This window comes from Dreissena polymorpha, chromosome 5 (assembly GCF_020536995.1).
Source record: "Dreissena polymorpha isolate Duluth1 chromosome 5, UMN_Dpol_1.0, whole genome shotgun sequence".
Classification (NCBI taxonomy): Eukaryota; Metazoa; Mollusca; class Bivalvia; order Myida; family Dreissenidae; genus Dreissena; species Dreissena polymorpha.
Genome location: NC_068359.1, coordinates 71,436,073 through 71,508,161, shown reverse-complemented (window position 1 = coordinate 71,508,161; position 72,089 = coordinate 71,436,073). Strand labels below are relative to the sequence as shown.

At 34.2% G+C, this 72,089-nt stretch overlaps 1 long non-coding RNA gene across 2 annotated transcripts; it reads left to right on the top strand.

Moving 5' to 3' along the window:
* Positions 1–17,108: 17,108 nt before the first annotated feature.
* Positions 17,109–20,503, top strand: LOC127880568 (uncharacterized). 2 transcript variants are annotated; one of them, XR_008049586.1, is made up of 3 exons: positions 17,109–17,134; positions 17,424–17,510; positions 20,318–20,503. It is a non-coding gene; the product is annotated as an uncharacterized LOC127880568 (long non-coding RNA). The 2 variants fall into 2 exon arrangements; XR_008049585.1 differs by having other exon boundaries at positions 17,124–17,192.
* The last annotated feature ends 51,586 nt before the right edge of the window (positions 20,504–72,089 follow it).

The following is a 72,089-nucleotide window of genomic DNA, read 5'->3' as shown; positions in this document are numbered from 1 at the left end:
ATTATTATTATTATTATTATTATTATTATTATTATTATTATTATTATTATTATTATGATTATTATTATTATTATTATTATTATTATTATTATTATTATTATTTATAGTTTTATTATTGATATTATAATTATTATTATTATTATTATCATTATAATTATTATTATTATTGTTATTATTATTAATACTACTACTACTACTATTATCAGTGGAAGTTGTAGTAGAAGTAGTAGTAGTTATAGAAGTATAACTAGTGTTAACTAGAATCAACAGAAACATACGGATATTTAATTCTTAGGTATGTAACGCGCATGGTGTTAAAAGCGTGCAACTTTTATATTGAGTTATATCAAAAAGTTAAGGAACCTAATAATTATTACAATCATAATATAGCGCACATTAAAATTATGTTAATGTTGCATAGATGTTGACCTGTAAATGTGACTAAAATGAGGAAAGAACCTTGATCAAGATGTCATAATGAAAATAAATGACAAGTTTTTAGTGAGAACAAACACGATCGCGCACATTCTTATGGTACCTTTCTGTGTAACTGGGCCAAGTGAATGCCACCACAATGGCATATGGTCCAGGATAATAAAACGGCGTAACAAGTTGGAGGACAGCAAATCCCGTTACTTGACACCGTAAAACTTTTAATCGGCTTCTACCCGAATGGATTTCGCGGTCGTAACGGTTTAAATAGTTAACCTAACCATGTTGTTTGGTTAAACCGGCTCATAAAGAGCAATATCGATCAATTGTTCCAAATTATGATTTATCAACGTCAACTATTCTCCAATAAAGCATTCGAACATCCGGCGACAAAGAATTTACTTGTTTCCGAAATCAATCTACAAATTAATTTTTTAACATCCACACAAATAAGAGTATGTTTATTATTATTTGACACTTTGAATGATTATGTATACATTGCTAAGTAAGAATGCGTGATTGCCATTGCCAATTACGGTCCATATACTCAATATTATTCGACGGTAAAGCCCGTATTAATTTTCCGTCACTGATAAACTGTCCCATTTAGATGTCAATCTTGGAAGACCGTACGTTCACTTTAGAAGCTTCAGCAATCGTGTTTGCCGTACTTGGAAAGTCTAAGCTCTGATCGATTAATTATTATCTTTCTCAACATGAAACCTTTAATTGGCCGTTTGAAAACTGAGTTATTCATAGCACTCGCGATATGTGTCTCGAGTTGGGTGGTGGCAAGTGATCTTAATGAAATATATTTCCTCTTTCGCGAAAAGGAAAAGCTAACAACGCAATGCCCAATATCCCATAGAAACACAAGTTAACATAACTCTGGACACCACGATCTCAAAACTAAAATAATTTTGGCTCCATAAAGATAACATGCTTTTGAGATGATCAAATTGTGATCTAAAGTCCGTTTAACTTCAGTTAAATAGCCGATATTTAATATTATTAATTTATGAACAATGTATATTTCAAAATAACCTTTTATGAAATATGATTTCACTTAAATATATTCTTAAAGGTGATGTGTGAACTGGTTAGCAAAAAAAACAGGATTATGATGCCTAATTTAAAATATTTATAACGCCTGGTCCTTGAATAAAATGTGCATCAACACGACATATTGGTATTGGGACATGGTTTTACAAACACTTTATTATCAGCACAAAGCATTGCGGTATCTTAGTTTATGACGTGTTCATATTGCAGTCAGGAGGTTGCCGGTCTCGATCCACGTTTCAAGACACATCGGTGTGGTGGATATGATGATATGATGTGATATAAGTCTTCCCAACGGCTGGATGGTTATGTTTCCAATGTCTACAGTGGAAGCGTTCTTCAGATCTCCGATAAATTCATCATGTACTGAATCTACGCACAGGAAACAAGCTCGATAGCGTCCCATTGTGCATTCATCTTTCGATGCAATCCAGCTAAAATAATAGGTTCGACTTGACAAAGCTGTTTAAATCATGTTCAGTAATTTGTTTTAAGTAAAATGATACAAGAAAATCTGCAAATTGTTGTTGATTAATTTCTGGATTAAGAATGGAAACATTGTTGATATTGTGACGTCGTCAGCGAAAATCAGTATTGTGTACGCTGACGTTAATGTCGGGAAATAGCGCGATTAAAATCTGGTACGAACATGCGCTGGATATTTCGTCTTTTTTATACAAATTCTCGGCTCATATTTTATGTCATGTTTTGAAAATATCAACAAAAAAGCATGGATATGTCCTTTAAGCACTGGTACAACTAGTGGTTTGTAATCCATTTTTGATTCAAATTTTCCCCTTGAATGACACAGTTTCGTTTGAGCAGTTCACAGGTAGCGCCACCTGTCTCGTAGTGTAGATTGTTAATGGCTATTTAACACTGTAAATCAAAGTGACATCGTGTACTGATGGATGTTTTCGATCGAAGAAGTTTCGGAAATGATATTGTCACAAGAATAAAAAAGGTAAGTGAAAGATATATGTCTATTATGGCTTTGTAATTAATTTTCGCGACTCGCAAGTTTGACCCGGAAGTAACTTGTACGATAGCAACTGAATTGTTTACATGAAATGGTGGCAGATTCTCAATTTAGTAACACCAGCACTATTTCATATGAAATTTCACAAGACCAGGACATTTCGTTTTTAAATGATTTATCTAATGTAAATGAACTTTATTTTGAAACCTCTCACCCCGCTACTCAAGATATGTTTGATGTGTTAGAAGATGATGAAAATGTAATCAACTACTCATTATTTACTTGTTATTGTTGTCTGTGTGCGTGCGTGTCTGTGTTCGCGTGTGGAGGATATCATTCTCGTCTAATATCAATCTTTTATCATAAGACAGTAACCATGCATTAACTAAATGTTTCAAACCACCTATTAATTTATTGAAAAAAATGAACCATTTGGGTATCTCTACAGTCGATCGGGTAGTTCCGGAATCTGGATCTCGGGTAATTCCGGATCAACTCTATGATTTAATTAAAATATTAGTCTAAAAGATATTGTAATATCAATATAACTGTGATTTTTGGAAAATGTGATCAATTTCAAACAATAACACAGTTTTGCTTCTTATTTCAATGGTGTTTTTATTGAAAATCACACTTTGGTAACTATCACAGTCGTGTCATTTTACCGTCGCACCGTCTATCTATAACACGCGTCAACAATTAAAAGACGATTTAGAAGCACATTTCCTTGGTAAATGCTTGTAAATTTGGTATGAATTTGTTTATTTATTATTATTTTTAAATTCCTGTGAGTAATTTTAGTATATATTTATGATTTATGGAAATAAAAGCATGGAAATTGCACCTCGTGTACATGTCAGTTGCGGATCAGCTGATTGGGGAAAATCTCAAAACAGTTTATTATTGTTTAAATTCTGTGTTAGTAATATTTTAAAGCTCTAGCTACCACAAAAGGTATATATATATATATATATATATATATATATATATATATATATATATATATATATATATATATATATATATATATATATATATGAAAGGAAAAGTGCGTAGTTTCTCATAATTTTGATATACTGTTTTATTGGAATTATTTAATTATGATACTATTTTGTGACTTCAATGTCGAGAAATACAGAGAATAAGATTGAATTTGTTTATTCTGTCTGTCTTTTTGCCCTTAAACTTTAACCTTGCTCATAAAATGAAACTTTATGGACCTCGTTCTCCAAACTTTAAATGTTCTTGCATCTGATTGAGATCTATTATGCAAACCAGTTATGAGGCATTAGGTCTAAGTCACAAGGTCAAGGCTAACACATACAGTAAGCATTGGTTGAATGCATCTTGGTTTGTTTGTATGTTTATGTGTTTAGTAATAAGTTATAACATTTAAAGGTATAATAGCGGAGTAATAAAAAACCAACGGAGTGCTAAAAACTGTACTTTAGAAAAATATATGGATTAATACATAATGGTAAGATGTTACTAGTGCTGGAAGGAGATTGGTAATATTTTAAATATTTATCCTATTTTTAATGTTTATTTATGCTGTGATTTTGCATTTCAGATAATTGCCAAGTTGGACTGATGGGTCCTAAAAAGCACGGGTGCTCTGCACAGTCATTGGCAAAGAGGCTGAAGCGGATACTTTTATATATTTTTACATTATTGTGATCCTATTATTGTTAAATGTTGCCATAATACCGTATGTTATTTTCCAAAAATGTTACTTGATATCTAGTATTGTCTTCCATTTCTTTACCATTTTTATCCCAAAGGTACTGGTTTATGTTGTGGTTTTTTGGATACTTTTTTAACATTATGTTTACATTATTGTGATTCTATTATTGTTACATGTTATCATACTATGTATTTTACCAAAAAAGTAACTTGATATCTAGTTTTGTTTTCCATTTCTTTAGCAAATTTATTCCAGAGGCACTGGTTTATGTTAAACTTTTTATGGATGCTTTTATATATTTTTACATTATTGTGATCCTATTATTAGCAAATGCATTCCAGAGGTACGTGTTTATGTTCAGTTGTCATTTTTATGCCCCCGGATCGAATGATCGGGGCATATTGTTTTTGGCCTGTCTGTAATTCTGTCCCAAACCTTTAACCTTAGTTAAAGTTTTTTGATAACTTTTGCAATATTTAAGATAGAAACTTGATATCTGGCATGCATGTGTAACTCATGGAGCTGCACATTTTGAGTGGTGAAATGTCAAGGTCATCGTTCAAGGTCAAAGGTCAAAAAAGCTAATCCAAGTAAGTAATAAGATTTGAAGGGAGACAATTATCTGTACCTGCCAAATGATAAAAAAATAAAAGCGGCGAAATAGGGGGCATTGTGTTCCTGACAAACACATCTCTTGTTATAAATATATTCATATAAAGTTCTGTATTATTTAAGACCTTAGTTATAAAAATATTTTCTAGTCATACATAAAATGTTCTAGTCATAAGCATATTTCATATTTTCATACAGTTTGTACATAATTGTGATTCTATTGTTGTTAAATGTTATCATATTATGTTATTTCCCAAGAATGTATCTTGAGTTTATCAATAAATTGCTTGTATTGAGTATGTGTGTTTGTTTTATATAACCAATAATGCAGAGGAATCCATTTCAAATCAAAACATAAATACTTTCCAACAGATTTATTCGTCTTGTGTACAGACACACACCCTATTCACGATTTCGACATTGTTAAATCACGCGTAACGTGACTGCCGAGATAACGCGAGATTAAGGGTTCGGGGGTGGTGGGGGGGGGGGGGGGTTCTGCCAGTATTCGCTCTACAGTAATGCACACCTTACCTATCCGCTATATTGACTTTATAAATAAAATAAAAGCGATAAATTGCCGATTTGTAACAAATAAAAGCCATCTTTATTTTTATTATATCGTTTAACGACCATCTGCTCGATAATAGTTCAGTACCATTGTAATTAACGGCGCCGTAATTAACTACTGACAAAAATAACATGATCATACCTTACTGTACGGTGTGCAGAAACCTGTCAGAATTTAAAACAACCCCAGACTAGTATAATGTTTTAGTGCAAGTTAATTTAAACACACCCACTTATTAAAATTAAACCTTTTTTTATATTAGCTCATTTTTCTAAATTTTCAGAAATAAAAACCAATTGGTATTTGCACATTTCAGTAAACCTAAGACTACTTTATTGTTAAATATGTTTGATTTGTAAATAGTATAATAAATTAATAATCTATATATTTTTATTAGTTCTGTTGCAAGACTAAGTAACTTAAGTTAAATATGTTTGATTTGTAAATTTTATAATGATCTATATATTTTTATTAGTTCTGTTGCAAGCCTAACTTGTTGTGTTTTAAAAAAACATAAAAATCATATTGTTTAATATTATTTTAGATCATTATTTAGCAAAAGTAAGTCCCCCAATTCCAAGCTTACCCCGGCCAGCTAAACCGGTAGAGTGCTGATCTCTAACTCACTCATGGGTTGGTAAGTTTAAGTCTCAACTCGGGTTCATCTCTTAGAAATATTTACACCTTAGGCTACCCTGTTTGTAACCCAAATTGCAGTCGAGGGTCACCGACATACATGTATCAAATACAATGTATGTGCTTATGTTAACATTTCCTGAACATTCAACCACTGAGCAGGATAACTAAGTCAACCCCATATTATTAATGAAAAAAATTAAATATACTATTAGATGTATCAAACAGACAAACCAACTAGTACCTACTCGTACTTTCATTAGGAACATCATCTATTAACCGTCTATACTTCCAGGTCATTTGGCTCTGCTACATCAGAAGGAATTAGCATAGAGTTCATGTTTTCTGATTTAATCATAGGGATTACAATTTATAATATTTCATCCCAACAACAAAATCTTTACAATGATAGTATTCATTTTACAGTCAGGTTTTATTTCTATTTGGTTAAAAACTAAATAGTGAATCAGTTTTTGAGATGAGCTTGTACCTAACACACACTTAAGCTCCTGTAAGTTTTATACACACTTTAATGAGCAAGTATTTGGACTGTCACAGGTATTGCTTGTTGGAATGTCTCAGACTAACCAGCATATACAAGCAGTCTTCACTTTAGCATTTTTGAACAACTAGCCCGAATCTTTATGCATTAATAGAACAGATTAAAATACTAGCCCGACTATATGAATCAGGAAATTTTAATAGCCCAAATTTAATACATTTCACTAGCCCCGGGCTGTTGGGCTAGGGGTTAGCGTCAAAACTGTAAAAGCAATAACAATTCTTCAAACATTGATACTTGTCTTGTTTTGAACAAATCTGCCATGACGGGTAGTTAATGGGGATAGCCTTACACACAACCAGTTAAGGGTACAGTGATACAGCTGAAAGTTTCACCCATATGGATATTTAGCCAATGGACATTTGACCAGGGACACTTTATTTAAAGGGGCCTTTTCACAGATTTTGGCATTTTTTTAACTTATTCATTAAATGCTTTATATTGATAAATGTAAACATTGGATCGTAAAAGCTCCAGTAAAAAATCAAGAAAAAAATTAAAAAAAGGAAAAGAACATTGCCCGGAGCAGGTTTCGAACCAGTGACCCCTGGAGTCCTGCCAGAGTCCTGAAGTAAAAACGCTTAAGCCTACTATGCTATTCCGCCTAGTACACATTCTTGACGTATTTTATACCTTATATAAGCAATCTTCGTAGTTTCACAAAATTTAACGACAAAAACAGAACTCTCCAAATTATTCAATCGTTTCGCGTTGCAACGCTTTATAATTTTTAGGTTTTAAAATCGTCAAAAGATGCATATAATGGCTATATTAGAGCATGGTTAATGTTCAGTATTACTGTTTCCTCACAAATATCATAACTAAAACGAAAACTTACGAATCTGAAACAACTTTTTTCAATTTTGTCAATTTACCAAAGCGTGAAAAGATCCCTTTAATACGAAGTAAATGTTTTCTTAGCAGTGTTAATAGTCACGTCAACACATCACATGTTATGTTAAATGACTACATGACAAGATTGGATGTGTAGCATTTTTAACCACCACCCATTTTATTATATTGCTGAATGTGTAGGATATTTTTTAATGTAAGGGTATGAAGTAGACACATATCTGAAGTATCTTTATTTTATTTTTTTCAAAGAAGATAGTTATGTAACTGTGGTGATGTATAATATTTATTGCAAGAGTTAATAACATTCCAGGTGTAGAAGTCTTGAGCTTCATGCAGAATGAGATACAGTATTCCAGATTCTGTTGACACTGTGATGTTCCTGAAAAAAAAGGTTTCTATAAGTTATAACAATAAACCATTCAATAACATTTAAAGACAGCATAGTTATCTGTTTTAAAATAAGTGTTCTTTTCAAAGAAAAGTATTTTACCAAATGTAATCAAACCTCTGATTTGCCCAAACTTAACAAATAATATTTTTTCCATACCCCACCCGCTTTTGGCATGTTTCGTTTTTAACTACTTTAAACACAATAAAATCGAAATTAAGCATTAACATGAACTACAATTAAATCAAAGATACTAAGCAAATAACAAATTACAAAAAAATCATACCATATAAGTTATATCTGCAAATTATTGGGATATTATAATTGCATCAACACAGAACTCTATGCAGACGCACTGCATTAGATGATCGAGTACCCCCCATACCTCACTAAATCCACTCAGAGTTGTCTCCCTTAAAATAATGTCGAAAAGGTCAATGATGTTTTTAAATTGTCAGACAGTTATTAAACTGAAACAAACGAACCTATCTGATGTTTTATTTAATACATGCATCATTTGTTTTGACAGTCAAAATAATTGTTGACAGTCAAAATAAGTTTTGAGATGATCCCTGACGTACATCTTCCCAATAGTCTGAGTGATCCGAAATTACCGCAATCGATTAAGAACTAGCCGACTTTATGCAAGTGAATACGTTCGAATTGGCATCAGAAATGTATTGGTAAGTATTAATAAATTAATATGGCCTGAAAGATGAAATATTTTACCTCAACAATCAAAGTATTTTGAAAGCAATTGCTTTCTTTTAAAAATATTAACATCATTATTTACGCTAGTGATCCGGAACAACCCGACCGACTGTAGTAAGTTATTACGGTTTATTTATTAGTCTTCTGTTTCACAGCAAAGCAGGTGTTTTACCTCGCAGACGAAGGCCAGTCACATGGTAAAGGTGCAAATGCTGTGGTCAGCCAGGTTCACGACTACCTAAAAACATACGGTCTTGGCGAACAGCATGCTCACTTTCAGTATGACAACTGTTGTGGCCAAAATAAAAACAACAAAGTCATCTGGTACCTTCTGTGGAGAGTTCCTGTAGGTAATAACACGCCCTTAGTTATTGTGTTTCTGATAGCTTTTTTCAGTGTTCAGAAATTAATTTAGCTATAAACACGTTGTTAAAAATATTTGTTTGCAGTAATAAAATTACTGCAGAAATGCAATTACAAAATTGTGAAGCGTGTTGATACGTAGTGAAAATGTTAAAATTTACTTTTTTACTCTGATATCAATCCCAAAAGAAAAAATCTCTTAAATTAGAAATGGGTCAAAACATTTTTAAAGTCAGTCAATTACTACAAACATACATATTCTAAATTGTAGCGTGACCTTTTTTAAAACTGATTTTCTTACATTTCAGGTTTGCACCGAAACATCACACTAAGCTTTATGTCGGTAGGACATACGTTGTTTACACCAGATTGGCACTTTGGCATCTGGAAGTCTAAGTGGAGGTAAATTACTTATCACAGTATGGTGCATGTAACCTGCATGATCCTTCTTGATAAACCTTGTTTGCATGTCCATAGGTCTACTCAGTTGTATAGTTCTGCCATGTAAAAAATATAATGAAAATAATAAAAGATACATCAATTAAAAATAGTGTGTAGGTACTTTATGTCTTGTAACAGGAAAATAAATATTTATTTTAGTATTTTCAGCTGTTTTATTGGTATGAAATTCGTTATAGGGCAAACAGAATCCCATGCAAAATTATCCTTCAAACTTTGTAGTTTTCTATTACAACAACAACAACAAAATAATAATTAGATTATAGGGAAACTATATTTTGCATTTGTTTCATTATAAAATGGTAATCTTGATACAGAGACTTCAATGCAGAAACGTTTTCTGATGTAGCAGCGTCTGTGGGGTTATCGTTAAGGACGGGCCACAACATTCCCCAGCTTGTGGGGGACACAAATCCAATCATGTTGTGTTCTACGATTGGAAGGATTATCATTCGACATTGTTTCAACCCATAAAGAATGTCACCAAATTTCACCAATTCCATGTGTCAGCGGATCATCCGGGTGTTGTAGAGTGCAGGGAATTTAGTGACTCACCAATAGTCAGAATCACTCTCAGGAAGGTCTCGAAAGTGAATGTTAATGTGAGCTGTGACGACCTGCCAAAAGAAATGTTTGCAAGAGGAGTTGATCTGGACCGTCAGTGGTACCATTTGAACACATTTGTGAATTCTGTCGCACAGATGAAGCCAAAAACTTTACATGTCCGAAACCCGCTACTGGTAGGCGACAAAAAACAGACTTTGCCCCCAAAAAACAGAAGATGCATTTAGAGACATATCTGATCTTCTCTGATCATGCCACAACAATTACATACATTATGTATCAGTGTTTATTTTGGCCAAGGTATTGGGTGATATATTTTCTCCCAAACAATGCAAAAAATCCTCTATTCTGAGGAAAGCTAATACATGTATATGTATATGAGTGCTTAATCTGTCAGTTGATACAGGTTTTGAAGTGTTCAATACAATAGCTTTGTTCTAATTGCACAAGCTTGTTTTCAAGCTTTTTGAATCTCATATTTACAAAACAAAAATCAATTTTTCAATGTTACTTTGCAATTGTTTTCACCTTATGGACACAGACTGCCATTCCGAAAAACTGGAAAAAAATCGATGTAAATATTGTAAATATTTATGTTTTACCATGAAAATCCTATAATTTTGATTGTTTGCTTCATTGTTTCCATAGTAACAAAAACAAACAAATGACATGTATTAAGTATTGTTAATTTGGTATATTTTACAATATCAGAAATAATGATTTATAATGATTATTACATTTACTGAAACATGTAGTATCCAAGTGTACTTTCAACCAACACTTTTAAATGCTGTTTTTTCCATTCTGTTAGAGGTTACATTATACTTGAATACACATGTTACTGAATTAAAAAGGAAATTGTTCATGGAACACAAAAATTATTGATTGTTATTGTTTTGTTTAACTAGTTACAAAAACAGTTCAATTACTATTGTGTTTGCCTTTAAAAACACTTTATTGATAATACAATTCACATAGTTATTAAAGGCGTGATTGTGTGCTCTGGTGATTATAAACATGTAGATCAGTTACCATAGCAACACAAATGGTACATTTTAAATGTCCATAAGGCTTTTGTCAGTTTATTGCATTATAATTATGTATTTTTACTTAAGAAAGATTATTGTTTTAATAAAACAGTTTGCTTGTTGTTTGAACAATGTGTTCGTTGTTGTTTTTTTTTGGATTAAATGATAACTTTTTGTGACAGTAAAATGTAGGGTTGGTAACTTTGGAAGGTCATAAAATTAGATTTGAATGTGATAAATAAATTGTTTTTATACTTTTTGTGAACTACAATGTTTAGAGAATCTAAAATTGCCAAAAAGTCGTATGTGATTTTTATTAACACAAGACTGATTTTCCCAGCTTTGGTCACATATTACGTCGTTATACAATTGCCACTATGCTGAATCAGTTTGACTTTTTTCTTTAACTTGAACCCATAAAATAGTTTTTTCGCACAACAATGGAAAATGACTGGTAACTCATTTTATTAAAATTGACATATAAACATAGTTGTTGACCCATATTCAAATTATGACATGATATTGGTTAAATTATCATTTTAACCAAGTTTCATCAAGATTGAGTCATAAATATTCCTAGTAGATTGGTAATACTGTTTTAAAAAGATTTACCATCGTACACATGTTTGGACGCACGTGCCCAGCTTGGACCTAGCAACTATCGCGTGATTAACTAAAAATATTTGTAATACACCATCTGTCCGCGATATTGTTAAATGTCTATAGGCATTCTAAATGGATTGATTGAAGTCTGACTACATGACAATGTGATATTTGTTTGTATTTATATCAAACTTTTATTTAAAAATAGTGCAACATTTCAATCTGAACAACGTAAACGTAAAGTATACTTTAAAAGAAGTAACACATTTATAAACACGTGATTTATATTCCTCTACTTTTCAATCTACACAATGACGAAAACAAACATTCTTAAGTTACTCTCTATGTCTGAAAATATTTCAATAAAATAGAAACAAGATGATTGTGAATTCTTTATTAGAGAACTAGTGCAAAGAAACACATTTAGAATAACAGATAACATAACGTAAACTGAGGAAGTTTGTTAATACCATCAAGACATACAGCTCATTAAACAGATATTATTTTATAAAATGTATTAAACATAGTACAAGAAGCCCCCACGAAAAACTATTAAGAAAATGGCGAAGTTCTTAAAATAACGAAAAAAGCAACGACATAAACATCATTAACAGAGACTGAACGAAACATAATTCACAGCAAACAACACACAGTTCTTAAAATTCTCAGGTCTTTGGTAGATGTTTTCTTTCAATTTGTGTCTTCTTTAACAAAGATATTTCGTTCAACATCGATCTTAACTTTAACTGTTTGAAGACAACATACTGATTCGTAACTCCGAACCATGTAGTGTGTGTACTAATCGGATGTTAACACAATAAGTAATAATAAAACAAGACAAGACTTTAAGAACATTATAACCCTACATATTTTGGTTATCCAACATGAATCAAACAAAACCGTCGACCACCATTCTCAAGGCAACTACGACCAATAACATCACAGACACGCCTCGTGTACCTGAAATTACAATTAATGCATGAATGTATACGATTATTTATAATAATCATTTTCTTTTTTTGTAAAAATCCATGTAATAAATAAAACCGTTGTAACACAATTAATGCCTTTGAATAATTGATGCAGTTGTTTTTGGAATTTGTTGATTTCTTGTTACGGTTTGACTGTAACAAATTCTATACCGCTTACTTATCTAGTGCCTTTAAACATGAAACAGCGTGCTTGATAGTACTATAATGTATTACAAAACGAGTTAATGTTAACCCATCTATGCCCAGCGTCTAGAAAAAGGCCTTGGCAAACAGCGTAGACTATATACTATATACTAAACATCCCTAATTTTGGAAATAAATTGATCCAATTTTGAAGGATGGGACAGTCCACTAAGCATAAATGGGTTAAGTGTCAATCAATCTTAATACAAGCTGAAGAAGAATCCCCTATAACCCATTAATTTTCGTCGAAGGCAAATATTTACTGAAGCAACATTAACATACACTCAAGGCCTTTTTGTATTAAAGTAAGCTTTCGGTATGTTCAACGTTTAAGGGGGAGAATGTGTATATTGTTATGCGGTGGAATATGTGTTAGCGAGGAGTAGGCTGTACTAACATTATGTTTAACATGTGTTAAACAATAACTCGGTGCTCACCAGCGACACCATTGTCTGGGCACTTGACGCTACATCCGGCCCAGTGCAGTCACACCGGACGTCCTCCTCGATGTACGTTATGCGGCCCTTCTTACACGTGAAATACCCCGTCGGACACGACTGAAAACAAACGTAAATTGTGAATTATAAACATAACTTGTATGTGAAGCAGAACTTACAATATCGACTGTCGCATCTGTTGACTTTTGCCCTTAGGTCGACACTATTACGTTCGAAGGCGCAAGCAGTTGACACACATATTATATATTTTCGTTCGAACGAGAGACGTATCTTAATTTACGTGAGTGCTTATGCGGTAGGTGAAATGTACTTCCGGCCTTTCCAGTGAACAGAAAATACGTCATAAACAAAACTCAAAGTTAAATACGTGTATGCCTTATTGCAAACGGACATGTTGCATTAAAAAGTAAAACGTACAAAGACTGTTATGATGTTTTATCTCACTGTTGGGTACTTATAATAACTTATAATAAGTAAGTATACTTTTAATAAAACAAAGCAAGATATTACGCATATCGATATACATGAATACAGTTTATTATATACAGATAAAAAACGATACAAAGTGAATTGTAATCGCTCACTTTATGTATGTTCCGGAAGTTGTTATATAAGATAGTACAGATTCGTTCGTGGTTACTTACGGAATCGTAACTGTCGCCGTATCCCATTTCGTCGCTCGACTTACAAGCCTTATGATTGCAAGGAGATCGTATCATGTTCTCGCCGCTGCATGGTTATCCACCCTTGCTAGGCAACGGGTTATCACAGATGCGCGTGCGCACTGTCGTCCCGTCTCCACACGTTGCGGAACACGAGGAAGGCGTTGGCCAAGCGCCCCAACCGCCATTGACCGCAACTAAACGAAAAAGAGTTTGCGAATATTTCAAATTTGAGAACATTTAAATTGCATGCTAAAATAGTATGCGATCAGAAGAACATGAATCAATATATTATGGCTGTTTAAATAAACTGATCAATTAGAAAAACAATTACCGGGACATGCGCTTTTGCCGGAGCACGCCTGTTCATCGAATTTGACACCAGGACACGTTTTGCCACCGTAGTCTGGAGTCGGGGAATCGCACTTGCGGTACCGACGCTTAATTCCGGACCCACATGTGACGCTGCAACCTTGCCTTGCCGCCCACGCTCCCAAGCTCCCGTCCATCGACACGCCGATCTCTGTGGAGAACAATAAAGTACACGTATTACAACATATATTCGATTACATATAAACACATATTTACATTCCACGACGTGTTATGTCCTTTGTTTCAATCCACTGAAAAGCCGAAATCTTTTATAACGTTGAATGTATATGTTCCATATTAATTACACATTATTTTAAGAGTTAAAACCATGATAACATATAAGCTGGTGCGCCAGAAAGCGTGAAGAATGTACGAGGTTTGCTTTGTCGGAAAAGCCATCTCAATGGCAGAACACTACAATCTCGTCCTAATATCAATTAGCTGAGAATTAACGACACCTGATTGTTTATCTGAAAATGCAAAAAAATGCAGCGAACCTAAAAAAGTATTTAATCTGTCCGTTCCTCTGTTTGTCTGAAGAAAAGACATCTCAGCAAGCACTTACTGTAGTCGCAATTGCGAGATGTGTATCCTTCGAAACACGTAAATAAGTAGTCGTTGACCAGGTTGTTGCACGTGCCATTCTTGCATGGCTTAGGGAGACATTCATTTATGTCTACAACATAGAATATTACCTTGAAATCAAATCAGCCTACTTACTTCAGTAAAGCTGATAATAAAACTCACAGTAGATTGCTAGGTACAAAAAACTTTTTACTGCACGTGTGTCAACTTAATATTCACATATATCGGCTTAATATTCACATATATCGGCTTAAAATTCACATATATCGGCTTAATATTCACATATATCGGCTTAATATTCACATATATCGGCTTAATATTCACCTAAATAAGAACAATTATAGGTCACTCAAGTTTGAAAAAAAAAAAGTTCCCCTCGTTATTATGTCAATATATCTGTATCTAAGCGCGAATAAGCGGAAACAAGGGATCACTGACTTCAGAAAAACAGCTTTAAGCCGTCACCGGCATTTGCCTATAATTTGGACAGTGAATGGTTGACACAACTTGGCCTGGAACTGATATGGTCCCTACTACTGAAATACAGATCAATCTGTTCTCAGCAATGAGCAAGACATGATTTTGACCCTATACATTGCACTTAATAATATTCTATACTTTGTTCATGATTTTACTAGCTATTTGAACGCGATATTTGAGCCTCGTGTAGTGTCATATTTATGCTCATTTGGTCATTGTCTGCTCGGATACAACTTAAATGTACCTCTCGTACTTTAGACTATACTTAAATGTACCCCGACTACGGTAAATATAGTGAAACGTACCCTGGAAATCTAACGCTAAATTGGTCGTTGTCGGCTATGTTTTTTTTCAAATTAATAATGTTAATGTTTCTGTCAATATTCTGTAAAATAACCTCTATATTAAAAAACTCCTACTCAAAAAAGCGTGTTAAGGCGGGTTTTGTTCCAATAGATTTTGTCGTAATCCATAGCGCGTTTTACGACATCGGATGTTGAGCGGGAATGAAACTCGGGCACAGTCCAAATTGGCCGGGTACGAGTTAGTATATGTTCCGTACCCGGGGCACATTTAAGTATACTTAAAAGTACCCGGGGTGCATTAAAGTATACTTAAAAGTACCCGGGGTACATTCAAGTAGTACTCGAGTCGACAATGACCAATCGAGCCATATGTATGTGTTCTTAATAACAGTAAACATATGAACTAATTGTTAGATGAAATATGTTTTTAATTAGTTTGTTCATCTCGAATATGTTAAATTGCTCCTTAATCCTTGACTATGGTCAACGGCTTCTTCACATTCACAATGGATATTCATATGTCTTGTGAACTGCACACGTTACGTAAACTAGAAGTTAAAACCTGGATAAACAATTAAAACGTCTGCACTGGTATCCATAGCATGCACATGCCACACGTTTTGGCAATGGTAAGTGTTGATATGAATATTACGAAACATATCTGTTCGTTAAAACAATGATCATATACTATAAATATAATTATTACATCATTTTTTAAAATGTGTTTAATTTAACTGAAAACAAGTGTTAAAAAACACTCTTACAACTGATTGTATGCAACATCCTGGACTTTAAAGCGAGATCTAATCACTCAACGTTTTGTTGAAAACGAGGGCAGCTTTCCTAAAGTTTCTTTTTCAATGATATTCATCGATTGTTTGTGTTATTTCTATCCAACGTAAGTATACCCTGTTTAAACACATACACAGATCGCCATACGATTATGTCACGAAAATAATGAGCATTTGCAGTATTAAACGTGGAGAAAAAAACTGAATTGAAACCGTGATAGTAAGTTATGTTTGAATCGAAAATGGGTTATTGCAACTTTCATTATTATAATGTGCTTTTTTCTGTTTAAATGATTACTCATGGTCAATGCGTGTCTAATTGTATTGCATTCATCCGATATTGCCTAAGGCTCATTAATATCTGCATGTTACCATAATCGAATCATAGCTTTTCCATTTCAGTATCACTAATGCAATATTTGTCTGCTTCCGTCTTTTAGATCATGGATTAATGATATATATAGATATAATGTAACGAATCAAATGTCTGAAGCGAGATCAAGAATGGAAACGTGTGCGTGTAATCGGTTTGATACGCTCACATATTATATAAACATTGTCATGGAACGCAAGCGTGGCGAAATTATTAAACGACGCATATGTCTGAAGCGACATCAATGTAGACAACATGTTCATATAATCTGTTTGATACTTTTTTGATGCAAACACATCTGCATCAACCGCATTAAACTCGGCTTAGCCTCCATTGTGTAATAAGACAAGACGTAGATGCGTAAGTGCTATAAATATGTGCGATTTAGAGAGGTAAAAGTTTTGCATTTTAAACACTGTTTGAGGTACCTGGAATTACATTTTCTTACCGGAAAAAGGATTGGTGTTCCTTCCCGTTTTAATGTATTCTTTTGAAAAGACTACTTTAATTTATTTACAAAATATAATTTAATCGAAGTATTTAAATATGGCATTATATTATAAATTAAACAAGTGTTTTACTAATTTTTTGCCTTTGCGCATAACAATAAGAGTGATTAAATTTCTTGCATATACCGGTATATATTGTATAATAATTTAGTACAAATGTCTATAATTGTTCACACACTTACATCCCGACACATTTGCTTGCAGAACGATCACAAATCATGGGTCCAAGCAAGTTGTTTGCTGTCGTGCTGATCATCTGTCTAGCTGGCGCTATGGCGGACGATTACAAAGGTTTGGATGCATATATCGAGCGACTTCCTGTTTGATACCCATGACGTCGGACAACCAGGCTTGATATACATTCAGAATGTTCATTCCTGGGGTCGTATTCCAGAAGCATCTTTAGTTAAATTTTATTATTATCCTTATATTGGGAAATTTTCTTAAGTATTTCATTTCCTATTGCAATAGTTTGGCATCAAGAATTACATCAAATAGCATCATTATGTCAATGTTAGTTTGGGAATACCAAATGAAACATGTGATTCCTTATCTAGTAATGAATACAAAAACTTGTAATTTTGAACTTAATTGAAATTATTTAAGAAATGACTTAAGATGTTTCTGGAATACCACCCCAGATAATTATGTTTATTGTGATGTCTGCAATTAAATGATAGCATTATTTTCCAAAGAGTAAATTATAGTCTAATACAAGTAACAAATAAATAACGATGCTACTAGGATAATGTTTATTTAAACTTTTAATTTGTAGGCTAACCCATTTATGCCTAGTGGACTCTCCCATCCTTCTTAATTGGATCAATTTATTTCCAAAATTAGGGATGTCTAGTATATTTATTTCTATATTTAGAATATTTCTTACAGAAATTTCTTTAAGCAAACAGCGTAGACCCTGATGAGACGCCGCATCATGCGGCGTCTCATCTGGGTCTACGCTGTTTGCAAAGGCTTTGTTTTCAAGACGCTAGGCATAAATGGGTAAATCTGGGCAAAGCTTTAGGTTTACGATCGCTTAAACCGGTTAAAGCTTATGAATTGTATTGACCGTTTCAACACGGTTTACAAAATTTAATCCTGATTTTATCTTAAATGTCGCAGTGTATGTATTTTCTTTTATTGAATAAATATTGTGTCGGTTGACTTCAATACAAAACTAGCAGATAACAACTTGTCCCCCAATATGCTTAGTGTGCTTCAATATTTTTAAATACTAAGTAAACTAGCAGCAGCATAGTTTTGAAAACACTGCCACGTAAATAAGCCCAAACCACTTGGCTTACTGCTAAAGTATGTGCATTACTTGTACGACATACTTTTACCTGATATAATCTAAAGGGATACAATTTCATTGAATCATTATATGTGTTTTGTTTTGTCAATGTTAATGTTCTTCTAAGTAAAATATTTTTAAATGATCTTTAAGCGTGGAATACTTAGCATGCACGTTCCGCTTGTATGTACTGTTTTTTAAAACTCAAAGAATTGTGCTTTGTTTGAATGGATAACTTCGGGAATATCGTCTAGCGTGTAGGCGGGTTTGAGGGTGACAATACGACAACACGTTACAAATAACCCGCCAAAACGGCTTATGATAGTAATTATTGTTGTGGAATGCCGGGTTGTTTCCGCCAGAGAACAACAACAAATGAAAAGGTGCGCCCGTTCTCTTGTCCATTTATTAGAGAATTCGTGCCCGAAATTTATCGTTCTAAAGTGTTATCATGTTACGAATGCGGAAAAAGACAGCAGATCATAACAACAAATATACACCTTAAGTATAGGTTATTATATGGAGGAAGTGTGATTTTAGTGGTTATTGACACACTTGGTGAGTTATTTGCACGAGGGCTTTAGCCCGTGTTCAAATAAACACCAAGTGTGCCAATAACCACTAAAGGCACACTTTCTCCATTTAATGACCTGTTTATTGCATATGTTCATCATGTGTATACATAGGTCGTGTATATTGAAATTAATATCGTGTATATCGAAATAAATAATTAATATCGTAATAAAACATAATTAAATATAACGACACGCCTACCTTAATGACATCTTTAAATCAATATTTATAACAATGAAATTGAAACGAGTTGCACTTACATTTTTTTATTATTCCATTTCTTTATCGAAACTTATTTTAAACCACGCTATTGTATTGTATTCCTATCGAAGTTTACAATTATGCACGATACACACGCAATGCGAAATACGCTTTGCTTTTGTTCGATGCTTTAAACAAATATTTTACTTTAAAAAAAAAACACATACAACATGTCTTTAAAATCCAGATAGTTTAACTCAAACGTGTGTGTTTCGTCAGAGAAATTACGTCATACAACATACGTCATAAATTGCGCTATAAGTTGCATGAAAAGTAAAAGTACGGAAAGCCGGTTTTGAGAAAAAAAGCGATTCAAAAACCCGTGCAGACGCCATTTTGTTTTAACGCTCCTGTCGCTAATTACGTAACGTCAACGCGTGCCGACGATCCGCCGTTACTGGACAACAGGTGCGAAATAACCGGAAGTTTGCAAATAACCGACTTTGGCACAGTGTGCCAATAACCAGTTATTGTACACTTGCTCAATACAGAGATTTTCATGAGTTATTCGCGAAAAAACGGCCTATTTTGTTACTAAATATAGTAACATATGCAATAATAACCATTTATGACGTTTGTCGTTCTTTCCTGTGTGCGTACATGTATTTTAATGTTGAAAGGCGACAACATGCTGACCTTTGGTTAGTATATTTGATCGGGTGTATTTGTCGATTTTAAGTTAAGGCATGTATTCTACGTTTAAACTCTCCAACACCACCATAACAAAATTTCAAAGGAGCTAAAACGCCAATAAATGAGACATTTATGTGTCATATTGTCGTTCATGTTGACATAAATATGCCGTTTTAACGCCTATAATACGTCTTATTGGTATATCAGCAGATATATATCTATCTTAATGGCGTGCTGTAGTACATTTGTTCCATAGCCCTCTGAAAAGCATGAACATAGCAACCTTATACTCCTTATATTGGTATAGTATTACATGTATATGAATTGAAAATTTCAGAAGAGCCATGCAAATGCGAGTGTAAGAAATCGTGTTCCAAGGGCGAATGCTACATCAAGGGTTGGAAGAAATGTCCATACGGAAAGAAATATTGCTGTAGCTGCAATACACCGTATATACCATAAACGGTAGCAATTGATCTGTATTGCCAATGATACACATTTGGTATTAAAAATACCGAATTCATGTACGTGTTTTTTTAATTAAATGGATTATATATTTAATTATTTGTCGGCGTGCATTTTATATCTGATTTTTATTGAAACACACCAAGTTGTAGTTTGTAATCTTAATTCTAATGTTTAATAGTACAGATATTCACGTTTTATAAAGAAGGTATTTAGAAAAATACTCAATATTCGAAATTGAGGAAGCGTATGACACTTATAATTTAAAATAATATTGTCAAATAATTATTAATTTATATAAAATGTGTAAAAAAACTTATACTACATATATTTCAATGTAAATCAAAATAAAAGTTAAGAAGAACATGTGTCGAAAAATGCGAAATAAGCCAGATATTTAATTCTGAAATCGGAAATGTCTGTACAGTCGAATTCGCCATCATGTATATCAGTACGGTGTGAATCTTGTCTGTACAGTCGAATTCGCCATCGTGTATATCAGTACGATGTGAATCTTAATTTAGTTTAACGGATCATCTTAATGTCTTGCAGCGATATATATTCATATGACATACGAACACTAACGCCGATCCTAATAAAAAGATGAATGCTTCGGGCTTCGGTTATTGTAGGAAAATATGTACGAAATATCTTCGTCACAATCGGCTCGGGGCGCTAATTTGTCTTTGCTGCATTTTATGAAATTCGTCTTCAATTTCTATTTTTTCTTGCCTATTTTGTGTTATTGTAACATATTTGTATCAATATATTACAATCGAACACATATAAAAATCGAACATACCCACTGCAATCTATATTTGCCTATTTTCGATAGCCGTCTGGGTGATATTAAGAGTATTCAAAGGAGAATCGGGTTTTAATTACCATCAAATTGCCAACTTTGATCCTTAAAAGCCTCCTCACACATAGACGAATTCATATGACGAAGCCTGGCGAAAAGGGTAAATTTATGAATTCTAGCGAATTCTTACCGAAATTGTTTGAAATGTTTTTGCATTGTGTAATATTTTAACGAAAGGTGAACGTAGAGGAACTATTTGGTGCGAATGATTTACGAAGTTTGACGAACAGTTACTGCAATTCGCTAGAAAGCGTTAGGTCGCGCAAATAATATTCGTTATTTCGTTTAGCGATTAGGAGCTATTAAGAGCGTAAAGATACGAATGTAAGCGCAACCTTGCGCATAATTGCGCATACCGCCAAATATTTCCGAAACGGTGTTTCTGCATACGGGCGTTTTAATAAAGACTAACTTTTTTCCGACTCGACTATGCATGTTGATTATGCATGAAGTCTTTTTCATTAAGATTTTGCGTAAATTTCGTGTCTTACTTTTACTATTACTTCCCTTTATAAGGCCAATACACAAACAACACTACTCTTTATTAATTTATTCCACTAATGTGTTATACTTTTTTCAATCTCTAATGTGGCACCATCCTGTCTTGCTATGGCACACATCCCGCTGGAGCGTTGACCCAGTGCTTCAGAGTGTTTCTCACAATCTTGCATTTTTTTATTGCTGTGTTGTGGCCCCTGATATTGACATTCCTGGTATCCTCCAAGTTGCGACCTCTTCTCCATTCCCCAGGAACCAGATCGCCTCTTCTATCATCATGGTCAACCAGTGCATTCTGCATGGTGGGGTACCTGATCTTCATCAAGTTGTGGAGAATGCAGCATGTCTTTACAATCAGCCTTACTGTGGATGGGCTGTGGTTCATCGTTGTGAGAAGTATATGAAATTACAGATGACCAGTACTGTTATGTGTTTACGTGAACATTTCTTTTATAAATGAAATTGTGTTTTGAAATAGGGTATTGCAGTAAAGTTCCGCTATTAAGACCACTTCGAAGATTTAACAAATTATGCGTTTTTTGACAATATTCAAGTCCAACAGCAACATACAGCAGTTTCAGGCGTTGTATATCTTCCATTTGACGAAGAAATTATGATACCTTCAACATTATATATATGAAATATAGGCATATGTCTGCAACAAACTACTAAAACAATCAGGAGCGCTATTATTCGGATGGATTCGCAAAGATTCGCCTATCGTAGTTACCCTTCGGATTGATTCGTATACGAGCGTATACCGTTCGTTTTCTGAACGTTAACTTATCGTTATATGTCGCTTAAATGCGTCGGATTGAATTCACTACAATACGCAAATCCTCGCTATAGTTCGCAAAAGTTCGCAAGCTATCGCAAAGATTTTTTTTCTGATCGTCCTATTTCGCTTGATATGCAAATCAAGTAATCATGATATGCAAATTAGCTGAGAGCTGCGACCTCTAACGCCAGTTGACGAACGCTATGCGAAGACTTTCCGATCGGCTAACGTATTGAAACAAATTTTAACGAACGATAGACGAAACTTTCATTCGTCAACAATTTTTGAACATGTTTAAAATTTTCCGACGAACAGAGATAATCGCAACGGACGCAAAAGCTCACAAACGCATCCATACGAACACCACCAACTATGTGCAACTTACATATACTAATGAGAACGAATTTCGCTGAAGTCTTATTCGCCAGTACACGCAAGTTAACGTCGGGAGACTTTCGCCTGTGTGTGAGGAAGCCTTTAAGAGACAATAGCGTCGGTATTTGCACGAGACACTTAACCTTCGCACAGGTCATCACGAACCACAAACTAAACATTCATGAAAAGTAGGTTGCCACAACATAAACATTGCCAATACTTGTGACATCGAGGATTGCTTTATCCGCTGATGGTGGCCACCACGCAACCAACAGTATAAACGCTTAAACATAAGACGCAAATCGAAATCATCCCGCCCTATAGAAGCAAAGTTTCACTATTTCAACGACACAGACCATAAACGAGAAGCGCAATTACACAAGATACTCGTGGTAGCACATGACGGCGTTTAATTCTAAATTACACGACAATGGCGGAACATTAATTAGGAACATTCAAATAACAAAAGCAGAAAGTTAACAAAGAGAAAAAGTGAGCTTTATTAACACATTTAACAAACAATCACATGGCATTGTACTCAGCGATGACGCGAAGATATCGCGATCTTGAGGTGGAACGAGCATGAAACGTCATAAAAGAAACGCACAAAGTGTGAACATGGCACAATCATGTGATGTGTGTACAGTCAGATACATGGATATCTCACAATAAGGATTGTAATTTAAATATAACGGGTGATTACAAATTAAACTTTCGTTTTTAATACAATATAATATACATCAACATATATTGTATTTAACGACCAACATCTTGGACGGCGAGAAGCTTAAACGAGTTACAAGCTTCAAGTACCTCGGCGCAACCTTGTACAAGGATGGTACAAGTACCGCTGAGGTCAGTTCAAAATTGCCATGGCAACCACAGCGACGGCCAGACCGAGCAGTCTGTTCTGATGTTCAGAGTGGACATAGGGCGTTTGTCCACACAGCGTATACATATTCATGTTAGTATCAGAAATTAATAGAGCTTTTTACATTGTATTTTCAACGACAGTGTTGGTGTCCCTACTTATTGCGAAATAAATGCAGGTATTATGAACGTTGTTATTCTGTGACACTTGTTACTGGAACGTGTTACAGTCGTGTTTGCATTAAACAAATTGGTAATACATGGAACGAATGGGTACGCATGTTTGAGTGCATACTTCTATGTTTCCCATTTAAACTGCTCGTAATATAAAGTAGCTATATATAGGAATGCTCGTGTAAATTTACAACTAATAGCACATTAACAAATTAGGATTACAATGTTTGTGGATAGAGATAATATTATCTATTTTTACTGTTTCCGATTTCGGACAAACATTACAGCAGTCTGTAGGGTTGGAGTAGAATGATGATAATTAATTGGTTCATTTTACGTGTATCGTTTTAACAAATGAATATATAACAGTTTAATACATATGATTGAAACAATGTTATGCTAATCAACTGTATTTGAAATGCCCAGGAATGCTGATAACGTACTATGAGCTAGTTCAACTGGACATACATTGTTAACGATTGTCTTGCGTTGATAAAAGCTTAAGAATGTCCTTGAGATATTAAATTATGAAGTATGTGTTTTTATTTCTTATTTTGTTTTACGTTAGTTTTATTGTGCGATTGAACGAGTACTCGAGTAATAAATAACCACAGCTCCTCAATGGATGCAGGTTTGATACAGAATGATGCAGAAACAAAGAAACGTCGAATTAATCAACACTACCTTTTGACCTCATCGATAATGATGACTTTATCCTGCGCAAAAAAAACATCAGTGCAATGCGTATCGTTTAAATGCAGTACTTCATTTTGCAACAGATCACAGTACCAGTATCCACACTTATGCTTACTTGAGTTCATACCTTTCTAATACGTTTTTGATATATAATAACCGCTATTGAAGGAACATACTAGTCGCTCGCATTGTTAAAACTTCAAAACTATATCGCGACGAAACTGTTACTGTTTGCTTGACATAATATGATTGAGCAGTTTTTATTTCAGGCGAACATATAAGTGTTCTATCTCATGATTGCCACGGCGATGATCTTAAGCATTGTCACCACCCAAGTGAATGCACCGACCGATTCAGATTTTTGGCTTCTAATAAGTAATTTCTTCTTGTACGGCGGCGGACCGCTTCATCAAACCAGTTGCAGCCTTACCGGCAATATGTACCGTAGTCAAAGTTAAGATCAGCGAAGAATAGAAAAGCAATGCGCACACTGGTTGTCGGATCGTTCACAACCCTGTTTGGTGTCATTTGAGCTTCATCTATCGCATAGTGAAAACAAACGTGTTAACACCGATGAAGACAAACCAAAATGAAGAAACAATAAAATGGAATAGCACGCGGTTATAATTTTATATATTGCTTCATTGCAAGTAGTATAAATTAAAAGAAGTATAAGGATGTAAGTTTAAATTAGATGTTTGAATTTGAACCAGTTTAATGCTGTGTACTCATTTATTTCATTCATATCAATTTTCTCCGGATGATTAAAACTTCATGAAAATATAAGATAAATCACTTTGTTTCTAATATATGTATTTAAGCGAACTAAAAACAAAACAACAATGCACGTGAAACTCCAAACTCTTTCCAACTGATGGATTCGCGTCAAAATATGTTGTGTTTTTATCTATTGATTCAGTAAAAACACTTTGTACTCATAAGTCGTGCCAAAATATTCTGCTATAACGACATAGTCATACGCATAAATGAAATACACGTTAAATAAAACCTCTCATTTATATATTTGATTACAAGTTGTATTGTCTTACCTATTTAGTTTTCAGCAATCTATGATAACTTCTCTTAATATGCGTAAGCTCAAAGCTTCCATAAGTTTTCTCGACCTTATCGTTGAATCTCGTTAATGCGATAAGATATGCCAGCTTTCTGTCACACCAGAGTGATAACTACACGCGTCTAGGTTCTACATTTTTGTAAAGATTAAACTAATTGGATAGTGAACTATATAAATGTATTGTTCATTTGCATGATTAATCCATTTAATATTCTTTATTTCGGTATACAAACAAAAAGTGCATACAAACTTTAAATTTAAGTCGAATTTCCGTCTGGTTTATAGGCCAAACGCCATATGCGTAATGCCAATCCCCTGTATGTTAACTCATGACTCTAAAATGCAAGTGTTATGCGCAAAACATAAATGGCTTAAAAAACTTACGTTTTAACATAAACATGGACTGAAACTAGGTCAGAGATTAGCAGGTTGTGACGCTATTTTTATTGATCTGCGGTTGACGTTGTCAAACATCAGTTACTGCTTTAATATTAATTTTTTGAAGTTGTTTTATCATGTGGGTTTATTTTTTGTATAAAATAGTGAAATCGAGAATGCCTACCATTGTGCCGATATACTATCTACGGCGATAATGTATGACGTTTGCAATCTCTACGTAGTGTTTTTGTTCCTAACTCTCACATACAGTCTCTGCCATCACACACGTGTACATCCTTCCAGATCTTGAACTATTTTTTGTTTAAGTATAATATTATGAAACGTGGTATAATTTAACTTAATATTATATAAATAAAGTAATAGTTAACGTTCAAAATACAAACATATTTTACCTAAATTAAAAAAAAAGTGAAAAAATAAAAACGGGAACATTATAGTACCAAGTGGCTCGGCTATCATGACTTGGTTGGTTATGAAGGCAGGGCTTTAATCAAACTATGAAGGTTCCATTCAAATCCCTGCGCGGAGGTTGGGATTTAGGATTAAGGGAAGTGTAGACCGCAAGTCACTTAATAAAAACATGCCACTTCGTGACTTGGAAAAAGAGCAGTACAATGTTTAATTGATACATTTATATAAATACGTTAAGAATTATGAGCGTCTGAATATAAAACATTTGTATTTAAAACAAACTTGAACTAGTAAATAACGGGGCCAATTCGCGGAATTGGCTTTTAAATAGAACAATCCTAAGATCTGGCCGTTTAGGGTGGCAGAGGTATACTTTTTTTAATAGCACATGCATTATCGTATCTGGTTTCTATAGTTAGTCATCCCCACTTCGTAATAGTCATGATTATTTCCTCAGTACCTGAACGGTTTATTAAAGGTGCCTTTTCACAGATTTTGGCATGTTTTGAAGTTTTTCATTAAATGCTTTAAATTGATAAATGTAAACATTTGATCTAAAATGCTTCAGTTAAAAAATCAAGAATACAATTTAAAAAAGAAAAAAAGTAACCTCCAGCAGGGCTCGAACCACAGACCCCTGTAATCCTGGAGTAAAAGAAAACCACTCGACCATCCGTCCTCCTGCGACGAATCCGTCCTCTTGCAACGAAGGAAGTATTTTATATTAGCAATTCTCGTAGTTTCACAAAATATAACGACAACAACAGAAAGATCCAAATTATTCAATCGTTTCGTGTTGCAACGCTTTATAACTTACAGGTTTTTAAATCGTCAAAAGATTCATATAATGGCTATTTTAGAGCTTGGTTAATGTTCAGTATTACTGTTTCCTCACAAATATCATAACTAAAACGAAACTTTGCGAATCTGAAACAACTTTTTTCAATTTTGTCAATTTACGAAAACGTGAAAAGGCCCCTTTAAGTAGTGGGAACGACTTAATTGGCATTAACAGCGCCATATCTTCACTGGGAACGACTTTGTAACTAGTAAGGAAAATATAATAAACGACATAATTAAAATATGAGAATACATGTACATGGTTAAAAGAACTCAAAGAGCGAATCAGTCCGATTTATGTCGACCGAAATTACTATAGCCGCTATAGAAGTTTTCATTGACGATGCTGTTTCAGCATCGTCTAAGGTATGATACCATTCAAAAAATCTTCACAATGGCGACCTATGTAAAAGACCGAGCCAGTCCGATTGAGATAATGCTCGGGTCGTAGAAATACCGAAATCCCCGTAATTACCGAAATACTTCGAAATCCCAAGAAATCCACCGAAATCCCCAGAAATCTCCCTTTATATTGATTATTTCTCAAAATACTGCGAATATTAATATATAATATTGCAAAATACACTGAAATCACTGATGAAACATTGTTTTATCCAAGTTTTATCGTGAAAAACTAAAATATAAACATTATTATTGGGATTCCCAGAATGAATTCATAGTGCATATTTGCACAAGCACGATCAGGTACCGAAATCCCCGCTGTAAAGGCCTTCAAGTGTCAAAAATTTATCTGGGGCTTTTTTATATTATAAAACAGCGGTACAGTCAAATACTTAACAACAATATCCCACTTCTGTTGAAAAACATTGACTTGTAGCGGGGATAACGGTAATTCTACATTCGCCTTACAGAGTTGACGTACGTGTTTCAACATTCAAATTGTTTTACTTTTTTAATCAGTGTTTTTAACGATTTATAAACATAGCTCCAGCATCAGAGCTTCAGGCAATGAATATTTTACCCCCTGATATTTTTTCTAATGGATACTTTTGCTAGTTCCTATATTCAATACAATCAAATATATGTTAAGTAGTATCTGTACTAAAGATTACATTTGTACATTAAATATTATTTTTAGTGTTAAAATGATAAAGTCAAAGTGTTAATGCTAGATGAATAAAGAGCCTTAGTCAAGTGATATTTAAACATGTTTAAATAGTAAAACTTTCTGAAATGTACACATTTTCTCTTGAGCACTGGCCAGATATAAAATGTATACCACTTAACCACTTTTATATGAAGCTCTGACCAGATCGCAAATGTTTATCCCTTTTCTGTGGCACCCTGGTCATCTCCTGATGATCACCTAACAAACATCTATCAAAATGGCAAATTATGCAGAACAGTACATTTTATTCAATGGTTGAATGAAATACTTCAGAAAAAAATTGACACCCTTTTCACATGTGAAAATTTAACTTTCACAGTCTTGTAAAAAGAGCCTGCACCAAACACAGATAAAAAAAACTTTTTATTTGTGGATCATCCCATATCTTGATACTCTATGTGGATAAATATCTCAAGTCTTCATAAAATCAGGACTCAAAAATTGTATTTTAAGTCCTTAATTGACCTGGCTAAAGTTATCAGATTATTATAAGCTCAATCAGTTTATTTATATCACTATTTGTGCAAGAAAAAAAGAAAAACAACGCACCCATTAGCCTGTTTCAGGACCTCCATGCAGAAGCGCTTTCCTTTCCTACATTATACTGTGGGCAAACTCGCTTTGAAAATTCTACTCGTTCAATTTCACTTCATTACAGTGATATTTGCAAGTGGGAACTTCGTAATATTGATAGACGTGTTGCATTGTGTGTACCAAATATGTTTTTTAAGCTGAAAAGATTGCAAATAAAGCAGATTAGAGACAAAGTACATCTTGCAATAAGATAATGCAAAACAAAAGGCATATCATTTACAGAAGGTGATATCTTAACGCATGGTTTTGTTGACAAACTTACAATGCAAAATTATGGATATAGAGTTTTAAGGACACTGCGTGGTTCTCCACCATACTGGGAAGCAGCTAAAAGAGATCTTTTTGCATTATTTCGTCAGCTTGGCATACCAAGATGGTTCTGCTCATTTTCGGCCGCAGAGACCAAGTGGGAACCTTTATTAAGATCTTTGGCCAAGCTTGTCCATGGAAAAGATGTTTCTACAAATGATATTGAGACTATGTCTTGGCAAGATAAATGTGTTTTAATAAAGTCTGATCCAGTGACTTGTGCTCGTTACTTTGATGAAAGAGTACAAGTTTTTGTTAAACATGTTTTGAAACATCAGTCTCATCCTGTAGGTGAAATACTAGACTTCTTCTATCGTGTTGAGTTTCAACAGCGAGGATCTCCCCACATTCACATGGTTTTATGGGTAAAGGGTGCTCCTTTTCATGGTGATTCCTCTGATGAAGAGATAGCTGCATTTATAAACAAATATATTGCATGTTGTCAAAATGAAAAACTGCTTGAATTGGTTAATTACAAGACACATCAGCATGCAATCACTTGCATGGAGAATGGAAAGACCATTTGTCGCTTTGGGTTTCCAATTCGTCCAATGCTTGGAACACAAGTTTTGCATCCAATTACTGACTCTGAAGAAGGTGTAGTTTCTGGCACATATGAAAAAGTGATGACATGTCTTAATGAAATAAATAGAGAACAAACTGACATGACGTTTCAACAATTGCTTGATTTGTTAGAGATGGGCCACACTACATACATTAGAGCTATTCGATCTTCTCTTTCCAGACCTAAAGTGTTTCTGAAACGTTCAGTTTTGGAAACTCGCATAAACAATTACAATACAGAACTTCTGAAATGCTGGAAAGCAAACATGGACATACAATACATATTGGACCCATATTCTTGCGTTTCTTATATTGTTTCTTACATCTCTAAGGGTCAGAGAGGCTTGTCAAACCTCTTACGTGACGCATGTAATGAGGTTAGAGAGCTAGACAGTGATGTTAGACAACAAGTGCGACGTATAGGCAACCAGTTCCTTTCTAGTGTTGAAATTGGAGCGCAAGAGGCAGCACATCTTACACTTCAGATGCCACTTAAAAGATGCACACGAGAAGTTGAATATGTTGATACAAAAATGCCAGAGGACAGGATATCTCTAATTAAGCCATTTACAGACCAGAAAGATTTGCCATCTTCTAAAGACATATAAATGGATAATGCTCTGAAGCGATACAAAAGAAAACCAAGAACATTGTATCATTTAAGTAACGCAGATTTTGTTTCATGGTATGATTTGTTCACAGAAACAAAAAGAGATAAGCCTGTTGCATTGAATGCTGAAAGTGAATTACCTGAGGTAGAATACAACAGTGATACGGATGAGGATGTGTTATTGCCTCGTTCGTCAAAAAGTTGTAATTCTGTTACTCTTGTATCTTCAATGCAATTGAGTAATTAAATAGTAATTAAATTGAATGCGTTTTAATTCCCTTTTATTATTGTTTAATTTGAGTTACAATGCTATGACGTTAAATTTTATTTACACTTAAATTTATTATGAATATTGCTGGGCCAAGTGTGAGGTTGAGCGCTCTATAACCAGGTTTAAACCCCCCAATGCTTTTCATTGACCGTTCCAAGGCGGTGACCCCAGCTTTATTCATATTTTGTGTTTATGTTGGTTTGTATTGTGCTGTATTGTGCTGTTTTGTACTGTTTGGGCAATCGATCACTTGCCTTAAATAAAGGACCAACTAATTGTTTTTAATGAAAATTCAATACTGCTCCAGCAGCTGGAGTTTTACTTCTTTATACTGAAGAAAGTGAGGATTGTAAAATTGTAAAAATTGTATGTAGAACCAAAGTACGGAAACGTACTTGTCAGAAAGTAATTTACAATCATGTTACACCTATTAATCATGACAAAGAAGAACATTTCCGTGAAAAAAATCATGCTTTACTCATCTTGGCGTAATGAAGAAGATTTGATTAATAGATATGAATCATACGAGCAAAGTTATCATGCTAAAGAATCGATACAGGTAAATAAACCTCACTACGAGAAAAAATGACATCTCTTATGAGAATCTACATGATCTTGAAATTGAAAATTTGTGCGCAGTTGTCAATCCAGAAGTTCAACATACAGAATCTTTGGTGGCAGAAGAAGGTTGCTCACAGTCATCCATGTATGGTTGCTTTGATCCAGGATGTGCTTCTTCTGTTGAGGAAGGCAATGATATCGGTGAGGATTTTGGAATACGTAGAACACGTGTCTGTACAGGAAGTCTACCATGTAATGAAATGGGTGATGAACAGTATTTGCAACATGTAAGATTATTAAATGTGGAGCAGAAGAACATCTTTTACTATATCATACAAAAAGTGAAGACCAGATCCTTGCCTTTCTGCATATTCCTCTCTGGTTGTTCAGGTTGCGGAAAGTCTGTAGTCATTCGAACACTTCATCAAGCCCTTCTGAAGCCTTTCAATCATTTGCGCAATGAAAGCCCAGATATATTAAAACAATTGTTTTGTGCACCTACAGGTAAAGCTGCCCATAACATAGGGGGGAGCACAATCCACTCGGCATTCTGCATTCAAGCAAATCAGGGTTTTCAATTCAAACCACTTGACATGCAACAACTAAATACTATGCGAGCACTTTACAGTGATCTAAAAGTAGTAATCATAGATAAAATTTCATGGTGGGGAGGCGTAAGTTTAATTTTATAAACTTGAGATAACAAGAAATTAAAGGTTGCACTAAACCATTTGGTGAAGTTAGCATTCTTGCAGTAGGTGATCTTTATCAGTTGAAACAAGTTGATGCATGGATTTTTTCTCAGGTTTACCATAAACCAGAGTTGGAGTGTTTAGGCTAAAACTTATGGGAAGATTAATTCGAGGTTTTTGAACTGACAGAAATTATGAGGCAGAAAGATGATTGTGATTTTGCTCGACTCTTGAATAGGCTGCGAAAAGGTTTTCATACTGAGGAAGACTTAGCTGTATTAGGCCATAGACAAATTGAACAATTGGGTATTAATAGACAAACACTGAAACATAAGGCCCATTAATTTTGTACACGTGCAGATGTTAGGTCTCATAGTGAAATGATACTTTCTGACGTAAATTATTCAGCTAAAATAGCAATTGGGGCAATAGACTCTGTGTCTGGAAATATTAATGCTTCCCTTCAAGCTGATATATTATCTAGAATACCTGAAGATCCAAGTAAAACAATGGGCTTACAGAAGAAACTAGAACTTGGTTTAGGTATGCCTGCAGAGTTGTGTTCAAACATAGACACTACAGATGGTCTAACAAATGGTGCTTCATGTTATATAAGAAAATTTGACTTCAGGGTTGAAAATTCATGCAGATGTAGTATTGTTTGGGTTGAATTTGATGACAAAACAATTGGAAGCAGCTGGCGAACAAAATACAGACATTTGTATATAGATGGTGTGTTGATGTCCTGGACCCCAATCCTTGAAATAAGTAAAAGGTTTGCTTATAAATTTTATAAAACTTACCAAATTGTGAGACGCCAGTTTCCTCTTTATAATTCTGCTGGTAAAACTATACATAAAGCACAAGGTTCAACAATACAACAATACAAGAGGCTGTGTTCGATTTTGGGTCAAAGAAAACATATCACATTCATTATGTTGGCCTAAGTAGAGTGTCAAATATTTCTGGTATGTTTATCCAGAATTTCAATTCAGACAAAATAACTGTGTCCTTTGAGGTCCAGTCTGAAATGGAACGCCTTCAAACCCATAAGCAAATTGAAATGTTCCCAAAATTTGGACCTTCATCTGAGGGGATATTAAAACTATGCTTTCAGAATTGTCGATCTTTGAAAAAACACATTGAGGATGTCAAGCAAGAACATACCTTGTTGTCCACAGATGTAATTGGTTTTGTAGAAACAAGATTTTCAATCTCTTTTCCTACTGTCAATTTTGAGATGCATGGATTTAGGATGATCTCTTCAAATTATGAGCAAGCACAACATGGGATAAGCATTTACCACAAAAGCTATGTAGATACTGTTTCTGTCACATTTAATACAGTAAATTGAATTGAATATGGTCTTGTATCAGGAATTGGAAATATATTTGTCTACTTTGTTTATTGTCCATCAAAGATGGTTGCTGTTCTCAATGTCTCTGCTTTTCTATTGTCAGTTGTTGGTAAGATTTCGACTTTTTCTTTGGATATGAAACTTTTATTTATGGGAGATTTCAATTTCGAGTTTAATGAGCATGCATGTGTTGCACAGCTTTTTAAAGACAGACATGGTTTGAGACAATTGATCAATTGTGTGACAACAGACTATGGAAGTTGTCTATATCATATTTATACTGACTTGCCGTATCATTGCTTGGGAGAACTTTTGAATCATACTATTCAGACCATAAAGTCGTGTATATAGAGGTCAGAAAACCAGAAGAGATTTTATAAGATAAACAAAGATTGTTTAAATTATGATCCCTTGGATCGAATTTTAAATGATCCCATCCTGGGGTCACTTGATTTAAAGGCACTTAATCACATTTTGTTTATGTCATTTATCTGTTAAACAGTTTAATTTCTGATAGTTTATACTTATATAAGTTCATTAGGCACTAGTTTTTGTTATAGTTTCATTGTAAGTATTTTGTTATTTGATTTCCCTATCATGGTTGCTCAATCAAGATAGATTTATCATGTTATAATTAATTTCAATTACCAAATCATCCATGTGATTTATAGGAAGAACTTAATCTATTCACTATATTTATGACAAATGTACATTATCAATTACATATTTGAGCACAAATCATTAAGAAACCCATATTTATAAAATTTTCATTAGGCGTAAAAAATAATTTTTGTTTCCAGTGGCCCGACCCTACCTATTTTTTGCCTCCAGTCCTAATCTTTTTTGAGCCGAAAATTCGATAAAAATCGGACCGCGTCCTTTTCGGCGACGCTCAAAAAATTGTCTACGTTATCGGCATATTATTTTTATTGTTATTGAAGCACACGTGGTAGCTGGCCAATCAACATTGAGTTTGCTCACACATAATATTAAGTCATTCATGCGCACTGTATACTTGGAATACACAGTTGATCTTGTCGTCTGCCAACAATATGGCGGCCGATAGCATACGTCATATTTAAAAGTGAACAAATTAAAAGAAGCATAACAATAAATAAATTATTTCTAAGCTGATCACTTTACACCTTTTTACTGACTATCGATCTGAATTAAAAGATGATAATTAAATGATCAGTTATATTTCAACGATGTTACACCTTTCTGCCGATTATTGTTTGAAATTAAAGGGTGATAATTAAGTTGTTATTTACCCACAAAAAATGCTATTGTAAAGCAATATGTCAACCAAATTGTATATTTGCTAGCTTTTTCTATGTCTGCAGTCAAACGATATGCAAAGTTGATGTTATGTGCAAAACGCTTACAATTTTTCAGACTGTTGTTTTCGGATACATTATTTTTCGTCAATTATAATTTATTTTTGAAGTTCTTCTTAAAAGAAATAGAATGACGAAAACACATGAAGTGATACGGATTGTGTGGTTTATAACATTTTGACTTGTATTCTCTGGAATATACAATTGGAAAGACTATAAAAAAGAACATTTGGTAAGGGCTCTGGATGGGGTGGGGGATCTGCCCTTTATTCCTGTTGGGTTCATGCAGCTGCGGTTCCAAGACCCCCGGCCTAATTTTTAGGATTTTAAATTTGGAACAATCAACACCACTATTAAATGTACATCTATTAAGTATTTTATGTTTGTACTTTGACAGGTACCATACACATTATTTCTATATTGAAAACTGTATGTTACATTATGATATGTGATATGTCCTTGTTGTCATTAAAAGAAATATAAACAAGTAGATAGTACATGTATATGTAATTATTTCAAAACCAGTTTTCGCGCACCGAAAAACAAAAAACTGGTTGGCTCAAAGAAATTTTGGGACAACCCTTGCCGCTAGCCCTGGTAGATAGACCCCACGACACCAGTACATAATATAATCTGAAATGTGGTCCTTTGGAAGCATAAACTGCATCCAAGAAATATAATAGCACATCCAGTTTGATTGGGTCTGTTCATGGTGATAATGTTACATGCAACAACACTCGCGTCCCCCTAAGCACGGCTTTTGGGCTATTTAATATACTAGTATTATAAATTATAAATAATATAGTATACACTCCATGAACCCAAAGGAACAGAAAGTATAACAACACTGAATCCCTATAGACACGGAGGGGCAAGCTTACTGCGACTTTAGTTATGCCTTTTATTGGTCATAAAATTGATAATTAAAGCAGTTGCCAGAAGTCAACATTAAACTTAGAATTAAGGAAAGCAACACATGCAAAATTAAAGAACAGCAAGTTTTTATTTCATAAAAGAATTTAAATACAGCCAAATAGCATTACATACATGTACATCATCACATTCATTGTACATACAGTTCTACAAAAAAAATGAGAAGAAGATGCGCCATGAACGATATTTTCTAAAACAAAATATTTTTAAAAATAAAATTATTTGCCTGCATACCTACCCTTATTTTTTAGGCCATGTCAGTGGAAACAAACATTATTATTTTTAAGGCCTTACTTCCCTTTGTCTATCTTGTGCGATTCCCCTAGGATAGATTAGGAATAAATGAATTTAATGCTCTGTACTGGTTTAGTGTTTGTTGATTTGGTTTTGATTGTTAAATAATGTCAACAGAGATGAAAATGAAAAATGTGTGTTCGAAAATAGCTGGCATGTTCATGACATGCTAACCCTATAAGTTCTCATTCACATATTCCACAGGTATAATGCTCTCATGACGTTATTTTCATTTTTGAAAATTTGCATTTTTATACAGTTCTGTTTTGCGTAGATTAAAACATTGCCAGGTAAAGATCATTGTTTAAACAGCAATTCGTCGGGTTCTTACCCAATCTTATAAGTTTATTTATAACTGGTCGCATGGAGATGGGTAATTTACCAATATTCTGCCAAGATTCGTGATTTTGGCTATCACATATTTTGCATAATTTCGTAATTTCCTCTGACAAATAGGGACAGCAAATAAGTGGAATCTACTGTAACTATATATAAATCTTTTTTTTTAATTAGTCGAAGGACACAGTTTTCAGTCAGTCGACCACTTTAAAATCCCAAGTGTCTTTCTCATTTTTTTATTCTTCTTATGAAATTTTGAGATTTATCTGAAATTGTATTTTACTGGTCGGATAATAAAGTCATTTGTATTCACCTCGTGGTGTTGTTAAATATATCACCACAAGGAAATGACATGAGCTCAAAATAATGTGTTCAATATGTTACATAAATTCTTTTCAGATGGCTTTAATTGAGGAAGTGTTTAGAAACAGGGCATCTCGGCCAGTAGAGAGAGCCGTGAATCTGCTGATCGTGGCCAGAAATCAACCATCTACATATAACACTAGCATTGGTGAAGAAAAAAACATTTTAACTGTGGCTGCAAGTGATGGCGTGCAGATGATTAAGGTCATCATCAACTACCAATCCAAATTCATGAAATTTAAAACTGGCACCACTCTGTCTGTAAGAAAATGTATTAGAAAGACACTTGATGGGGAACAGACCCTAATAATTACATCCATGTGATTTATAGGAAGAACAACTAAGGTGTTCATTACACAGGCCTTGGTAGCGCCTGGGAGACATGTCCAGCAGGGACAAATTCTCATCAATCCGCCTGCAGCTGATGTGCTGCCAATTCAGACGGCAATAAGGTCGCCACTTAAACAGCGAGTGTCTGTTTGCGGGCGGATATTTCAGGTATATCTCGCTTTAACTTTACCATTTTAAAGGTTAGGACTGATTGTTAAATTCAGAAAATTATAACTTCATTTTGAAAAAAAAATACTAAAAAAAATGACTAAAAACTGACATCAATATATTCTTCGATATATTGAAGAATAAATTCTACAGCGATGTTGAAACACGTGTACTATATGTAGAACTTGTCAACATAATTTAAGTATCAAAAGGTAAAGAGCAACTTCTTTTTCTCGGCATACAGCACCACTTATGACGACACAAATACGTTTAACCAAAACATAACATTTGACTGGTATATAGAGACATATTGTAGTGCCATAAGTGATGCTTAAAATGTAATTCAATATCTTCCATTGGCATCACTGATTAATGTGATTAACTGTTGATGTTAAAATATTCAACTTCATGAAGAAGAATGGTTATAACGTAAAAAACATTTTGTACATTTAGAAATGCTCTGTATGCTATATGACGACTTTAAGAATGTGTTCCCATTTACTCTGACATCAAAAGTAAACATAATTCTTGAAGATAAAAAAAAGTTAGTATATAAGAAGAAAGTTCCTAGTTTTCAAACTGTTGAACAATTACTGAGAAAAGACTTTGTGTAAAAAATAAAACTGTTTATTCAATTGTTGAGTCAGTTGACTCAATGCAAACTGCTAATGCAAATATGTGCCATGTCGAACAAGGAAGGGTCATTTCAAATTTAAGAAACATAAAAAATACTTCTCTCAATTGTCCTTGAATGTTTTAGTACTGAAATATTGAGATGTTTCATTGAATTGTACCATATGTAAGCACTTGACATGATTGCAGTTTATTTGTTTAATGTAGTATTGACTTATTAAAGAGATTCACTATTTAAAAGTACATGTTGTGATGTTATGCTTTTCGACAATTACTGGAAAAATGCCATCAGTATGCCAAATTTTAACTTTATACCATGTATAGACAAAAACATACAGAAAAAAGATACCTAAAATTATAGAACGCAGGTCCAAGAATAGACAAAGAACTTGATAGCGTAATTTAAGGAAAACATTCACCAAAATGGCTATTTTTCCGAAGATTCAAATTACCATAACTTTGGAAGTAGTTGAGATAAATTAATAATTCAAACTGATCTATGCAGGATTTTATGAGACCTTTAAGATGGTATCAACACATTTAAGATTTTTGTGACTTGAAATTTTTATAGAGGTTGCTACATATAGTGATCGGACCGTCCGTCTTTCCGTCACACTTTGTGTTAGGTTTCGCGTTGAGGTTTCGAAAAATGCTCATAACTTTTATTTCCCTTCACATAGCAACTTGATATTTGGCATGCATGTGTATCTCATTGAGCTGCACATTTTGAGTGGTGAGACATCAAGGTCAATGTCATCCTTCAAGATCAAAGGTCAAAAAAACATGTATCATTGTGTTTCTGACAATCACATCTCTTGTTAGTTCAAGTCTTGTTTCTACATTCAATAATGTCCATATGGCCCATTATCTTATTAAGTATAAACACACAACAGTAATTACTCTGTAAAATCTGTAGACTAAACGTTTATTTCTCTTTTTAGGAAGAAGACACCAAATCAGTTAAGGTGAAAGGCCTAGAAGTTCCGATAAGAACTGTAACCCTTGAAGATAGCACTGCAAAAGCAAAAGTCACCTTGTGGCGTGAGGCGGCGATGTCATCGGTCAAAACTGGCGACTTTATTGTTGTTACAGATGTTTTAGTTAATATGTACAAAAATGAAACATCTCTATCCTCTACAGCAAGGACAAGAGTTAAGGTATGTTACTTTTTTACATCTTATTAGTTCGACCCTTCATCAATGTTTTGTCCTCCACCACTATAGTTGGGGACATATTGTTTTTGCCCTGTCTGTTGGTGTGTTGGTTGGTCTGTTTGCGCCAACTTTAACATTTTGCAATAACTTTTGCTATATTAAAGATAGCAACTTCCTATTTGGCATGCATGTGTATCTAATGAAGCTGCACATTTTGAATGGTAAAAGGTCAAGGTAATTCTTCACGGTCAAAGGAAAAAAAACTAAATCAATGCGGCACTGAAGGGGACATAGTGTTTCTGACAAACACATTTCTTGTTTTATATTTAGATTATTCAGCTAAGAAAACCCGAGGTATTGTTATAGCCAGCTCGTCATTGTCGTGTCGTTGTTGTGTCGTGTGGTCCACTGGCGTCGTGCTAAAACCTTGACATTTTGCTCTAAAATCAAAGTGCTTCTACCTACATGTACAACTTTGAAACTTCATATGTAGATGCGCCTTGATGAGTTCTGCACGCCACACCAATTTTGGGATCACTAGGTCAAAGGTCACTGTCACCTCCAAAAAATAATCAAAAAAAATCTGACAAGCTTTCCCAGCCGAGCGTGCCACTCGTTGTGCGGTGCTCTTGTTTCCCTTCTTTATAAAGTACCAGTAAGGGGTACTTTCCCAATTGAAGAAAACCTACAAAATTCCCAATCTGTATGAATATTTCCCTAAGAAAAGGAAAATTTCGTGCGTTATTTTCCAAACGTGCATTATCTGCAAGTTAAAAAATAAAATGAGCACTGACACTTAACATTTTAAGCCAAAATGAATGGAAATCGATATTTGAGTTGATTTGTGCTATTGATACCAAGCAATTAAAATAACACAAAATTCCCAATTGGAAGATTTCATGACGCGAATTTTCCCATTTTCAGGGCTTTTTTTACGCTAATTGTCCCAATTGCTATGGTACAGGTACTTTAACCAATTGGGAAAGAAAATTCACTGTGATCAGTCCATATGTGAAAAGTCTTGGTCTACTCGCCCTATCATCAACATTACAATGTATACTGCTCATGTTGCATAATGTCAACGTTTTCTTACCAGTTTTGTCATTATGAAAATACTTTGTTCTATTGCATGCCTTTTGAACAGCCTAAATAAATTCAAACAAGTAATTAAGTATTTAAATAAGTAACTTGTATGGAACCGTGTTTATTTGATTAAGCCCCATTTTCGTATAAATACTAAGTGACATTATACATCACTAACACAATTGTTATGTCCCTCAGTCTACTGGGGGACATATTGTTTTTGCCCTGTCTTTCTGTTTGTTTGCGTGAAGCAGTAACATTGGCCATAACTTTTGCAATATTGAAAACAGCAACTTGATATTTGGCATCCATGTGTATCTAATGGAGATGCACATTTTGAGTGGTGAAAGGTCATGGTCATCCTTCAATGTCAAATATATGGGTCAAAATTGCTAATTTAATGTAAACTACAATTTTTTCGCAAGTTCAGGGTTTACAGGACGCGATATTCTGCGTCAAATACGCTTAAAATGCCAATCAGGACCTGTCATATTTGCGTCCCATGGAACGTACAATAATTTTAGCGCATTCGTTCTATTCATATCGACAAGAAACTTTGAAAGAAAACTGCAGTAAATAATTTTCTACAAGGATATATTAGTTGTCTCGTTTGTTGATTTATCGACCGATAGTATTATCTCGCACCTGATGTTGCTAGGTGCAGAATCCCGAATTGAGATTACATTGCAGTAATGTGAGCTATTTATGTCGCTATGAAAGAAAAGCTTCCTGAAGTTACGATAACTTATTATCTGGCAAGCAAGATTAAAACTATAAATAAATTAATACAATCTTTACTATAAATAAATAAATACAATCTTTAATTGTATAGGTTTTGTGCTAAATCTCGGCTATTGTTTACGTAAATAATCCATTAATTTACTTTTAGCTAATTGACTTTGACACAGCCAGCATATTTAGCATGCATTCACTGTTTGTAACTCAAATGGCGTGCATTTAAATATCCTCTTTTTCGTCTGCACAAATGTCAAAACAAGGTCACCTACTAGCATTCTTTCAAACAAATTTACAAATTATTTCTTGTTTGGTTATATATCAGTAGTATTCACACATAAAACAGTATCATGTTTCAATTGTAGTATGCTGAAAACAACAAATTCGGTATTCACAGCAAAAACCATCAAACAATACTTGCCATGAATAATATGCCATGCAAGTGTGAATGACGGGAGTGCTATACTACTAATATATCACCAAGTTATACTGGGACACCCATTTTAATTGACAGGACACCTGAGAATTACTAACTAGAGTCTTAGGAACCCCTTAAATTTGACATGAATGTAAAACCCTGCAGGTTCTTTAAGAAATGTCATATTTGATATGCTAATGTATCTCATGCATCTGAATGTTTGCAATATTGAATTGGTAGGGTCAAGGTCACCCATTAAGGTCTAACTTCAAGCTCTTGTAAAGGCTCAAATACTTCAACATTGACCAAAACTTTTCAACCATTTAACATAGTAACTGTGTATTTGGCATGCATGTGTATTTCATGGAACTGAACATTTTAATTGGTGGCAGGTTAACGTCATCCCACAAGGTCAAAGGTTAAATATTTTAGCATAAGCCATCACTTTTGAACTAATGCAAATAGCAACTTGATATTTCGTTTCTATGTGTAACTCGTGGAGCTGCACACCCCTTAAAATGTTAAGGTCAAGGTCATCATGAAAGGTCAAAGGTCAAAATGTGTTATTTCAAATGTGCCAAAACGTTTGTACCACTTGATACAGATACTTTTTATTTAAGATGCATTTGTAACTCATACAGCTGAAGCAATTATCTGTGACATTTTTTTATCAGGTTGAAATTCTTTTTAGGAAAAAAAAAACATTGAATAATCAATTAATGGCTGAATAAAAGAGATATTGAAGAAAAATCACAAAATCTGAGTGAACGTGAAGTATAAGTAATATCAAGCTATAACTGCTATTATGTCACACCATAAAAACAAGGCGTCATTAAATCAAAAGTAAGACAAGCATTTTCTTTCACATATTTAGGAATCAGATGCTCCCTTACAATAGAGGCGGATCATCGTGATAGGGGTCAGTCTGGAAGGCGGAATGGCAGACTTGCTGCTTGATAATGAAGAGATTGTGACAGTGCCTGCTGAACCCCTGATACTCGCACTGCCTAGTGAGACACATGACGTGGAGCAGTTGACGGTAGATGGTCCGGTCATATTTAACCTCAAGCAGAAAGAGAGTGAAATCACCAGTGTGTCTCTTGCTGAGTGATGGGACAGGACAAACTTACCAACAACTTGTAGCACCAGTATAACAAGATTCCTATAGCCATTTTACTATTATCATTATACCCCAAAAAACAAAGTTTAGGGGGGGGGTATAAAGGAGTGAGCTTGTCGGTCGGTCTGTCTGTCTGTTGGTCGGTCCGTATTCAGTGTCACTAATTCAAGTAATTTTAATCCATTATACACCAAACTTGGTCAGATGTTGTATCTAGATGATATCCAGGTCAAGTTCGAATATGGGTAATGTCGGGTTAAAAACTAGGTCACGGGGTCACTTAGTGCGTTTTAAACCTTAATCATTTCCGCTCTCTAATTCAATTAGTTTTCATCCGATCTTCACCAAACTTGGTCAGATGTTGTATCTAGATGATGTCTAGGTCAAGTGTGAATTTGTGTCATGTCGAGTAGAAAACTAGGTCACAGGGTCACTAAGTGCGTTTTAAACATTGAGCATGTTGTCCCCTCTCGAATTCAAGTTGTTTTCATCCGTTCTTCATTAAACATGGTCAGATGTTTTATCTAGATGATGTCTAGGTCAAGTAGGAATATGGGTCATGCCAGGTCAAAAACGAGGTCATGGGGTCACTTGGTGCGTTTTAAACATTGAGCATGGTGTCCGCTCTCTAATTCAAGTAGTTTTCATACGAGCTTTACCAAAATTGGTCAGAAGTTGTATCTAGACATTTTGTGAAGATAACATGCAAACATATTTTGTCTCAATGCGGCATGTGGGGGTATTTGCCACATCTGTGACAAAGATCTAGTGTTTCTATTGATAGGTTGTTTTATTTTCTTAGCATGGTAGCTCTTATTTACAAAAAACAGGTTATGGCATAATATTTGATAAGTTGCTGTTCTGTTTGCATCACGACATAGTGATCAATATGAGCTATTGACATAACAGACAATCTTCTTTGATTTTTTTCATTTAATACTACCAGTCACATTGATTATTCACGTCCATGCAATTACATTAAAGAAATAACCAATATGAGAAGACTTGTATTACTCAACATGCACTACTGTGTTTCCGAAAATATCTGACAACTGCCATTATATGCATGTTCCTGTGATGAATGCCATAACTCATACCAGTATTTAAAGATTCATTGTTTTGATCTACAATGTTATTTTTAATGTCACTGGATTGAAAGTTTGCAATCTTTATATATATATATATTTACATGTTTCTGTAGCAATTTTACATTTGAATATTAATGTAAGTTTAGATTTTACATTTTTTTAATGCGTGTTCAGAAAGTAAATGCTAAGTTACCAGAACTCTGTTTACAAAAAATATCCCTTGTGTTTATTTTCTTTTTGTTTGTATGTTAATTTAATAAACTCATCTAGTTTCATTGTTGATGATATGTGAGACAAGCACCATCCTGATGTTAACACCAGTTTCTTTAAAACCTTGCTCAGTGCACTGTTTTCGCCCCCTTATAGGTGACCTCAAACGGACTTGTCACAGGAGCATTATATGTTCATCCTTGAATGATGGTCAACACAGTTCTCTGATTCAGCCTAAGAAATATCTCAAAATTCAATAGCACCACTGCATTGATATCTATCAATTCCAGCAGTGTTTTCATGCAATGCTTGCATTTAAAGTAATGCACGCTCCAGCAGCTCAGGGCAGTGTCAACATCCACGACTGACTTTATGAACTCAGTCATGTGCTGGAAGAGCAAAAAAACTTCGTACTTGTCAGTCAGAATTAGTAATGGATGAAAGTTGGACTGGGTAACTTCAGCGTCATTCAAGTAAAACAACCTGAAATATATGTATATAAATTGATTATTTTTCATGGTGAAAATGGTCTTTTCTATCCCATCTGGTTTTATTGTTGATAATCTGAGATAGTACATCGGTGAGCCAAGCACCTTCCCGATGTTAACTCCAGTTTCATTTAAACCTTGCTCAGTGCACTTTTGTTTGGCCCTCTTATTGGTAACCTCAAACGGTCTTGTCACTGGATCATTAAATGTTCATTCTTGAATGATGGTCAACACAGTTCTCTGATTCAGCCTAAGAAATGCATCAGAATTCAATAGCATTCTGCATTGATATCTATCAATTCCAGCAGTTTTTTCATGCACTGCTTTGCATTTAAAGTAATGACAAGCTCCAGCAGCTCAGTGAATTGTCAACATCCATGTCACAAAGCCTGACAAAGGTATAAGATGAGAGTAGCTTTGCTAGTTTAGCATAGTATTGCACTTAGGGCAAGTTGGGTCAAGGTCGTTATTACTAAAATAGAAAAAATAATAATTCAAAAACTTTTGTTTAGAAAGAGGTTATGTTCCCATTACACAAAATTTATCTTTAAACTCATTGTTTGCTGTTCAGTATAAACAATTCAATATCATATAACCTTCAGTGAAATACATGACCTGCAGTGACAAATAATTGTTACAACACACGGGGCAAGTCGTTTCATTACCCAATTTTGTACATTTTGAAAAAAGATTAATTGTTTCCTCACAAACTGTTTATTAAGTTATCATATTTTGCTGGTATTGACCTAAAGCAATTGTGTTTGTTACGTTTTGTCCGCAATGTTCTTATACGAGAACCCCAAGAATATTGTTGGTTTTATTGCTCGTTTGCTTTGCAGATAGCTATCGCTGTTGATGCCTGGAACATACCGTTCCACAACCTTTTACAAGGGCGACTGTTGTTTTGTGTTTGCCCGAAGGAGGGCATATAGTGATCGGACCGTCAGTCTCTCTGTCTTTCCGTCACACTTTGCATTTAAGTTTCGCATTTACATTTCAAAAATTGCTAATAACTTCTATGTCACTACACATAGCAACTTCATGTTTGGCATGCCTGTGTATCTCGTGGAGCTGCACATTTTGAGTAATGAAAGGTAAAGGTCAAATATATGGCTTCAAAGGTGCGCAGCAGGGGGGGCATTGTGTTTCTGACAAACATCTCTTCGTTGAGTTTTTTTTATAAGCAAAGTCAACTATTAAGTCATGCTTATGCTACATGTATGTGGTTCATGATTGTGATGACAGCAATCTTATCACTTTAAATGTGGAGTTTATCCATAAATCTTCGAGTTGAATTCTATCATTAATCTTGAATAGTTTATTGTTTATGTTAAGCATAACGGTTCTGTGTTTGAGAAACAAATCAACATCAGGTGACAAAATAACTAAAAGCTTCTGTAAAATATACCATAAAAGACAGAATTACTAAATTCTTCGCTGTTGTGTTTTATTTATAGTTACTATATAGGCCTCTTCCCAATTTTTCTGATCAAAAGCCTGCATATCTATTACTGTTCCAATTTTGATCTCACATTTCTATACATTCTTTATCCTGTATATATTATTTAAATAAGTTGGACATGTTTCTTAAAAATAGTTAGAACTGTTACTCAAATAAAAATTAAGAACTGTTTGTGCATGACTTGTCTTCATTATAACCAATCATTACATCAAAGAATGTTAGAAATTCTTATATTGAATATCACTTCCTGTTAATTAGTCCCATACCGGTTTCACCGAAGGGGACTTATGGTTTTCGCTTCGTCTGTCAGTCAGTCAGTCAGTCTGTCACACTTTTCTAGATCCTGCGATAACTTTTAAAGTTCTTAATATTTGTTCATGAAATTTGAAACATCCATAGATGACAATATGGACATTATGCACGTCATTTCATTTCGTTCCTACGTCAAGAATTCTGGTTGCTATGGCAACAAATATATTTTTAAAAATTCTGAAAATAGTGGAATTTATGACAATGGTGGAGCCGGTATGGGACTTATATTGCTTGGCTTCGAGAATAATCATAAAAGTATTGCCATACTTAATGAACAAGCATGCCTATGCGTATTCAACTTAAATTAACAAACAATATTCAACAGGAAAAACGCAAGTATCCATGTCCATGGACATGCCAAATCACGTTAGTACATATAACATTATTAAATTAAGCACGAATACAACGACATAAAGGTAGGGTATAAGGTACATGTGTTATTATTAAATAACCCACAAGCATTTTATGGTAATAGAACGTTTTTACGAAAAGTGGTACAGAAAAAATACACAAATTTTCGTACCCAAATTTTTTTTCGTACCCAAAATGTTCGTATCCACATACACAATTGCGGTGATATAGATACACTTAAATTGATCTTTTATATCCGACCTCATCAAAAGCATCGTCATACCAGTACTGTCAGTACTTTGATTTTTAAAATAGTTTAACTGCATATATTCGGATGAGTTGATTATTTCGTTACCACTAAATTAGTTGTCTCGAGGTAATTTTTGGTTCCATTAATGTATTAAATCGTTCTAACAAATGGTCAATAGTAAAAATAGCAAAAAATAACAATTCGTTTTCACGAGATTCTTAATCGGTATGACCTAAAAATGTGTCTTGCGAATCAGTAATTCATTCTTCGTAACGTCATTATTAAATACAATGAATATACAACATTTCACGTCTTAGCACCATCCTAAACTGATGAAGGAACACTCTGTGTACAAAACATTTAGAGTGTATATAATTGCTTTAAATTGGAAACCCGCTAACGTTTCAGTGTATTGTTATATGCTTACACTGTTGAATAACGCAAACACACATTATTGTAAGGGCGTTAATTCTAGATCCAAACAATGATTATAATCAATATTTACCTCCCATCAAAGAACCAATAGCGGAAAGGTTTCATAGCTTTATTACAGACAATTATATTGTTGAAATAAACAAAAACGTACTCTTAGTTGTTAAATAAAACGTCCACCGCGTAAAAGAATATACCATATTTCCGATAGCAAGTTGGTTTCGGAACGTTATGTTTTTAAATATCGTTTTCATCCCACCATTTTATCAGACCATGTACATTTAACAATATCGAAACAAATCGTTAAAATAAGTATGCCAGTGTCGTTTAATAGACAATATCCATTGGTTTTACACTTTAAGCATTAAATGTCTTCGTTAAATAAGAAAACATTTTAGCATTACACTGACTACAAATGCACATGCTCTATTATTCATATAATGTTTCCCAAACAAATAATACTACACTTGGAGACTTTTCTAACGCATCACTTAATCATATCAATATAGCCACTGAATATTCATACGAGCCATATTGTTTTTCTATAATTAATGTTATGTTTTGTGTGTGTAAAAACTCACCTAGAATGATGAAATTGAAATTGAATTGGAATAACATGTATATCGCGTTGTACTACACTTGGTGACTTTTCTAATCCAACACTTTTAAAACTTACATATCTCAGTTATTAGTAAATATTTTTATTTAAATTTGCGCATGTGATCATTTGACTACATTATGTGCAAGCTAACGATAAAATCCTTCATCCATGACGATCGGACGCTTTAGCAAGTGGGGAAGGTAGCCTGCAAAATGCAAACTGCGCGATTGCGCTGCTGAATAGTCATACGAGCTTTATTGTTTTGTAAATTAATATTGTGTTTTCCTTGTGTAAGAACCCAGCTCAAATAACTTAATTGAAATAAAACTATAATTATATCGCGTTTCACCATTTCCACGTGCACAAATACGGAACCACACCTACCCCATGTGCTAAAGCGTCCAATGGTCACGGATGGATGATTTTATTGTGAGCTTGCATAGAATGTAGTCAAATGGTCGTTTGTAAAATTTCAAATCAATATTTTTAATCATAACTGAGATATTCAAGTTTGAAAAGTGATGCGTTAAAAAAGTCCCCAAGTGTATTTGTCGCGTTCTGAGAAAACTGTGCTTAATGCATGAGCTAAACTGTCGTCCAAGCTTAGCCTATGCACTTCTTCATTTCTACACCGATTCAAATTGATACTGAACTTCTCTTATGACAACACGGTTAATCTCAACTATGCATGGCCCCATTAACAAACCCGGGGCGCCCCGCCCACATAGGCAACACCCACCCAAATTTGCCTTTTACTATTATTTCTTCATTTCTACACCAATTTACTTCTAATTGATACTGAACTTCTCTTATGACAATACAGTCAATCTCAATTATGCATGGCCCCATTACCAACCCTAGGGGGCCTGCCCACATAGGCCACACCCACCCGATATTGCCTTTTACTATAACTTCTTCATTTCTACACCGATTCACTTCTTATTGATACTTCACTTCCCTTATGACAATACGGTCAATCTCCACTATGCATGGCCCCATTACCAACCCTGGGACGCCCCTGGGTCAAACATGCGGAGTGGGGATACGCGTCGGCCTCTGCCGCGCCATTTCTAGTTTTAATTTACATCAATCAAGTGAACCATTTAATAAATATTTCAAACTATGCCTTCCAGACTTTAACCATAGCAAGCAGGGTTGCTGCAGTGTTTAACATGGAGGTATTCGTAAATCATAAAAATAACACCAGGAGCACTCTTGTGTCCAAAACGCATCATCTAAATCAACGCATCGGAAAAATTCATCCAAACAACATCACCACTCCACTCAAATATCGCTTTATCTTAGCGCATAGCAGATAATCAAAATCAGAAATGGAATGAGTCGTGTTCTGAGAAAACTGGGCAAAATGCATGTACGTAAAGTGTCGTTCCAGATTGGCCTGTGCAGTCCGCACAGGCTAATCTGGGACGGCACTTTCAGCGCATGCATTATGCCCCGTTTTCTCAGAACGCGACTCAAATTAAAATTTAATGAAACTTATTCAATAACCGACGTATTGTAAAATAGCGCAAAGCGAGGAGTTAAGAGCGATAGTGTGCTCATTGATTCCTAATGTGGACCTGTGCCAGCATAAGCTTTTGTCACCAGACATCGCAAATGAACGATGACACTAACGTCTCCTGGTTTCCATTCATATCACATTAAATTGACTCATACAATGTTGAAAATGTTCACTTGGTATTTTGTTGTCTTTGTTCTTTGCTTTAAATTTAAATGATTTCGTGCGGCCCGATCGTACTTAGTATTCGTTTTTGCCAGAACCGAATTAATCGAATTATGTGCTAGATCTGTTTAATTGAATATTGTGTGCGTATGTTAAATTTAACTTAATTGTCAAGAACTACGTAATAATCATGTTATGTACAAGTTATTTAAGTTATGATACAGCTCATGAAAGAAAAAAATAGTATGCACAATATACGCGTAAAGGTTAACTTGTAGGTGTGTATGTGCATATGGACGGTTATACGCAGAGGCATGTTTGTGATTACCCCTTTGCATGCTGGGAAATTTGACGTCTGCTAAAATTTCGTCTGCTGAATTTGTAAAATAAGAATTTTCTTCATTTTATTTCAAAAAAAACTATCAGAATAGCAAACAGTTTGGATCCAGATGAGACGCCACGTTCTGTGGCGTCTCATCTGGATCCAAACTGTTTGCAAAGGCCTTTAAAATTCGGTTCCCGCACTGAAAGGGTTACCAGAGTTAGTCTCAGCTTTCTACCAAATCGTTATACGACTCACGAAAGTTGTTACAAATTTTGAATAATGTTTTGTTTTTTATTTTTGTTACTGAAACTTATTGTTGATAGTGTTGTTTCGGTGTGTTGTGAGGAGAAGCAGGGGGTTACCGGAAGAAACTCTATATGTCCGGTATGGTGTACATAAACCTAACTCACATGCTTCCTGGAACAGGCATTTAACCATTTATGCCTAGCGTCTAGAAAAAAAGGCCATTGGCAAGCATGATGAGCGTCTCATCAGGGTCTGCGCTGTTTGCTTAAAGGAATTTCTGTAATAAATAAATAGAAATAAATATACGAAACATCCCTAATTTTGAAAATAAATTGATTCATTTTTTAAGGATGGGAGAGTTCACTAGGCATAAATGGGTTAAACCCGGGCCGCCAAAGTGACAAGCGCGTGTACCAACCACTGCGCTAGCAGCAACAACCATATTTAATTGGATTAATACTAGACGATAAAATGAACTTTCGCAAGATATGCTACTTTCGGAGGGATGCACCATGATTTACTGCCGGGTAAACTTATTAAATTCCAACGTGGATGAACACATCTGGAAGTTATGCGTTCATGTTTTATTTGTGTTCACGGGTACTTTAACTGGGACCGTTCTGTCAGACATATCATAACGAAACGAATACGTACGTTCATTCCCTCAGAGGGGCTTTCCGGTTAGAAGTAGTCATATTTATTATTTTATTCATTCACACTGTTGGAAAAAAGTTATCAATCCATATGACAGTCAGGAGGCTCGAACAGGGTTACAAACATTTGTATAATTCCTAATTTTGGAAATAAACTTATCCCATTTAGAAGGATGGGAGAGTCCACTGGCATAAATGGGTTAAAGTTGCTATTTCCCGTACTATAAATACTGGCAAATATTACTTATAGTTAACCAAGCTTCATTTATTCGAATCACATTGATTGTTTTCAACTGTTATTAACCGCTAAAGTTTTTTGTATACAAAGCACACAGCTCGAGACAGAAAAAACGCCCCAAGTTTATCATATGAGTCGCGTTCTGGGAAAACTGGGCATAATGCATGTGCGTAAAGTGTCGTTCCAGATTAGCCTGTGCAGTCCGCATAGTCTTATCAGGGACGCCACTTTCCCCTTTTATGGTATGTTTAGTTTCAAGGAAGTCCCTCATTACCGAAACTCAAGTTTGGGCGGAAAGTGTCGTCCCTGATTAGCCTATGCGGACTGCACAGGCTAATCTGGGATGACACTTTACGCACATGCATTAAACCCAGTTTTCTCAAAACGCGACCCATATCGTTTGAAGCTGGTGAATTTAGATATTTTAAAAATGACTTATAGCCTGTTTTATAGGGTGTTATGAATTTTTTATTAGTCAAACTCAGTGTTTCAAGTTAAACAATAGTTCTCGTTTGGGATTGGGATATAGATCTAGCACCCAGACCAGTTAAGTTTCTATTTCTGAACTATTTATTACCAGCATTTCCATTCAGCTGCCGTCTGCACACATTTCACACAAATGCATTGATCACATTTTAATAAAAGATTCATATGGAAGGGAATATCCGCCAGTGCATGCATGCTGCTAAATTACAATTTCATTGTGCTTAATGACAATTGCAGTTTACTTCATGACAACACCATGTTGATATATTACAATTGGGAATACCCGCGATTACATGCATGTTGCTAAATGACAATTGCATTTTGCTTTGTTTTATTTGTTTTAAAATAACTGCATCTTCCTTGCGTATTTATGCTTTTTTTGTATCAATTAGTGTTACATTACTTGCATACTTCGTTTTAATGTTTACTCGCTGTATGTAAATCATGTATTCTTGCGAGTAAATGACAAATGAATCATTTCTGTTACAAAGCTCATGAGCCTATCTTCTTGTTGCTGAACTATCATCATTTTAATACTAAGTTATGCGTGAAAATGCATATTTATTGTAAGTTTTACTAAGCGAAATGACTAAGCACAAGGCAGCAGCTCACATGAAGTAAGCTGAATGCCGACTGTATTAGGACGAACGCATTAGTAATACTGAATTCATATAAGAGACGGGGAACCAGAGTTTTCTATTAATTTTCGGTAGTTATCGGTAGTGTTCGTAAAAATGTTAATTTTATGCACGGTGTTGTTACATATATACCCTGACAAATTTCTCCATCGCGCCATTTTAAACGTGTGGTCACCTATCTATTCTAAAAGGTCAAGCATTATTGTTTATTACGTAAATTGCATTCTATTTTATTCTCCATTTCGAGCGCTAGGCTTTCATTTAGCTTTCGAGCAATGCCCGTTTGAAGTAAATTGGCGTGATCACTGATTATAAACTTTTTTTCATTTACGTTCCAAAGGTCGTGTTGAGCGAGTATTCTCCGGAGGTAGTGTTTTCCGGGGCGACACGAATTACCTAAATCTACCCAAATCTACCCAAATCTTCCCAAATCTACATAAATCTTTGTAAAAATTATTATTTTGCGTCATGTTTGTTTGATGGGAACTATTGTTTTGTGTTATGCTTCATCTTTACTCGAGACAATATGTAATTTTTCTCACAAAACTAATATAATAAATATAGGTTACACACCACTTACATAATGATATTTCCAAATCTACACAAAACAGGTGAAGTCTACACTGTGTATTAGATACCTGCTGTGGTGATCCCATTCTTATCAGCTCAATACACAGGCACCTGGCTTCTGCCTTAAAAACCCGTTGAATACAATAATACGAACTGATTAACCTTTTAATCCGTTTTATTTACCATATTATATTATTTTATATACGCGTTCTATGCTAAATAATACAGGTAAAATCATTAGATACATTTAAAAAAAAATAAGCACGTTGTCACATATAAATAAGATACATTAGAGACACCCTTACAGAAATGAAAAGGTAGCGTCTAACTAGCCGCTAGGCAGCCGAAATGGGTATCCTGGAGGTAGCGTAAGTCAGCCAGTGGCGGCTAGGATGCGGCTGAATATCCAAAACCTATAAACGGTACTGGCTACCAGAGCCGCACCCGGCCACTATAGACAAAAAGAAGCCAGAAACAGAACACGGTGTACTATTTCCATTAATTTGACAAATTGTCAGCCGCTAGCGGAAACTGTAGCCAAAAAAGTAGCCGAAAACAAAACTTTGGTACAATAACCTGTATTAAATGAACAAACTGTCAGCCGCTAGCGGAAACTGTAGACAGACGAACGAACGAACGAACGAACAGAAGGACGAACGGAAGAAGGAACGAACGAACGGACGGACGAAAGAAGAGACAACGAACGGACGCACGTATGAACGAAGACATTATTTACTCCACGGCACAATACATGTACAGTCAAGAAACCCGGTCGGCAGAAACGTCCGACTGCAGAACGAACAACCAAAAGCAAGTTTAAATAGTGTTCAAGACGAACGAATTGACGGACGGACGAACGAATTGACGGACGGACGAACGGACGGACTAAATAAGGGACGAACGGGCGCACGGACAAACGAAGGAACGACCAAAGGTACGGATGGGCATATGAATATGCGGACTGCACAGACTAATATGGGACGACACCTTACGCACATTCATTAAACCCCGTTTTCCAAAAGCGCATATGCCTAGAGTATTATTCAAGATTAGCCGACTCAGGCAACACAGGTTAATCAGGGACGCCTAAACTGGATGTTCGCTTCCTTTAAAGGAACAGTGCCATAAAAGCGGAAAATGTTGCGCCGGACTAGCTTGTGCAGTCCTAGAGTGTCAACTCAGACTAGCCGGCGCATTCCGCACAGGCTTATAGGGGCCGAATCATTTCGGGATTTTGCTAAGAAAATACTTACTTTAAAGGAAAAATACCATAAAGGCGGAAAGTGTTGTGCCGGATAAGCCTATGCGCACTTCAGGGCATAGTCTTTGATGACACTTTAAGAACTTGAATTCGGCCCAGTTTGTCCAGAATAAGCCTCACTTTAACGCTTGTGAGAAAGGGGCGTGTCGATAGATTTTCGTATCGTTTAATATAAAAAGAATAGATACAATCAAATTACGAGTTTAGTTTTATTTCGGTTTTGAAAATCTTTCCTAGAAAACCGTAAATATTTTAAAGGGATCTTTTCACGCTTTGGTAAATTGACAAAATTGAAAAAAGTTGTTTCAGATTCGTAAGTTTTCGTTTTAGTTATGATATTTGTGAGGAAACAGTAAAACTGAACATTAACCATGCTCTAATATAGCCATTATATGCATCTTTTGACGATTTTAAAACCTAAAAATTATAAAACGTTGCAACGCGAAACGATTGAATAATTTGGAGAGTTCTGTTTTTGTCGTTAAATTTTGTGAAACTACGAAGATTGCTTATATAAGGTATAACATACGTAAAGAATGTGTATACGGCGGAATAGCTCAGTAGGCTAAAGCGTTTTTACTTCAGGACTCTGGCAGGACTCCAGGGGTCACTGGTTCGAAACCTGCTCCGGGCAATGTTCTTTTCCTTTTTTTAATTTTTTTCTTGATTTTTTACTGGAGCTTTTATGATCCAATGTTTACATTTATCAATATAAAGCATTTAATGAATAAGTTTAAAAAATGCCAAAATCTGTGAAAAGGCCCCTTTAAATGCGGTCAAGTAGCATGATTTTGAAACCGCATCCTAAAAAAATATTTCCGCACATAAATTCCAAGGCGTTTAACCTGCCAATACAATATCAAACAAACAATATAGAGTTGAACCAAAGGTAAACCAGTTATAGTTGATATTAACATGTGTATTTAGTATCTCTTTATTGGCCATATAACTCATTCAGCTTGACACTCATGTATAGGCTTATTATTGACTATAATTGTAATGCCTGCTGTTACCACTTTCGGTAATAGTTTTAATACACTGGGTCATATATATATGATATTATTGTGCATTACAAATGTAATTAATGCGTGTATTAAGTATCGTTTAAAGTACCTATCGAATTTCATTTAGTTTTGTTTTCTTATCGAAAATATAGTCTACTAAGTCTAGGCGGAAAAAGGTCGTCCCTAATTAGCCAGTGCGGACTGCACATGCTAATCTAGGACGACACTCTACGCACAAGCATTAAGCCACGTTTTCCCAGACTGAAGCTCATATACAAATACGAATGTTGCGTGTGATGGGAAAGATATAGGCAGAACGCCATAAATCAGGACGTTGGTGTGACGGGAAGGCGAAAAACAGCATTATTTTTTACCGAAAAAGTAATTGGCGTCCTTGCTACGACAATCAGAAATTTCCAGAAACACAATCTTAGGTCGCCGTAAGGACGCCAGTCCGATGTGACGGGGCTAACGTAGTAACAAAGTTATACAAAACAATCAACGTCTTAAAGTCATTTGTTTCACAAAGTCATGTCGAGCCTCGTGGTTCCGGTGTTATTTATTTATTAGCGAATAGGTCTTTAAAACTACTAAATTAGTACATCGGTATATGTGAGTTAGGGGGTAGGTAGTCATAGTGTAAATAGCAGACATGTAACATGAATACACAAATACAGGTAGTTAGTGAACGAGAACAAAACTTATCCGGAACAAATATTACTAAAGATCGACGACACGAAACAATTTAGTGTCATTATTACACAAAGAAATCGCCTTCAACCCTTTATTTGTTTCCTCATTCCGCAGTCAGAAAAATGATATTAGAGGGTGAGGCATCGTCTTATTTTTTTTCGACGAAAAATGCCTAATGTTTCCTTATCATTTTCTAAAAACATGTTCGAGATTCTCAACAAAACAGTTGATATGCGTCATGAAAGTAAAAACATCAACATTAAATGCTAATGGTAATTCGTGTCGACGCATTCGGCATGTTGTAGACGGCTATGTTTTTACCCGCTCACCGCGTTTTAGTAAATGAGGCTATTGGAAGACGGTATTTCGACATAATGAATATTCATTGTATTTAAATGAGACATTTTTTTAACGGAGGATTCCAGAGATAGTCGATATATCACGATTGATACCGGAGATTTTGATTTAGATGTTTATAGTGATCTCCCGGCAATAGTAATTTACGCTGCAATTTGCGCTGGAATTATGTTTTTGAATACTGGTTCTCCTTTTCGCAACGTGAACTATTAATATGGCGGAGTATGCAAAACATATCGCAGTCCGCACAGGCTAATCAGGGACGACACATTCCGCCTAAACTTGATTTTCGGTGAGGAGGGACTTCATTGTAACTAAAAATTCCATAAAAGCGGAAAGCGTCGTCACTGATTAGCCTGTGCGGACTGCGATATGTTTTTGTTCTATGTGCTAAGTACAATTTAATAAAAACTGTTTGAATATTAAATACCTTATTTTCTTTTATAATTTAAATTAAATCCCGGTCATAATATATTTTGTTATAACACACAAACGTACAGAACCCATCATACATTAACAATTACAAGTTAAATGAAACCCTTCAGCTCGCAGTTAGAACAATAAAAATCCTAATATGTCTAACACGGGAATCCTTATGATCCCGGCTTACAATAAAGTTCGCACGTTGTCACGCAAATAGTCACGAATGTTAACTTATACGTGAACAGATAACTCCCATTCGGTGACGTCATTTTGGCACACAACTCAAACGGGAATATTTTATGAAAGCATTAATTGCTTTGACGTTCATAAAATGTGAACGTATTGATTTATTTTATGCTTTCTGGTGGTTTATAGAGAAATATCAGTGAATTAAAACTGATAATTTCACAGTTTCAAACAGTGAAAATTAACCCTGAAAATTATCCATAATTTTCACTGTTTACTGTGAAATGAAGCCGTTTTTTTTTTTTTACAAAATGACGTCATTATCCCACCAAAATTCTTTAGTTAAATTCTTTAACAATGTATATTTACTGTGAAAAAAGCATAAAATAAAAGAAAATTTGATGGATTCGGTTGAATATCGATTTTAATTCACTCGTGATCATAGAAAATATATATTTTCACACGTGGCTGTACCACTCGTGAACATCTTATTTTCTATGATCACTTGTGAATTAAAATCGATAAATCGATATAATGTGTTTATTTAAGCATTACCGTTTGCTTAAAACGAACGTAACAACCAGACGACACAAAGGATCAATGGCGCGCATGACATGCCAACGCCGTGTAATAAAATATATATATATATATAATGTGCCGATCTTAGTTCCACTTGTTTTAATGACAGTTCAAATAGGCCGTTTGAATCAAGTTCATGTTATTAATTGACATTTCATTTCTTTCCCGTGGGTTGAAATTGCCACACAGGCTGTTGAACAGAAACAACAGGAGAATATTCTGAATATTTAATGTGCATAATGACAAATAACTTCAAGTGTCATCCGGGCTCTTTTTGCTCGGAAGCCATCCCGCGATATTTAATGTGCATAATGACAAATAACTTCAAGTGTCATCCGGGCTCTTTTTGCTCGGAAACCATCCCGCGATATTTAATGTGCATAATGACAAATAACTTCAAGTGTCATCCGGGCTCCATTTGCTCGGAAACCATCCCGCGTTATTATCATGTTTTATCTCCAATGCAGGTTGGTATTATTGAGAACTTCTAGAAACCACTATCAAATAGGATCTACCCGTGCAGATATACGTAAGTGTAAAATATTGTTCATTTTTAATTGCGCATTTTACAATGTAAATTAATGCAAAATATGTTCATATTATTTGTAGCATTGTATTTGTTTCAATAATGTTATTGTGAAAAAAAAATTGTCTTTTAATATGAATTGAAAGTAATATTTTATAATATATTTGTCATTGTTTTCTACGACGTACAAAATAATAATAATAAAAAATAAATAATTATAAATTATATTAAATACTACTACTTCTACTACTACTACTACTACTACTACTACTACCACTACAACTAATAATAATAATAATAATAATAATTGTAATAACAATAATAGTAATAATAATACTTTTTATTATTATTAGTTGTAGTAGAAGTAATATAATCATTATTAGTATTATTATTTGCATTATTATTATTAGTGTTATTCCTATAATAATAATTATTTTTATTTTTTATTATAATTATATAAGTGGTTCGAGCCCAGTTGGGGTTTACTTTTTTTCTTTGATTGTATTCTTGTGTGTTTTCTACTGGAGCATTTTATATCAAATGTTTGTATTATAATGTTATTAATTAGTTGAATTCATATTGGCTTTGTTATCGAGCTGAAGACAGCCGTATTGGCCTGAGGCCGCAGGCCGGATGATAATACGGCTGTCTGAAGCTCAATAACAAAGCCCATATGAATTCAACTTATTAATGACAATTTTATTAATAAACTTTATAATATTATTCATCAAGAAAAGGAACACAATTTGACAGGTCGCGAAATTATGCAAAATTTACCTGAATAACATTCCAGCTACACTGAATCCACTACCGTTGTTTTAAATACAACTCAGAAACAATAAGGATTGAAAACTTACTTATTCCCATAAGGAATTGCATTTGTAAGATGGAAATTCTCCATGATTTCGAATTAAGTTTTGCTTCCGGTTCTCATTGTAGCTTGAAAATGTCCAAAGTTGTTATTTATGTACGCTCAGGTATTGAACCTTACTGTTATGGTTACACTGCACTACTGCTATTGTCGGGGCTCCGTGCTTTAAGTACATATTTAAAGCTTTAAACTTTTCACCAAAACTAAGGATAGAACTTCAAAATGGCGTCCAAAATTGTCGAGATTTTAGATTCTCATATAAGGCCGAGTTTTTCCTGGTTTGTGATTGGCTGAATCTCGTATTGGCCGACCTTTTTCCGTATTGGCCGTGTTTTTTTCCATATTGGCCGCCTTTTTCTCGTATAAGGCGAGTTTCGATATTTATTGGCGAGGCACAACTTGTATTGGGCGAGCAAATTGAACACAGTCTCGTCTAATATTATAAAGTTAATTAATAATTATCAATATAAAGAATTTAATAACGCATTCAATAGATGCCAAAATACAACAACAACATGTATGTGAAAACGCCCCTTTAAATGAAGCCTATTTAGAAAAGCCTGACGTGGAATTCCCAAAGTGCATATAACAATTTCATAGCGCACTTATATTAGTTAATATTTATCCCCAATGCGTGTTAAATTCACGGAACGATCTGTTTTTGGTTCAGTGTTAATGCGTTTATTAATATTGCATTACTTTAACAAAAATTGTTGCATCGCTTATTCAATATTTACAATAGTTTTACAATAATTGTAATATTTCTTTGCTAAATTGGTTCGATACAAAATGAATAATTTTGACAATAAATTGAGAGTAGTCCGATACCTTTAATGTGGGATCAGCTTCGAAAATATGGCACGATTGAATTTGCGCGGCATCGTTCGAATCAGCTACAAATAACCGACTAAAGGACAAGCAAATCACCATTGGTGTGCAGCTCCCAAAGGAAATACGAGATGCCCGCGAACCGTTATATGACGTTATGCGATGCGCACAGAAAAATGGAAAAAGTGTTAAATTCAACGGACCGACACTCTACATCAACGGAAGTCCATACAAGGCCACCATGGACCAACAGTAGGGACGTCAAACGGAGCATTCGATTCGCATAGCATCATGGAATATTAATGGACTAAAGAGGAAACTAAGTGATATAGACTTTCTTAAACATGTGCAACAATTTGATATAATTTTATTATGTGAAACATGGATTAATGACACAAATTCCTTTAAACTGCATATACCAAATTTCGACAGTGAACACTTATACGGACAGAAACTTAAACATAAGTCAGGACGATTTAGCGGTGGAATATCTGTTTATGTCAAAACATATTTAAAAAAATATACTTAACACTTGTTAGTAAAGACAAGCATGGTATTGTATGGATAAAATTAGACAAATCAATTTTTTCCACAAAATACCGACGTTTACATTTGCCATGCTTATCGATTACCAGGTAATTCAAAATTAAGAAATGACTTTGATTTTTTTTACGGAAATCGAATCAGAAATGTTAAAATTTGATAATTTAGTATTTACATTCGTTACAGGAGATTTTAACTGTAGAACCTCTAACGAATACGACTTTATAATTTTTGACAAGTATTTAGATGATTTTCAACCAATGATCACCCAAGTTAATGATACCAATATACAACGAAACAGTAAAGATATAGCCATTGATGGTGCTGGTAGAACTCTTTTACAACTTTGTCAAGCAACGGGTTTCTTAATAGAAAACGGTAGATTGGGAACAGACGGTAAAGTGGGTTAATACACTTTTTGCTCTCATCGAAAAGCTAGCGTCTTCTATTAAAACATGAAACGTTTAACTTAATTCAGGATTTTTGTGTACACGACTTTACTGAATTCTCTGATCATGCATGCTTATCATTTAAAATAAACACACATAAAGATCACGATACAAATTTAAAGCGAGAAGAAACGGAACAGAGAGTAAAACTAGTTTTTGACAGCGATAAAATCCCCCCCCCTTTTCAAAAATAGACTGCTCCAAGAAAATGATCAATTAAATAAACTTGCCGCTTCACTGAACACACGGCCAATCAAGGACGTTGTGCAGGAATTCACCGAGTTATTTATAGTTAGAGTAAAACCCATTTTCGGTCAGCCGACACGCTTGGCGAATCTTCGTACACCGAAACCAAAAAAACAAAAATGGTTCAATAAGGAATGTTATGATGAAAGAATTAATTTTAAAAGGCTCCGCAATATTTACTGCAGGGATAAAACGCTAGAAAATAGACATAATTTAGTACTCGCGAGGTCAAAATATAACAAAACAAAAAGAAAAGCTCGCGCTACATTTAAGAAAAGGGTAGGTCTGAAAATTAATAATCTCGTAAAAAGTAATCCGCGCTCATTCTGGAAATCCATTAGAAATTGTACAAAAAAACTGTTGATTCGGCTGATTTGCTCGCAACCGACCATTTTTATGAACATTTCCGAGAAATGTTCGGTGAACAGTCACCATCCGTAAACAATCATGAACACCAACATATAAATATTACCGACATTTTTGATAATTTCTTAGACTCAGAAATATCCGAGTTAGAAATACGTGCTGCAGTAAACGCGCAAAACAACAATAAGAGCCCTGGAATAGATGAACTTACAGCAGAAATGTTTAAGTCTAGTATTGATATCATCATTCCGTTTCTAAAAATATTATACAACCGTATATTCTTTACTCATAAGTATCCAGAGTCATGGGGTATAGGAATCATTACCCCTATTTTCAAGAAAGGTGACGCACATGACCCCAAAAATTACAGAGGTATAACCTTAATTAACATACTTGGAAAAATATACTCTCAAATACTTTTGAATAGATTGAGAAACTGGTCCACACAACATAATACATTATTACCCAATCACTTCGGATTTCAAAAAGGAAAATCAATTTCTGACTGTATATTCATATTACATTCAATTATCACAAAAGTTCTTAGCGAAAAAGAAAAACTGTATTGTGTTTTTATAGACTTTTAACAATTTTTTGACAGTATCGATCATACCATGTTATGGCAAAAGCTGCTAACAGAAAATGTAAGCGGTCACTTTGTGAACGCACTTAAAGCTATGTACAACTGTGTTAAATCATGTGTTCGTTATAAAAAACTCACTTTCTGCATTTTTTAATTGTTCAATCGTTCACAAACAGGGAGACCCCAGCTCTCCACTGTTAGCCATGTTTTTTTATAAATGATATTACACATAATGTTTCCCATAACGACCTTCCAGGAATTATATGTATTGATACTCTGAAGATTTTTCTGTTATTATACGCAGATGATATGGAGTTGTTCGCCAAATCACCAGAAACACTTAAAATTATGTTAAAAGATGTTGAAAATTATTGTGATGCATGGGCGCTGAAAATTAATGTCTCAAAAACATAAGCTATGGTTTTTGAAAGAGGTAGGGCTACAAATTGTGAGCTATATATTTACAATACCTTAGTTGAAACTGTAAGTTTGTTCAAATACCTAGGCATACACTTTTTCAAAAATGGTAACTTTTTCAAATCCCAAAAATTGATAGCACAACATGCAACCTTTTCGTTAAGTAAATTATTTCAGGTAATCGATGCAATTGATTTACCAACCCAGCAAAGAATAAAATTATTTGACTCCATTGTTGCACCAATTCTAAATTTTTGCTCTGAAATATGGGACTTCCATCAAGCAAAAGACATTGAATTAATTCATACAAAATTTTTGAGATCACTTCTTGGAGTAAAAAAATCCACAAACTTATCCGCACTGTACGGAGAACTCGGTAGGATCCCTTTTCATGTATGTCGTCAATTAATGCGCTAAAATATTGGTATAAACTGATAAATATGCCGAACGATCACATTGTAAAAAAAGGTGTATAACATGCTAAAGAGAGATACGCTAAGGAACAGAACTAATGACAAAAACAATTGGGTATCAAATATAAGGGAATGTCTCGTAAATAATGGTTTTGGTGATATTTGGAACACAGAACATTAAGATTTAACAACCCTTGAAACTGTTAAAAGGCGAATTATAGATAGTTATCACCAAACCTGGCATCTCGAGGTAAAGTCATCTTCTAAACTAAAATATTATTCTCTTGTTAAACAAGAAATAAAATTAGAGCCATATTTGCAAAAAATTCATGAAAAGAAATATAGATTTTCTCTGGCTAGATTCAGAACATCATCGCATAAACTTGCTATTGAAACCGGCAGATATGCGAACATGACCGTGAATTAACGAACCTGTCGATCCTGTAAAATGAATCAAATTGAAACAGAATACCATTTTGTACTTGTTTGCCCAATGTATAAGGAGCTCAGAATTAAATATTTTAAACCTTATTACTGTCACTGGCCCACCCTAAATAAATTCGAATTGCTTCTGAAATCAACATGTAGTACCAGCTTATATAATATTGCCAAATTTATATATAATGCCGAGAAATTGAGAATAGGCACTGATTAATTAAAAAGACACCATTTATATACTTTTTCCACTAGTATGAATCAACCTCACTTTTCAATTACGAATACTTTATGTATAATGCTTCACTGCCATTATTGCTAGATATGTGATGCTAACTACTTTGGTGTATGTTCTGTTGACTTTGTACTTCTCCATGTAACTATTATTTATTGTGCTGTAACATTGTATAATGTTAATGCATTAAAATTTTGGACTTGGACTTGGAATAAGATTCTCATCTCGACAATCAATCAACTGTAATTCATTGGAAAATTGTTAAGCGGCATGCAATAAATAAATGAGCCTCATTCAATAATGTAAATTTCTAATGATACATTATGATTCATTCGATTACATGAATTAGAAGTGAAGACATTTTCGGATGCAATTATGTGAAACATTAATCATAATAAATTGTAAAATATGAACGAACACCAATTTATAATTTCGGATAAGTCTGTAAACTTAAAAAGCGTATCGTATTAATTTTGTTTTCATAAATGTACACATAAATATCAACAATATTATGGCCCATGTTATGCATATAATTCTAATCAGACTGCGTACTTTTTTAGATTAAACTTTCAATTAAGCTTTTTGATGGTGTGCATGGCAACATAAATCTGAGTTATAATCGTACATAATGATGCTACGTGACACGTTTTTTCACAATTCCTATACAGTTTTAGACTGATTGTAAAACTGAATCATTGCTACAAGGTAAAGAACTCTCTTCGGGCTTGTTTATTATATGATCTCTGGTTCTTGCCACGGACCTTTCGGCAAACATGTTCGTCAATTCCACATTGAAAATATAGTTTGCGACATATTTGTGACCATACTCAATTATTATTCAATTGATTGCGATTGAAAACCAACATTCAAAAGACATGTTCGGTCGAACATATTGATTTAATGAAACATCGAAGATCATTTTCAACCAACATGGGTTAGACTTCTTGTAAGAGACAATCGAACATGATTTTAAAGGCTACCTGTATATAGAAGATTGTTGATGGTCAAGCATTCGCTTCATGTGTATTTAGTGTCACGTTGATCGCAGGTTTGAGTTTGCGTGGTGTGACCTTGCATATACATCTCCTCAAAAGTTCAGTTTTAGATGCGAGTGGGCAATTACAGCTCTTATTAAATACTGCATACAATGCTGCTAACAAAAGCCGGAAATATTCACCAATTCTATAAAAGAAGATAAATATCAGCATTCTGGTGTTCACAAAACCCTTCAGAGACTTTGGAGTCACATCTTAAAAGTCAAAGCCTAAACGGTCAATACAAATAGCGGTTCTCTTATCAACTGTGTTAACAACATACACATTTGTTTATAAATATGCGCAATTAATATTATATTATGAACATAGTTATACAATTGAACAGTCGTTATTGTTTTACTTTCACACGAAGATAAAACCGGTTATACCACGGGACACATACTTTGCAGTTGAAATTAAAATTATGTTACATATTACGAAACTGTCGGTAATGGCGTTGTTTACCCTCGACCAATCTCAAAATATCATAAACTTACATTAAAGGTCTGCTTTGACATAACAACGTCTATAACTTGACTTAAAACGTCAAAATAGTGCATTGGAAAATATTTCCATATCACAAATATTCGGGGCCATTAATAAGGTAGACATGGGTAAGCTCAAGAAGAGTTTAGACATAAAGTAATTGAAATTCCAGAATGTTGTATGTAAAAGCCATATTTGTTAGATTATATTTACGTCTGTAATTGTGGGTACACTCGCTTCTTTAAATTAATATCGACGTCGAAATGGCTGACACATTTCAATTCAAAGTTGACTTAGAACTGTTCGTTTTCTTGAATGAGCTTTGACAAAGAAAAAAAAATATTCTCCGCCAGAAACAATCCAACGGGTTTGCGTTCATTGATTCAAGACAACTACTTCGAGTAACTAAACGGGTATATGAAACGATTGTTAGAATTATCGAAAATTAAGCGCCGCCATTTATGCATGACATACCAGTCATGTGATCCAACGTTACACAGTCCTACTTAAAGATAATGACAGTATGCTTGATATTGTTCAAATCTCATTCACTCATATGCACAATATTATTTTTATATTCATCAAACAATTCTAAGACTTAAGTCTAAAAATTAAGAATTCTTAAATTTGATATATTCATGCATTGCTTGAACTTTGAGTCAAACTAGGCATTAAATACTTCTATCTATATCATTCTTCGTGTAGAACATTTTGTTAATGACATAAATCACCAGTGGAGGCCTGTTTATATACAAACACTAAACGCAAATTTGTTGACTCCAAATCTATTCTTTATTCTTAAGTCTAAAAATGGGTTGGCGAATACGGCCCTGATCTTCCATAATCTTGGGAATAATAGAAGTATACATGTATTTTCTTTAACATTAGATTAATGTTTTCGTTTTGTTTATAACTGCGGTTTTACGTACATGCATGCGATATTTCTCTAGTTTTTATCAACACTTGTGTTTCAGGGTTTCTAGTACAAATGGTACAACAGAGAGTGAAACCTTCAACATGATTGCGTCAGTCGTCAACTTGTGCACAGCGTTCATCGCACTGATATCAACTTCTACTTTTACAGCCTGTGAGTAAATCATACCTTTGATCTAAACAGTAATGAGATGTGTTCAACGTTTATCCACATGGTAATGTTAAAACAAAATATCACACATTTAAAACATAATGCGTACATTATATGTTGTACCTTATTTCACTATAATGAACACTTTCAGATACGTTAGAATTCTTTTAGAGTAAATGTGTAAGAAACCATTCCATTAACCTCAAAATACATTGTCTACAATGTTTCTTTAGTAGACTTCTTGCTCACATGTTAAAAAAAGACTTGTTCCGTTGATCATTGATGCGATTTGGATTTACATTGGTAGAAAATAGGGACGTTTTCTTTCAAATAAGTCCGATATTCAACCAATGGCTTATGACAAGATAAACACAATTGTAATGAAGACCCAAGCTTCAAACACATTAAAGCACGCTTCACTTTCTTTAATGACTGCAAGGAGAATGGAATAACACATTAAGTTTTTATAAAATGCAATAACCTTTTTGAACTCCGACCAAAGCTTAGCACAATGACAATGAACCAAAATGTATGACTGTAGTAAACAAATCTTAAGGAATAAAATTCAAATTTTATATTTCTGTATTCACAGATTGTGTTTATTTTGCATGACTTGCATGCTTGTTTTAGAAATACGACAATTATGTTGAAAACTGGTAAATTTTAAATCGTGTGTTCAGAGACACATATATATCCTTAACTGAATGTTTTTTTTCAAGATAAACATTCAGATTGCAACCTGGCAAAAACAACATTTTGCGGCCAAATTCATGCGCATTGTTCCTAATCAAGACGTTATTTGTTAAGACCTTTTGTTTTACAACGCATAAAATATCTGTTCACCATGTAATGCAGTGCAAAACTACACACAAAGAAACATACCAATAAAATCAACCCTTTGTAACTTATATCATATTCCGAATCCGTTATGAAATAATAACATAACACTCTAACATCAAACTGTTCATTATTATGCGCAAGGCATACTCGGTTCAAGGTTTTCGATGTCTTTCTTGTACTAAACATGAATAAAACTATGAGAGGTACCAATATGAAACTTGATAGGGAGGAATTCCTCATTACTGGGTATCAGTTTTCAATAATAGTACTAAGTGTTCCTTTATTTTATATGTATTGCACTGTGTAAGTTTGTGTACATAAATTTTGTCCGGAGGATATATTAATAAATTCATTATTATCCTGTGTTTATTTCTCTTTTCCCGGAGTATATCTTACAATAAAAAAAACACATTGAAACTGGACATTCAAGTAGATGTCATTGATGCATTGTGCATAATACTCATAATGCCTTCCCTCATACTTGAAGAGTTGTTGCCCGTTATTAATATGCGTATTCATATTTTTTCCGGGGCTGATTTTAAAACTCAAAGAAGTATCAAGTTGAAACTGCATTTGTAGCTAGATACCATTAAATGGATTTTCTTCTGTCATCAACTATAACTCCAGTTTGAATTTGTGTAGTGTTTGTGCTCTTTGTGGTGTGCTGTATTTTGTAACGAGCATTTATTGAACACTCAAAGATGTATCAATTTGAAACTCCATGGCAGATCTCATTACGGGGATAGTGCACTGGAAATATGTCTCTTACTTCCATGCCTGTTGATGTATAGCAATGTGCTTATTGTTATATTTAATTTTGTACGAGGCGCATCTTGAGAATTCTAAGAGACACTATCGCATGAATGTGATTTGAATTGCAAAAGAATCTAACACTTGCTTCCATATTTTGATTTTGTCTTTCAGATTGTATTGGTTAACAGCTTTTCACACGTAGATATATTGCAATATTTGGAAGTTCAAGCTTAAACAATAATGTTTACGTGTAATGATGATCTTATCAATACGCATGTATAAATAGTGGACCCATAGTTCATACTGCATTTCTTTAAACAACAGACGACATTTGTAACGATATTACATCAGTTGCATCAGAACTTCAAGGCCGTTATGAGGATCGGATTAATATTATGTATTATTACTGGATCAATAGTTCATACTGCGTGTGTTAAACACCAGACTAAATTTTTAGTAAGAACCTACACGCAAGTATTTTTAAATGCACACTTTTACCAAACTAAGCATTTTCAGCCTTTTAACGATGTTTCTTCTTAAATACTATAACTGTCACGTTCGTGTATGAAATATACCCAGCTTTCGTTTGCCAGACGTCGTAAGAAGTTTCAAGAACTGGTTTGCCAACAATTCCCTGTGACATTAGAAAACATGAGCTATGGCCCCTGAACTATAGGCGCTAATTTTGTTTATGCCTTAACAAGTCGGTAGGCATATTAAATTATCCGCGAATTGTCATAACCAACAAAGGTCTCGATAGTGTATGGCAGCCATTATACATTTATGATAAGGAGTCATAAAACGTACGTCGCTTCATTAACTGATAAAAGTTGAGATGACTTCAAAAGACAATGAAGATAAACACTACCTAAAAGAGTTTTTATTTATATGTGTGCCCTATTGAATGGTTTGAAAATAGTATCATCTGATAGATGTTAGGCTGCGTTACCCATTCGGGCATACACAATTGCGTGTTAATGTTTTACTTAGGTGGGGACTATTATGAAACATTATGTTGTCTTCAAACACATTGAGGCAATCCAATACGAATGCGATCCTCAACCGTACTACGAAGTGCAGCTGTTACAAATTAGATATTCTGCTATAACACTATAACTGACACTTGTGTTGAAAGTGTAAAATATATTTATAGTTAAATTCAGTATGAGTATCTTGATAAAATTATTCCCGATTTCATTGTATTTAATCGAATTTTACTTAAGACTATTGTTTACGAAGAGATAGAATAGGAATAAAGCTTTGACAGCATTAAATTAAACATCCAGTTTTTACAAAGTATCATTTATTTATTAAAAGTAGGTTTTCTTCTTTTTTGTAATTTGATATAGAATCGTGTCGATAGAAGAACATTTCTGTTGGAACATTAATAATTGTATTCGTTTTTTTCCTGAATCTATATTAAAAGGGTATAAGTTGTGTATGTAAATGATTTTATTTGCAAACACCTAAGGTAAAACAAATTTTCACTTTACATATCACCTGAATGCATGCGTATGTGCAAAGCATACTTTCGTCCGTATGTTTTATTGTTATTCATTGAAATGGCTTACTCATGTGCCGTAGAGCGCAGCTTTTTATAATAAACTATTTATTTGAATTATAAAAAGCAAACTTTAAATTATGAGAGCAGATATGATATGTTTTATTGGTACTGTGTATTGAAGTTTAATAGTATTGTGAAAAGATATTAACAATGCAGAGCAATTGCGACAGTGCTTCATGAATGGGCAAATTCACCAACGGTATAGGATAAAATATCGAAATGTCAAAACTGGATAAATAGTTTTATTAATGCCTTTTAAGTTAATGCAATACATTGAAACATGTAACTGTGAACATATCTCCGGAATGAGGGTTAACGGCGACCAGGACCCGTTCATTTGAAAAGTCTAGATAAGAACTGACTTTGCACGCAAGTGTATGGATGATCTGGAGTTGTATGACCTAAATGTGTGCTTTATTATAATATACAGGGGACCGTTTCATTAAAAATCGTATTACGAATTAACGATACGATACATTTTTCGAAGATACATACTTTCTAAAGTCCATATCATATGATTATACATTTTAAGTACTTAATTAATTACATTGGCATCTCAAGCACCGTATATATTTGACGAGCATGGCAAGCTAGTTCGTCTACTTATTAAGGTAACACAATTCTCTCGTAAGTTAAAATTGTCGTGCGATCGTTTATGAAACGGCCACCAGTTTAATAGCTTCACAATTTATTTTAATAGGCACCATGGATTTAACACAACTTTTGTTTAAAACGATCGTCATATTCTTTTTCAATAAATACATCTTGTATTTGTTTCAAATGACGACATATCATGGAACCCATCTAATATCTAATACTGTCTCCTATGTACATTCTTTTTATATCATCTATAACATTTGCATGATTTTCATGAATATTGACTAAAATGTTCACGTCTTAGTGAGGATATACCATGGCAAAGAATCAGTAATGCAAACTCTTTTTCAAATTAATTGTTTTGTATACTCAATACATTGTTAACGTTTAATTCATGACATTAAACTCTACCAAAATTGAAATGTTTTGAAGTAAATACAATTTTAACATTAGTAAATAATCAGTAAATATGAGTTCACTTATTGCGGATTAGTTTAAAGGCACGTATACAAGCACGAAAATGATTGGCCATCACATTGTACATAAATGGAGATATAGCGGCTTAAAGGAAGAATCACAAACATGCCTCTGAAGATATCTATTGAACCGCAAAATAAGTTTAATGTAAAAGAATTAACTTGGGAGTTCATTTTTACTTGGTAACCGTATGCTTTTCGTTAAATGAGTTCGACCAGGTTAACGTAATGTTTACATAACGTATGATCGGACTAAAACGCATAGTGGAATATGCTGATATGCCTCCAATCCAGTTTTTCATTATAGTTACTCATTCCTCATGTTCCGATGGTTGTACACCTAACGAACACAAACAAGTTAATCACCGTGTAAGCACAATGAATGCCTTTTTATCCGATGGCAAATATGTTTAGGTCAAAATATTATTGGTTCAATTATCATGTTTTTTATTGTCAACTCTTTAATTTTAGCGAGTATAGTGCATGTAAACAAAGCCTTTAGCGATACTTTTCTTTCAGCGATACGAATGTTATTAAATTTACTATGTAATTACATTCTCGACACCAATAAAGTTGGTATCCGCATATGTTTTTCGGGTACATTTTAGTCCAAAGTTTACCACTTGTGCCGAAGTTTCCAGTAAAGCAGAACCAACTATGTCATTTATACAAAACGAATTCAATGTCGGGCAAGGCTAGCTTAGTTCGTAGTGTAGAATGCACAAAACGTAACTTATCGATGCAAAGTTTACAAATCATTTCAGTCTAGAGTTACTTTACTTGATACACATTTTTAATAGATTGTAATGATATCTAATTATATACAGTTTATTTCAGCTTTAAGCAAAAATCAATGAATACAATATGTGAACAAATTGTGCAGCACCATATCAGTTTTATAGGGATATTTAAACGTTAAGTAAGACGACTTTTCTTGGCTCAGTTAACATATAGTCTGTTTGTACCCACAATAGGCTGTGTTTGTATGCCTACGTAATGACTGTCCTACAAACCCTCTTTTTTCTCGGGCAATATATTCATATTGATGATTTATTTGTTTGTCATTCTTAAAAACGCTCACTGAGGTGAGATATTCTTACACATTTAATATTCATTGAAATACACGAGGTTCAGCCAACTGACAGGTATCCATTACGTAAAGCTATAATAATAGCAACAGTCTCAACTATAAATAAATAATAAACATGGCATTGTCTATAACAAACAATGGGAAATGTAATCGAACCGACGCTACCATTACAAAATAAATATAAACGAATTTTACATTGCGCACAAAAAGCGATAGACAAAGTTTATTTTAAAACCACTTCAACCGTGTATGAACAATTATACTCCGATTCATAAAGGTTCAAACAGGTTTGTCAGAATAAATTAAACCATTTTATGTCATGATGGTATATAGTCCGTTGTTTAGTTTTTTTTCGTACCCAATATTTTTTCGTACCAAAATTTTTTTCGTACCCAAATTTGTTCGTACCCAATTTTTTTTTCGTAACCATATATTTCGTACCCAAATGTTTTTCGTACCCAAATGTGTTCGTACCCATTTTTTTCGTACCAAAATTTGTTTCGTACCCAAATTTTTTCGTACCAAAATTTTTATTCGTACCCTTTTTTTTGTACCCAAATAGTTTTTCGTACCATAATTTGTTCGTTCCTTATATTTTTTCGTACTCTATTTTGTTTTAGTAACCATTTTTTTTTGTACCCACATTTTTTTCGTACCCAATTGTTTTCGTACACAAATTTGTTCGGACCCAAATTTGTTCGTTCTTATTTGTTCGTACCTAATTTTTTATTTGTACCCATTTTTTTCGTACCCAAATAGTTGTTCGTACCCTGATTTTGTCGCTCTTTACTAGAAATCAAACGATACATAAATAATTGCAATGTCCATCGACTATACTATCACCAACCATTAATGGAAATGTTGTTTGCATGTATATCAATACTGTAAAACACAAAAACCTTTAAACGCGATCTACATGATGGCATATTCGTCATTTCTGGGAAAAATCTAGTTTTTGATAAAATGACGAAAAAGTGGTGTTTTTTATTGCGCAATCGCAATAAGCACGTGGCTTGGACGGAAGTACATGTATCGTTCATAGCAACCCCAAGACAATTCACCCCCAGGAGACAATGCACGCGCTAGATAATTCAAATTTGATTTTAAATAAAAAAATTTCGTCCCAAAATATTTCGTACCCATATTTTTTTCGTACCCAATATTTTTTCGTACCAAAATTTTTTTCGTACCCAAATTTGTTCGTACCCAAATTTTTTTTTCGTAACCATATATTTCGTACCCAAATGTTTTTCGTACCCAAATGTGTTCGTACCCACTTTTTTTTTCGTACCCTTTTTT